Source organism: Pituophis catenifer, unplaced genomic scaffold, assembly GCF_029215685.1.
Source record: "Pituophis catenifer annectens isolate HBS135680 unplaced genomic scaffold, rPitCat1.0.hap2 SCAF_2, whole genome shotgun sequence".
In the NCBI taxonomy this organism is placed as follows: domain Eukaryota; kingdom Metazoa; phylum Chordata; class Lepidosauria; order Squamata; family Colubridae; genus Pituophis; species Pituophis catenifer.
The window spans coordinates 12,879,936-12,952,024 of record NW_027256882.1 but is presented as its reverse complement, the minus strand read 5'-3'; the positions used below and the strand labels follow the sequence as shown (position 1 = coordinate 12,952,024).

The 72,089-nt window shown below is 41.0% G+C and overlaps 2 protein-coding genes across 2 annotated transcripts; both read right to left on the bottom strand.

Annotated features, from left to right (window-relative positions):
• Window positions 1–22,556: 22,556 nt before the first annotated feature.
• On the bottom strand, window positions 22,557–30,076 carry LOC139309861 (vomeronasal type-2 receptor 26-like). The gene is made up of 6 exons (XM_070934059.1): window positions 29,916–30,076; window positions 28,546–28,837; window positions 27,090–27,902; window positions 25,813–26,040; window positions 25,329–25,455; window positions 22,557–23,452 (listed from the first exon to the last, which is right to left on the bottom strand). Exons 1-6 carry the CDS (start codon window positions 30,074–30,076, stop codon window positions 22,557–22,559), a joined length of 2,517 nt encoding a protein of 838 aa, XP_070790160.1.
• Window positions 30,077–35,829: 5,753 nt separating this feature from the next.
• On the bottom strand, window positions 35,830–47,796 carry LOC139309623 (vomeronasal type-2 receptor 26-like). Its single transcript, XM_070933756.1, has 6 exons — window positions 47,635–47,796; window positions 46,624–46,993; window positions 40,241–40,704; window positions 38,964–39,173; window positions 38,474–38,600; window positions 35,830–36,725 (listed from the first exon to the last, which is right to left on the bottom strand). Exons 1-6 carry the CDS (start codon window positions 47,794–47,796, stop codon window positions 35,830–35,832), a joined length of 2,229 nt encoding a protein of 742 aa, XP_070789857.1.
• Between the last annotated feature and the right edge of the window lie 24,293 nt (window positions 47,797–72,089).

Sequence of the window (72,089 nt, the reverse complement as noted above, 5' to 3'; positions counted from 1 at the left end):
ATTTAAAATAATTTAAAATTATTAAATAAATTTGGTTTAATTTAAAACCCCAGAAATTTAAAACATCCAATTTAAAATTATGTTGCTAACCCAGCCTGGCGGAACAACGGGGTCTTGAGTGCGCAGCGAAATACCCAGAGGTCAGAAATCTTACGAATTTCCGGGGGCAGTTCATTCCACAGGGCTGGGGCTCCCACAGAGAAGGCCCTCCCCCTGGGTGTCACCAGCTGACATGACTTGGCCGATGGCACCCTGAGGAGACCCTCTCTGTGGGAGCGGACTGGTCGGTGGGAGGCTATCGGTGGCAGAAGACGGTCTCGAAGTTTAGTTGGTTTACTTTAGTTTATTTGATTTGTATACCGCCCTACTCCCGAAGGACTCAGGGCGGTGAACAGCCAAGCAATAAAATATATAAATACACAAAATTTAAAAACCAGATAAAATCAAATTAAATCATTTTGGCCCAGACAGATTAAAACACCCCAATAATTTAAAAACAGATTAAAATTTACATATTAAAAGAGGGAGGAGATTAGGCCAAGCCCGCTTGATGGAATAAAAAGGTCTTCACAGCGCGGCGGAACGTGCGCAGATCCGGGATCCTCCGTATCTCTGGGGGGAGCTCATTCCAGACGGTAGGTGCCCCCACAGAGAAGGCTCTCCCCCTAGGGGCCGCCAGCCGACACTGTTTGGCTGACGGCACCCGGAGGAGTCCCTCTCTATGAGACCGTACTGGCCGGTGGGAGGCTATTGGTGGTGGTAGGCAGTCCCGTAGATAACCAGGTCCTAAGCCATGGAGCACTTTAAAGGTGGTAACCAAAACCTTGAAGCGCACCCGGAAGACCACCGGGAGGCAGTGCAGCTCGCGCAGGTGAGGTGTCACATGGGAGCGCCATGACGCTCCCATTACCACCCGCGCGGCCGCACTCTGCGCCAGTTGGAGCCTCCGGGTGCTCCTCAAGGGGAGCCCCATGTAGAGAGCATTACAGTAGTCCAGGCGGGAGGTGACGAGGGCATGAGTGACCGTGCATAACGAGTCCCGATCCAGAAAGGGACGCAACTGGCGAATCAGGTGAACCTGATAAAAAATCCTCCCGGTCACGGCTGTCAGGTGCTCTTCTAAAGACAGCCGTGAATTCAGGAGTTGTGAGCCCTCTCCATGGGGGCCAATGATTTGCCCCCAATAGTCAGTGATGGCGTCAACTGACTATATCGGGACGTCGGAAACCACAGCCACTCGGTCTTGGATGGGTTGAGCCTGAGCCTGTTCCTCCCCATTCAGATCCGTACGGCCTCCAGGCACCGGGACATCACTTCAAGGGCATCGTTGGGGTGATCCGGGGTGGAGATGTACAGCTGGGTGTCGTCAGCGTACTGATGGTACTCCACCCTGAAACCACGGATGATCTCGCCCAGCGGCTTCACATAAATGTTGAACAGGAGAGGCGAGAGGACCGACCCCTGTGGCACCCCACATATGAGGGGCCTCGGGGTCGACCTCTGTCCCCCTGTCAACACAGACTGCGACCGGTCAGAGAGAAAGGAGGAGAACCACCGCAACACAGTGCCTCCCACCCCTAACTCTTCTAACCGGTGCAGCATGATACCATGGTCGATGGTATCAAAAGCCGCTGAGAGATCTAAGAGGACCAGGACAGAGGAGCACCCCCTGTCCCGAGCCCTCCAGAGATCATCAACCAACGCGACCAATGCCATTTCCGTGCTGTACCCGGGCCTGAAGCCCGACTGGAACGGATCCAGATACGTCGTACCCGGGTCCTGTGCCATGGAGCGCTTTAAAGGTGGTGACCAACACCTTGAATTGCACCCGGAAGACCACTGGGAGCCAGTGCAGCTCGCGCAGGAGGGGTGTCACGTGGGCGCAACAGGTTGCACCCATAACCACCCGCGCGGCCACATTCTGGACCAGTTGGAGCCTCCGAGTGCTCTTCAAGGGGAGCCCCATGTAGAGAGCATTACAATAGTCCAACTGGGAGGTAACAAGGGCGTGAGTGACTGTGCGCAGGGCATCCCGGTCCAGAAAGGGCTGCAACTGGCGAATCAGGCGAACCTGATAAAAGGCCCCCCTGGCCACGGCCGTCATATGCTCTTCTAAAGACAGCCGTGCGTCCAGGAGGACACCCAGATTGTGAGCCCTCTCTGTGGGGAGCAAAGATTCACCCCCAATAGTCAGCGATGGCACCTGCTGACTATATCGGGACGCTGGAAGCAGAAGATATAGGAAATGATTGGTATCTGTGCAGTTTCTTTAGCCTATTCCAAAGGAAGGGGGCTAAGGCCAGGTCCCTCCTGACTTTCTAGAGACCGGTACCCTTTCCAGAGGATTCAAGTTGATTTTGCTGACTTCCCCTGGCACTCCTACTTGTGAAAAACCCATCTTTAAGGGAACTAAACATATATGTCTGCCTTTGAAATTGTATATGGGCAACCAATGCCTTTAGACTTTAAATTAAGATCCCGTCCCAGAAGACATTCATCCTGACTTAGAATGTGTGGAATTAAAATTCAGAGTACAAAGGAAATAGTCAAGGTTCACTGCAGTGTTTATTAGACAGTAGGTACTGAAGGATTTGCCTCCAAAATACTAGTAGGAGGGTTACTGATGGAGACAAAAGGATGCACCCATATTTATACATTTCAGAAAGGGGAAAGTAATGTATACATATATATTCATAAGAAATAATACAAGGTATCTCAGGTTACTTCCTGTCTTTCTTCTCTTATCTATGGGAAGGATGGTCTTAGAAGAAATATTTGCATCTTGGGGTTGCTATGGGAATGTTCTGATGAATCCTACCTGTGAGCTGCAAGACCACATAACTTACCGTATTTTTCGGAGTATAAGACACACCTTTTCCCCCCCCCAAAAAAGGGTGAAAATCTGGGTGCGTCTTATACTCCAAATGTAGCCCCGCCCAACCTCCCAAATGGAGATTTCAGAGGCTGAAAGAAGCCTCTGAAAGAAGCTTCAGAAAAAAAGCTTCTGAAAGGCTTTTATCTAAAATAATATGGCAAGCAACAAAAGAAGAATCAGTAAAGGCTCTAACCAAACTATGCTAACAAATCTGGAGAATGACACAATAACCAACAGATCGGAAGAGGTTAATCTATGTACCAATACCGAAGAAAGGAGACTGAACAGAGTACAGATAGTCCTTCAGAATAAAAACCTCTGAAAGAAGCTTCAGAAAAAGAGAGGTCCCGATTGTTGGCTTTAACAATGGGAGTTTCTAAGTATTTAATGAACAGGATTAACACAAAGCCTGTGATTAGGAAAACAAATAGGACAAATGAGACCAGAATGATGCCCAAATGTTCTTCATAAGACAGGAAGATTATAACTTTGGGGATACATTGGATTCTGTCTTCATTTGGATATTTTTCATCTGGACACTCAGTGCATTTTTCCATATCTGAAAGAAATCCAAAAGGTAGCATTTCTGTAATTCTCCTTTTAATTCTTTTCTTTAATTCCCCTGTCCTTTTGCCTTTCAAGATCTACCTTCTTGGGACAACAACCATTATCAGCTGCATTTTCCAAGAGGCATCCCCACAGGAAGAAGCTAAGAAGGTTATCATTTTCTTATAAAAAAAAACCCCTACATTTAAAATTGTCTATAAAATGGTAAGAAGTCCTGGGACCTAAATGACTTATTGCATAATATGTAGTACCTACACATGAAACTACATTATTCTAAGTAAATAATGAATCAGGCAAGCTTCCTGATCCTACAAAATAGCATTTCTTAATATACTGGATTCAAAGGATGCCTCTCTTTTTAAATCTAGTGGAATGCAAGAGAAAGCTAGTCTTGCAAATAATCTGGAATGGCTAATGGGAGCAGTGGTAATATGGATAGTATGTGTTGCACCCATAAGTATCCACAATCCCTTATTATGGACCAGCAATACCTTCTCACTGATCCTCATGCAAAGGTCTATGCATAACGTATTGCAATAATCCTTCCTGGAAATGGACCTAAAATGATTCCTCAAGTTTCAAAGAATTCAGATATTCCCAGAGAGGTAAATGTGGAAGGATACATCCAAACTAAAACAAGCAGAAAAGATATTTTCTCTTGCCCATCTGCCATACTCTCCAATTCTTTCCCAGGATCTCCCTCAAGGGGAGGGACTATTCTTTAAACAAGAAATTGTGCAGTTTGAAGATAAACAAGAAAACCAGTTGAGTTTCAGTTTATCAGTTTATCTTGGTAGTCTTGGTAGTACAGTGGTCTAAAGCACCCTGTTATTAAGACCAGCTGCCTGCAATTACTGCAGGGTTCGAATCTCGCCAGGCTCAAGGTTGACTCAGCCTTCCATCCTTTCTAAGGTAGGTGAAATGAGGACCCAGTTTGTGGGGGCAATAAGATGACTTTGCATAAATATACAAAAGGATGAAGGCTATTGCTTAGCGCATTGTAAGCCGCCCTGAGTCTCCGGAGAAGGGCGGCATATAAATCAAATTTTTTTTAAAAAGTCTTAACATGACAGTATTCTGAATAAATGCCCTTCCACAAGGCCTGTCCTTTTCTCTGGTGTCACCCACCTTCCTGAGTGGAGATGGTCCCCTCTGGACAAGGAACGCAGTCATAGCAGCAATCTGGCTCTCCTTCTCGCTTCCGCTTGACAAACCCAGGATGAGAACTTTCCACACATTTGGACTGAAACAGAGACTGGGCAGAAAAACAAGGAATGCCAAAGACAATTTGTTGAGACTCCCCATCCATGGAAATTGAAAATGGAAGTAGTCATGGACATTAACCAAGTAGTCTCTAGGCTTCCCTTAGGTAAATATGAAACCACTGACTCATTCCAAACAGATGTAGGAGATATAACTACAGGGAGATTCTTCTTGTCGTTTCTCCCTTTAGCTTTTCGCATCTAACATTGAAACAAGGGATTTTTCTACTTAGAAAAGTCTAGAGGGAAGGAGTTGCAAAAAGATTTAAGCACCTAAGAGACAACCAATTGGTTCCTCCTCGTGGTTTTATGAACATTAATTCCTCCATTCATATAGCCATAATTTTTAAGTATTATATTAAATTTTGGGAAATAGTATAAAACATTGCAAAACTGCTGTACTTTGAAAGGAGTCCAAAACCAACCACAGGGGGAAAAAATTAGGGCTATCACTTTTAAAGGAGAGGTTCTTTCGTTGTCTATTTCTTTATTCAATTTACAGTATATGGCCACCATGGTGGTGAGATATAACTAAAACTACCTGCCTAGCTTCTAGAACTGGAGTAAATTGAGATAAAGGTGAGGTCATGAGAACATGTCCCTCAAAAAGAGTAAGTCAGGCACCTGAGGGCAGGACAAGAAGCAATGGGTGGAAACTAATCAAGGAGAGAAGCAACTTAGAACTAAGGAGAAATTTCCTGACGGTGAGAACAATTAACCAGTGGAACAACTTGCCTCCAGAAGTTGTGAATGCTCCAGCACTGGACGTTTTTCAGAAGATGTTGGATAACCATTTGTCTGAAGTGGTGTAAGGTTTCCTGCCTAAGCAGGGGATTGGACTACAGTAAAAGACCTCCAATGCCCCTTCCAACTCTGTTATTCTATTCTATTCTTTTCATCTTCAACAAATTGGGACATGAGTATGAGTCTTGTGTCAAAATAGGATAGTTCTAAGGCCCAGCTAGGTATCTAGTTTTTTTTTCTGTTGAAGAGCTACTATTAGATAATACCAAATGGCATGGAAAGACACACCTGTATTATTATTACTTAAATTTGCATCCTCCTTTTGGCCCAGACAGACTTATAGTAGCTAACAATCAAGATAAAGAATTCCATTCAAAGGGTTTACAGATGAAATGCCCTCTTAAAAAGAAAAGGCCACCTCGAAATCCTTTCAAATCCTCTCTTACTACTTCTGATATGAAGAAAGGCTTTTCTCTGGATCAAAGTCTTGTTTGACTGCTTCAGTTTCCTGGATCTGGGCCAGTGATAAGATTCAAATTTTTTTACTATCAGTTCTGTGGGTGTAGCTTGGTGGATGTGGCAGGGGAAGTATACTGTAAAATCTCCATTCCCTCCCCACTCCAGGGGAAGGTTACTGCAAAATCCCCATTTCCTCCCGAGCAGCTGGGACTCGGGAGGCAGAGAATCGATGGGGATGGGGCCAGACAGAGGTGGTATTTACCGGTTCTCCGAACTACTCAAAATTTCTGCTACCAGTTCTTCAGAACTGGTCAGAACCTGCTGAATACCACCTCTGATCTGGGCATTATCTCACAACAAAACATGTGAGATAATGCCTCACATCTTTATAACCATAGATAACCATAGATAACCATAAAGATATCTCACATCTTTATGATTTCATGTGAACTGAGATCTTTGGAGTGTGTTCAGAGGAGCAGAAGGCTTATTGCTTCACCAGTGGGGTGAAAGAGAGACATAGATAACTCTGACCAGGGCTGGGCTGCTTAAAAACATGATAGAACATCAGTGACCTTCCAGGGGACACATTCCCCAATTTGAATAGAATAGAAAGAGACTAACTTTAAGAGAAAGTTAGAAAGAGAATAACTTTATTGTTATTAATAAAACAATATTAATAACAATATTAAATAGAAAGAGAATAACTTTATTGTCACTTTGAATGTACGCTAATCAGCATACATTAAAATGAAATTTCATTGCATACAGCTCTCAGAGGGTCACCATCTTCAATGGTGACCATCTCAGAGGGTCACCACTACATGAACATGAATAAATAAATAAATAAAAATACCAAATTATGTATATGCCCACATATATGACACAGAGAAACAACACAATCTAGTTCAAATGTACACATGTTCATGGGAGAAAAACAAATCTTGCAAGCTTACCAGATGGATGCCATATGGGAACAAAGCTGTTACAGAATCTGGTAGTCCTGCTAGAAAAACTTCGAAACCTCCTCCCAGAGGTTTCCCCAGACACCCATAAAGTGGGTGTGTGGGGTCTCTAACAATGTTTTGAGTTCTAAGCACATAACACTTATAAGCAGTATCCTGAATAATGGGAAGCGAGCTTCCTATAATCTTCTCGGCTGCCCTTACCACTCTCTGTAGGGACTTTCTATCTGAAGCACTGCTGCCACCAAACCAAACAGTGATGCAGTTTGTTAAAATGTTGTCAATAGTGCCTCTGTTAAAAGTGGTCAGGACAGGAGGAGAAAGATGTGCTCTCCTCATCCAACGCAGGAAATGCAAATGGACAAGGGGATGAATCTTATTTCCCACATGGACCAACAGGACCTCTAACCAGTCATGATTATGTTTCATCTGATTCAGTCCAAATCTTAATTCGATTCATGGACTGATCAAAAGAACTTGAGGCTATTAGCAATACAAACGCCAATGTCAACTTGCAAAGCTTTCAAGTTGCCATAAGCAGGAGGGAGGGAGAACTGATAGAGCTGATTGACTTCCCTAACTGAAGCTACATTCCATACATGCTTTCTTTCCGCAATCAGAAGAAGGGTGTTGGATTTCACAGCCAGCCAAAGTGGTTAATTGGAGAACGTGATTTATGACGTGGCCAGGGAGGAGGGGAGAGACAGGGTTATAGGGGAACATAAATCTACATGGGATTAGTTCTAACTGCATCCAAATATTGCCGAAATGGTGCTCCTAATAAATGACTATATTTCTTTTGAAGTTTGGCTCATGGCTCATGAATTAATTAGGGCATCTTTCAGAAACTTCACAGCCAACACTTGAGAGTTACTCACCAGTTTGATGGAGATACTAAATGAAAGAAAAGATGGGAAAGGACCGTGGTTGTCATCTTAAAAAATAGCCACTCAGCATCCAATGTTGGACACCAAACAGTTTACAACAGTGTTCCGTATTGTAGCATTGGAAGGATACTTTGTGAATAGTACTGAAGCCCTCCGAGCAGTCTAAGAAAACTACAAGGTTTCCACTCCCCATGTTCAATTCTAACTGAATGTCATCCACCTTGAAATGGGTCCTAATCTTTAGAAAAAAAGAGAAAATGCAGTAATGTTTTACCCACTTTGTTGTAAAAATTTAGCCGTGAAAGAGCATTTTGGAAAACAAGGAGTCTCTCTCTTTCAAAAAAACCGAGTGCCATGTGGAGATTGTGATTGTTCTTGGGGAGAACCACCAAGCCCATGATTCCCAGAGCTGCTGCCACATCTCCATTTTGGTTCAAGTAGAGATTTATCCGGGAAAGATTCCAATATTCATTCTTTTCCAGAAATGGATGAAACTAGAATGGAATCATTCAGGAATTTAAGAAGCAGAAAAATTGGTTTCTTATTTCATGTCATCTTTTCACATTCGAATCTTTCTTGTACAGTTGTCTACAAATATGCTTAATCAGGAGACTTGTTACCACTCTCTTCATAAGTGAAGAAAAAATGTTCAGCAAAATTTGTCAATTGTATATCGATCAAACATATATTTACAAAATGTCAGAACATTCACTGGGAAGACATGGTAACAAGGTCAGCCAATGAATAGGCATAGCAACTAAGTCAACCAGTTGGGAACTGAGACAGACTGGAGCCAGGGCGTGTCTTAGTCCGCAGCTTCTGAGTCTGTGCAGAGAAATTGAAACTTGGAAAGCTACGGTTGAACCGAACCTGCAACAGCCATTTCCCTGTTCCTCAGTTGCCACATAGACTTCATTATATGGGTTCAATAGTCGGAGCCTTGACAGCTACATTAAGAGAATCTTGCAAGTCTGCATGTAGAACTCTCTCACCAATTTCTTTTTTCAGCATTTCTTTTTTCAGCATAAAATATTTGGGAGGATCCTTTCTTTGCTTCTTTCTCTGTCTGTTATGCAGTTGCAGGCTCCCCTCCCCTTATCTGATCATTCCCTAGCAAAAGCCGAGGTGGCGCAGTGGTTAGAGTGCTGTACTGCAGCTACTTCAGCTGACTGCTAGTTCAGCAGATCAGCAGATCAAATCTCACTGGCTCAAGGTTGACTCAGCCTTTCATCCTTCCGAGATGGGTAAAATGAGGACCCAGATTGTTGGGGGCAATATGCTATTTAGTATACTGTCAATTGTTGTAAGCCACCCAGAGTCCTCGGAGAGTGGGCAGCATAGAAATATGATAAATAAATAAATAAATAAATAAATAAATAAATAAATAAATAAATAAATAAATAAAATTTCTTAGCTGGAGAAGGAAGGAAACAGTATTCTACCAATAACTAAAATATGCAGAAACTTACGATCTGTTCACTGTTAGTCCAGAGCCTGGACTAACTGAAATGAACTCAGTTACAAGAGAGGAGATTCTAATGAAATGAGAGTAAAACATCCTAACAGGAAGGATTTTAGACCAGTTTTAGAAATGAGCCAGTAAAGCAGAAAAGTTTAGTCTCCCCTTCGGTGATTGTCTTAATCTAGTAATCATTATTCAGAAAAGATTTAACAGAGAGGAGGGGTTGTGCTAGCTAGATGGTCTCAAGGTCCCCTTTAATGTTACAAAGATAAAATTCTGTGGTGCTGATCAAATATTCCTTACATACAGGAGTTTATTTAACAGTGCAAAAATTCCTTTTAAATTTGCGAAGTTTGATATTGAAATTTATCTGTCATTTGAAACATTATCAAAGGGTATAATGTTGACTTTAACTAGCAGAAGGAGGTTGACCAAGCCTGTTGACCTTTACTAGCAGAAGGAGGTTGAGAAGGTTACCTCTCTTCTCCTTTGGATTTCTTCTGAAAAGAAAACAAAACTATGTTTTATGGATCCTTTTTTGTGACCCCATACCTGCCATGGCTTCAGCCTTAGAGCCCCCATCTCTTCAGTCTTCTTCCTTGTCTTCCTGGATATGGAGGAATATGCAGCACTCAAGACATGGGCCAGAGTCAGAACAATATCATAGACATGCTGAGTATTTAGTATCGGTTTCCTGTTCTCTCCCTCTTGGGTCTCCAGAGGTGCTTTCTGGATGCATCTTCTCCGGCCTTTGACAGACAAGACATGATTTGAAAAAGAACAGCGAAAATATTGATCTTGAAACTGGGGATCTACGTAGATATAGGATGGGATGTCATCAGAAGTTGTCCTTTGTTTCAACTGATAAACAAAGGACCACAAACTATGGACATATTTGTAAAGTCTGTGCCTGAATATTATCATATGCCCCAATTGTGTGGTGATCCAGATTTTCCTTTCAATGGGTCCTGGAAAACGCATAAATATTAAATGGAAAGGAAGAATTCTATCAAAAATGGAAACAAATTCTTTGAAGTGAACGAAGACTTTGGCTTTTCTCCATTTAGAGATGGCATCCCTGAGAGATGCCGTATACCCAGTCCTTGAGAATTGTTGCGATATAACAACACAAATTCCATTCCTGAGAAGCATGGGAGAAAAAGTCCTCATGAAATTGTCTCCTTCCTCTGTGTCTGAAGCAAAGAGCCCAATCAAGGTCCATCTGAAATGGAGGAGCAGTTGGATAATTATTGGGTAGTAAATGTCTTTTGGAGGTAACATCCGGTGGAAAAAGGGGAATTGGCTTTTATCCATCAGAGCCTCTGAAGCAACTCTGTCACTGACCTGAGAATGGAAGGAAGAATCCTATGTTATACTTTTTGGTCAGATTATATATAAAGTATGAGCTTTTAAGAAATCCAACTTTTTTATGAAGAACACAGTGCAATAGTTTGTTATTGACTAGCCATTAGGGCCTATCAGAATATGTAATAGAGAAAACATTATATAAGACTGTATAGAAAGAAAAAACAAAAGAAAGAAATTACATAAGAAAGAATAAGAATAAGCTATACATATTTCTGTTTCACCCGTACAATTTACCTCCCACAATCTCACATATCAACCGAACTGTTTCATTCAAATTAGTTGCAGCATTACATGCATATTTTTTAAAAATTCTAACCACATAGGAAATATGTTGTTTTAATATCCTAATAGGTCATTGGTCTTATTTGCAGTCAGATACTGATCTGTCTTTCTTAAAAAAAATTGACATTCAAATGATAGATGTGTTATCAAATAATAGATGTGTCATCACTGGAGGTTTTCAGAAGAGACTGGACAGCTACTTGTCTGAAATGGTATAGAATCTGCTGCTTGTGTAGGGAGTTGGATAGATGAGGAGGAGGAAAAAAGAAGGAAGGAAGGAAGGAAGGAAGGAAGGAAGGAAGGAAGGAAGGAAGGAAGGAAGGAAGGAAGGAAGGGAAGGAAGGAAGGAAGTGAAGGAGGGAGTGAGGGAGGAGAAATGTAAAGAAGGAGGAGGAGGAGAAGAAGAAGAAGAGGAGGAGGAAGAGGAAGAGGAAGAGGAGGAGGAGGAGGGGAGGGGAAGGCAATAATCCTACTCATTTAGCATTAATACAAATAAGAGAAGACAACCTCTACATTATATGATCATCTCAGCAAGCTGGACTTGATGAACATTTGGGACCCTATCAACCTTACAAGGCTGCCCAGATCTCGAGAAAGAATATAAGAATATTAAAGCTATATTTGCTATAGTGAGAAAATCTTGCTCTCTTCCCTTCTTACTCTCTTCCCTTATCCTCATACTCCAGTCTGAAGTTTCTTTTCTTTTCTTTTCTTTTTCTTACACTTTATTGATTTTTTTTTACATACATAAAATATAATAACAATTCTGTTTGACATCGGTTTCACAGTGTTTGTACATAAATATATGAAAAATATCTGGTGTCATTTATACTATACATTTCTATTTAATTTCTACACCTTTTACTCCTTCCTTGATTCTATCATTTATCCATTCGTACCATCTTCCCCACACAGTATCATAATCTGAATTTTCATCATTATTTATCTCATGCGTTAATTTACTTATCTCTGCACACTCTAATATTTTGCTAATTATAAGGTCGTCTGGTGGTAGGTCTTTCTTTTTCCAGTATTGAGCGTACGCCAGTCTGGCAGCTGTAGTTATGTGTATTAGGAGGTGGACCTTTTCCTTTCCATACCCTTTCTTTACCATTCCCAGGAGAAATATTTCTGGATTCAAATCGATTTCTTCTTTAATAATGTCTTTCAACCATCTCCGAATTTTGCTCCAGTATCTTTTTGCTTCGGGGCATGTCCACCACATATGAAAGAAGGTGCCCTGACCATGGCCATATTTCCAACAATTTGGGTGCACATTGGGGAACATCTTTGCTAATCTCGCAGGTGCTAAATGCCACCTATGGAGCATTTTGTAGTGGTTTTCCTTGTACGTGGCTGCTCTAGTTAGTTTATAGTTTTTATTCCACGCCTCTTCCCATTCGTTAAAGTTTAAGCTGTGCCCAATATTTCTCTCCCATACTCTCAATTGGTTTCTGATTGTGTCCTCATCCCTGTCTTCATCTAATAAGTAATTATATAGCTTAGCCAAAGCTTTTTTCCCTGGTCCCATCAAAATTTTGTCTAATCCGTTGTATCCTAATTCTAAGCCATATTCATCCTTATCTTTCTGGTATCTTGATTTTATTTGCAGATAGGTCCACCAATCTAGGGTTATACCTTGGTCTCTCAGGGCATCATTTGATTTAAGGTTTCCCCCTCCGTCGACGATGTCTTTGTATCTGCACAGTTTCTCCATTCCCCACCTATTGGGGTAAATCAATGCCTCTACCGTGGAGAGCCATTTTGGGACTTTTGTATAGTATCTCTGCCTAATCCCTGCCCAGGTTTGTATTAGGGAGTCCCTAATTTTATGTCTGTGGAAGTAGGTTTTCTTTTTCTTATCTTTGTCCCAGTTTCTTTTAATTCCTTGCTATTTCCCTGAATTTCATTCATACTTTAGCACTTGAATCTCCAAGATCCCTTCCAACTCTATTATTCTATGTTCTATGTCTTCTACCTGTGGAAATCCATGTACGTCTATTATATGGCACTTGCTTAAATCTTCCCTGTTTAATCATTGGCTCCAGCTGCTCAAATCTTGCTCAAGTAAATTTGTTCTATTGGTGATATATTTTAAATTCCCAAACTTCAGCTCGGTATTAAGGCGATGGGGGTAACCTTGACACTATATATCTACAGAGATTCTCAGTCATCCAGGTCATGGTTGTTCCAAAGGTCCTTTTTCAAAAGGCAACTGGACTTTGCTTTTCCTTGAAGATGTTCTGTTCTGAACTGAAGGAGCTTCTTGGATGAGAAGCAGAACATTTTCAAGGAAAACAAAGTCCAGTTCAGGGGTGGGATTCAGCCTATTCGGAGTGGTTCGGGTGAACCGGTAGCTCTGACGATCAGCTGAGAGTGAACCAGTTCACTCCGACAATATTTATATTTATATTTTATTTAAATTTATATACCGCCCTTCTCCTGGTGGACTCAGGGCGGTGCACAGCCAAGTAAAAAACATCCAATACAAAAGTTAAAAATTTAAAAGAATTATACCCTTTGGCTGAAAATTAAGAACCTTATGACTAAAACCCATTAAACAATTAAAAATCTAATATCTCAAAAACAGGGTGGGGGGGTTTCACGCCAGCCCTGCTTGATGGAAGAGAAAAGTTTTTAGGGCGCGGCGAAAAGCCCGGAGATCTGAAATCCTCCGTATCTCCGGGGGCAAATCGTTCCAGAGGGCAGGTGCTGCCACAGAGAAGGCCCTCCCCCTGGGGGTCAGCAGCTGACACTGCCTAGCTGACGGCACCCTGAGGAGTCCCTCTCTGTGGGAACGTACTGGCCAGTGGGAGGCTATTGGCGGCAGAAGGCGGTCCCGCAAATACCCAGGTCTGACAATCAGGTGGGCCCGTCCACCCCTGCACTATAGTGACCTATATTCCCTTTGTTTGTAGCCCAGCTGATCGGCGCGGCAGAGCAGATTGCCGTGTCTCAGCTGTTTTACTCAGTTTCAGAGCTATTTTCAAATGCACCATGTGCGTGCTCAGTGAACCGGTTGTTACATTGGTTGAATCCCACCACTGGTCCAGTTGTCTTTTGAAAAAACACCTTTGGTATGATTGACATCCTATGAGTTAATAAATGGAGCTGAAGAACCTTCTTGAATGAGAAGAAAAATGTCTTCAAAGAAAAAAATCTAGAAGATCCAGTTGCTTCTTGACCTGGACCTGAATGACTGAAGATCTCCATAAACAAATGGAGCTAATAAAGTTTAATAACTTGTTTTTTTTAAAAGAAAGAAATTAAGCTATTTTAAAATTCTAATAGTACGTTCACTAGTTCCTTTGCTCTAAGTAAGGTACTTTGTTAGTGAGGGAGGAAAGATTCAGTCTAAGAGAAAACTATGCCCAGATAAAGAAAGGAGATAATTTGCTGTATCCGTTCATCATTAAACAGCCATCTATGCTTATGATGTAATTTTCCAAAGATTTTAACATTTGACTTTATTAATTAATAATAGTAATATTAATAACAATAACAACAACAACAATAATAATAGAATTACATTATAAATAATACAATACAATATAATATAAATAATATAATTATTTATAAAATAATATAAAATACCCTATGCCACCAGACTTGAAATTCTGGGTTTAGAAAATGTAGAACTATGCTACCTTCGGTATGACCTAAGCACGGCTCATAAAATCATCTGCTACAATGTCCTACCTGTCAATGACTACTTCAGCTTCAACCACAACAATACGCAAGCACACAATAGATACAAACTTAAAATGAACCGCTCCAAACTCGATTGCAAAAAATATGACTTAAGTAACAGAGTTGTTAACATCTGGAATGCACAAACAGACTCTGTGGTCTCATCCCAAAACCCCCCATAATTTAACCTAAAGCTGTCTACTGTTGACCTCACCCCATTCCTAAGAGGTCTGTAAGGGGTGTGCATAAGTGCACCAGCGTGCCTACCATCCCTGTCCTAATGTTCCCTTTAATTGTATTCATTTTATGTATTCAATTAATTCTTATATATATTATCTAATACGTACTCAACAAGATAAAATAAATAAAATAAAAAATTATTATGAGAGTAGGAGTCAAGTCTTAATAACCTACACAACCCAAGTTGCAAGTGTGTTAATATCATATTCTGAGTATATAACAAGGTGTTTTAATGGGTATTTAGTGTGGTAATACGCCTTCCAGGCATGATATCAGGAGTTGCAGGAGGGAGAGGCCTCTTCTCAGATGGCATGTCTGAAAGGTAGGAAGAGGGCAAAGATGGACCTCCACCCCAGCAGTTCACAGAATATATCTGTAGCTTTGTAGGTAATTGTTTTAATCTGTCAAGATTCTGTCTGTAGGTGAAGAACAATAAAGGGAAATGATTCATAAGGTACTCCTGCATTGATCGTGGTTCTTGGGATTTTACATCAACCTTGCACCATTGTCTTACCTTTTGGTAACTAGTGAGCTTTCCTTTCATGCCTCCATTGAGTCAAAATCACTCTTTCAGAAGTGTGTATACAAAGGATTTTGATCAGGGTTAGTATTCTGGGAAACTTGTTAAGGGCAATCAATTTCTTCCATAATATTTCTTTGTTTACTATGTCAAATGCTATGCTAAGGTATTATTGTCAATATTAGATCAGTTCTGCCTACAGCCTGCTTGTTCATCTGCAAGGAAGGTGCTTTTCATCTGCCCACTATCCACTCTACTCAAGAGGAAACTAGCATATATAATTATTCATAATATATGTTGCGGGAAAATAATCGGAGCTTCTTTCAGATTTTATTCTGCCCCATCCTTATGTTTGAGCCCCTTCCACAATAGAAGACAGAAAGAGGGGGACCATGGAAATCTAAATTGGTCAGGAAATTAGATAGGTCCTACAATGTAGGAGTATATGAAATAAGAATAAAATACACCAGTAATTGAAAGGATCCTTTTTGTTCCCATTTTTATATGAAGGAAACACCATTGACATCTTCCACCCAAATGGATATGTCAGGTATTATTTAATGTGGAAATGAGGCTGCCAATATAGAGAGCACCACATTTTATCAATAATTCAGATGATAGAAAATTCTCCCCAGGATCTTATTTCTCTTTAAGTCTTTTTTTCATAAATTTGACCATGAAGAGATTAAGGTAAAAATAGTAACATTTTGGCTAATATTCCTTTATTTAAAAAAAAAAAACTGGTTTGTTGATGATATGGATCCTACATGTTCATAAGACATGTATGTTTTATTAGCTGTAGTAAGATAAGTCATTGGAATTCTTTTCATGAATCTGGGATTTGTTCACCCACTGGCTAAGATCATATACAAAATATGAGCTTCCCATCACTGTCGCCTACTCCTTTTGTACATATGATCCTATGAATGAACACAGAGCCACTCCTCACTTTAAAACACCCAAAGCAATGAGGATGGCGTCATGAGAGGACATAGCTTCTCTGATCCTTGCCCTCTCCCTACTGTAGTTCCCAACCCATTGCCATGACACCAGTAGTGGGTTCCACTTGCCTACGCTACCGGTTCAGAACTGTGAGCATGCCTGTGCACTTGTTTTGCTCGCGCGTGGCACTTCTGCATATGCGCAGAACCTTCTGCACATGCGCAGAGTGTCTGTGATGACGTCTGGGTGGGTGGGCCGCAACTACCGGTTCGCCTGAACCAGGGCAAACTGGTAGAAATCTACCACTTCATGACACCTACAATGGCCATAATAAAAAGCAACTCTTGATTTCCATGGAGGAAGTATGATTGGATCTATTGCTCCACCACCTCCACTACACTCACTTTACCAGATAGAGAAAGACACACACATAACCTGTGGAACTTTGTAGGCGCCTAGTATTGTTGACATCTGCATGGAAATCTCCCTTTTAGCTCCATCAACAAGAGTCAAAATGTTGTCCTTCCTTCCACAGCTGTAGTTGGGAACATTGGCTTCTCCAGTAGAGAGTATGTTCAGCAAGGCATCTGAAGTCCCAAATGTGTTCAAATAGTTGTCATGGATGTTGTAGCCCAATGTGAGATTGTGCAGAATCTGAGGACTTTTGTTGATTTGTTGAATGGCAAAAATGTACCACAGGAGATTTGATTCTCTTTTTAAAGATAAACCACTGTAAAAAATGTTTGTTATCATCATCAACAACAACAAAACCAAATTCATGTTTTCAATTTTATACTCTTTGTCACCAGAAGCCCAGTGAGTCTTAAGTTTAGATTGCAGAAAATTAATTGAAAAGCAGAGGCAAATGATATTTACTCATCACTATTTTATTTTTTTTTTACCTTTAAGACGATGGGGGATGTTCCGGTTTGGCGTCGCAGCAATACAGTTGGGGAAATAGCAGGGCTCTCATGAGCCCCGCGAAAACCCCGACTGACAAACCGCTGCTGACAGGTCTGCGGACTGAACCTGTCCTATAGGGACAGGGGAAAGAGATGGACACCTTGGGTGGCCGAGAGGAACAGGCAAGTTCCTCGGAGGCCGGAGGAAACCCTCTGAGTTGGCGGCAGGGGGATGGCAGCCATGGCAGCTGCCATGAAGCCGGGACAAACTGGGAAAAGAAATGTGCAGAAGGAAAGAAAGAAGAATGACATGCTTTGAAGCCAGGTGAGTGTCACTGACCCAGGCGAGAAACAGCATTTTGAGCATAAATATCTACTAATAAGACCCCAAGCCTGAAACAGCGGCTGGAGATCTTTGGGGCTTGAAGATTTTCTAAAGAAATAACAAGGGTTAAAGGTGGGAAACACTCTGGAAGAGTATACTTGGAAATTGTTGATTAATAGATAAATATACTGGAAAGAAAATATTACCTGTTGGGAGTAGGGAGTTAAAATGCTGGAAATCAGCCAAAATGCTGGAAATCAGCCAAAAAATGGAGTTATGGAGGAGAATATGCTGAAATTCAGCCAAAATAAGACATGCTGGAAATCAGCCAAATAACAGGTGGAGCTATGGAGGATAAAATGCTGGAAATCAGCCAAAAATAGGTGGAGTTATGGAGGATAAAATGCTGAAAATCAGCCTAATAATTGTTGTGGAGTTAGGGAGGAGAATATGCTGAAATTCAGCCAATACAAGATACATTGGAAATTAACCAAAAAACAGGTGAAGTTAGGGAGAATAATATGCTGGAAACCAGCCAAACTGAATTACATTGGAAATTAGTTAAATAATAGTTGGAGATATATATATACATATATAGGGTGAAAATCTTTGTGTAAAAATTTAAGATTTGAAGACTGGATGGGTCTAGATACTAAAAAACACAGTAAGAATTTTGATCAATAAATGGAAATAGAAGTTAATGTTGTATATATTTGGAACTTAAGATAGGAGGTGATAAAATAGTAAGGTAAACATTTAGATTAAGAGGTTAGATTATTATTACGTTTTTTTAGGGGGGAAACTTTTGTATTTTGATTTTGTTGTTAAAAGAAGTAATGGAGAAGAATTTGGAAATAACTGAATTGATTTTTGATATAATAGAATGGTTTAATTAAGATGCTAGAATCTATGTTATAAATATTTGTTTTTATTTGGAACTAAAAGATGTAATGGTAAAAAAAATATGAAAATGTAAGCGAGATTACCTACCTATGACGGGATCAAGACTTCATTCTTGAAAGTTATATTTTATGTTTATGTTTGGAAAAAATAAAAAAATATTTTGCAAAAAAAGGAGGAGGAGGAGGAGGAGGAGGAGGAGGAGGAGGAGGAGGAGGAGGAGGAGGAGGAGGAGGAGGAGGAGGAGGAGGAGGAGGAGGAGCGGGGATGGAAATAGTCCTTTACCATGTATAAGAATCACAAATATACCATAATTCTTAGAATTAATTTTCCTCTGCCCATTACCAGATTCAAAATCATTCAATTATTAAAGTAGAACGACCAAAAATAAAAAGGATATTTTGTAATTGCCACAGAAAATCAACTCTAAAAAAGTAAGGTTTTATTTCTCTAAAGATCAGATATTCAATATCAATGAATGATTATTAAAATATGGAAATGAGCCAAGCAGAGGCAACTATATCCCTTTTAATCATTACTTTAGGGCGTGGTTATGGCCGTGGTGGTGTGAGGACGTTTTCTCCACTTCGCAGGGCATTTTACGGAAGATAAATGTGGATTAAAGTGTTTGAAATGCACTGATAAGGACCAAAATTTTATAAATTGTATCGGAAGAGCTACTGCCCAAGCAGACTGGACTTTGGAATCGGTAGGTCACCCTGAACGACTCAAATTTTGAAGCTTTTCATAGCGTGGGAAAGTGGAAGGAGCGAGGGGTGACCAGATAGGCAGTCGCGATTGCATATTTGGAGTAAATAGCTGTCTTTGTTCTCATTATTACTGCGATCTGTGTTTGTTTTTGCTGTGAGATAAAGGCACGGAACATCAAAGACTGGTGGAAGGGTTTTTTTTTTTTCTCTCTCTTGGAAGAATATGTGAACTTTAAGTTGATCTTTTGTTTGTGAAAGTGCCTGAGTTGAAGCGGCAAAATGTATTTCTGGGCAGTGCCTTCCAACAGATGTTAGCTTTTTTTTTTTTAGGGAAATTACATAAACTGAATTGAGAACTATGAACTTTTATTGCTGGCCCTTTTGAGTGCAATAATAAGCTGTCTCAGCTTCAATATTGGATTGCTGTCCCTTAATCTTCATTACAGACCCTCTTGGCAAAAGTGGATAATTAAAACTTATTAAAAAATGGCGACCCAACAATCTTTAGAAATGCAACAAGTTGCTGTGGCCTTAACCAAAATTAGTGAAAAGATATCAGGACTGTCAGATAGTATGGATAATATGACATTGGAAATTAAAAGAATGAAGCAAGAAATGAATGAAAATTTTGCAAAGCAAACAGCAGAAATGACAATAATTAAAGATGAAATTGAGCAGATTCATACACATGATGCAAAGATAGATCGGCAAATTGGAGAAATCCTTTTTAAAAATGAACAACAAGATAAAAAAATTTGTCTTTTGGAAGAAGAAGCGAGGAAATATAATCTGGTTATTCGTGGAATTCAAGAAGAAAAAGTGGACAATTTAAAACAACGAGTTTTAAAATGGCTCAATGACTTGGATACACAAATCACATTTACAGCAACAAATCTGGCAAGTGTTTTTAGAATTGGGTTTAAAAGACAAAACGGCTTAAATAGAAATGTACTTGTCAGATTTGCAAATCTTAGTGACAAATTGGAAGTGATGGTGAAAATGAGAGAGATGGGTGAAGCTTTGAAATTTGAGGAGAAAATTATTCAAGTCTTTCCGGATATATCAAGAGAAGAAAGGGCGTGGAGATTTTTTTTTGAAACCAATCACAAAGGTTCTGAGAGACAATGGAATTAAATATAACTGGAGACCGCCACAGCAACTAAATTTTTTTTATAAAGGAAGAATGCAAATAATTACTTTGGAAACAGATGCAGTGTTATACTTACACGAACTTGGATTGATTGTAAAGTATGAGGACGTAACAGAGATAAAAGATCAAATGCTCAAGATGGGTGGAACATATGCAAAAACATCAACACCAGAAGAAAAAGGGGCTGCTGGAGGACAAGATCCTAAAGGACTAAAGCGGAAGGAAATCTCACCTGCGATGGTTGAACAAAAGAAAAGTCGTGATGATATAATGGGAGATGGAGCGGATAAGAAATTCAAGGATCTTGAAAAAGAATTGCAGGAAGCTGAGTGCATCTCTGAGAGATGAATTTAAGTAGACTACCCGAAAGAAGTGACCCGACCATTGGCACGTCCCCTCTCCCCCACTCTCTTTATAGAGGCGGAAACCAATTGAGGATGTGGGGGACGAATATTGTTTGTTATTCAATGTTTGATGTTTTTTTTGTCCTTTTTTGTTTTTTTTTATTGTTTTTTTTCTTCTATGTTGAATGTTGTTTGGAATGTGGGAGATTGGTGCTGGGATCTGGGCACAGAAAGGAAGAGGAGGGAAAAGGATTTAAAAAGTTACAGTTTAAATGGGTTTAATAAAAATAATGACATGGAATGTGAAGGGTACAGGGAATCAGATCAAGAGAAGACGATTGGAACTTAAAATTAAAAGAGATTTACCAGATATATTATTTTTGCAAGAAACCCATCAGAAATCTGAAGACTCAAATAAAATGTACATAAAGGGTATGCAAATTTATGAAAAATCTTTTGGAACTTCAAAAGCTAGAGGAGTTGCTATATTGATATCAGATAGGGTATATTTTGAAAAATATGCCCCAGTCCCTCCCCCTGAGACTACTCAGTCGGAGTCCAGATCTTCCCGAATCTGAGTGATTTTGTCATACAGATACTGAACAAAATCCTTGGCTCTACCCTCCAAGGGGTCCTCCCGCGCTTCCTGGTGGAGCAGGGAGCGGTCACCCTAAACGGGCGGTTATCTGATGACGCAATAAGAGCAGCAAAATAACTACATTTCGCTGCTTTTATCACCACTAGGTACTTCCTAATATGGGATCTTACCAGTGTCCGGTCTGATTCAGAAAGACTGGCCCTCCAACTACTCTCTAGGCGTCTTTTCTGGCGCTTCAACTCCCTCAGCTCCTCAGTGAACCAAGGAGCCAAATGAGATCGGCGCCGGGTCAGAGGCCGCAAAGGCACGACCCGATCAAGAGCTCCAGCAGCCACCCTGTCCCAGGCGGCCACTAGGTCTCCAATCGAGGCGTGTGCCAGAGCCTCAGGAAATGGCCCAAGCTTCATCTGGAACCTATCAGGTTCCATCAGGCGCCTGGGGAGGAACCATCTTACCGGCTCTGCCTCCCTGCGGTGGGGTGCAGCGGTTCGAAGGTCAAGATGAAGGAGAGAGGGATCTGACCATGACAAGGGCTCAGTGACTATATCCCCTATCTCAAGATCACTCAGCCACTGTCCAGAGACAAAAACCAGATCCAGCGTGTTTCCCCCCATGTGGGTAGGGCCATGAATTAACTGGGTCAGGTCCATGGCTGTCATGGAAGCCATGAACTCCCGAGCCACCTCAGACGTCTCACCCAGGGACAGCAGGTTGAAATCCCCCATGACCATAAGCCTGGGGGTATCAACCGCCACCGCGGCGATGACATTGAGTAGCTCAGGCAGGGCTGTTGCCACGTGGCAGGGAGCCAGGTACGTGATCAGCAAACCCATCTGAACCCCATGACCCCACTTCACGAGGAGGGACTCACAGCCGGCCGTCTGAGGAACAGTGGCCTCCCTCAGTCTCATATTTGGATATGTCCAAGGGGCACCAGCCACTGGATCCCTGCTAGTAGGCATATATGTGAGTGGATTGCTATAGTAGTGTGTACTGAGATGATGGATGAAGTTTTAGTCAGTTGAATGAGGCTCAAGAATATATTAATGGAATTATATTCTTGTCTATGGGAGCAGATGGTGGCAGAGAGAAAAGCAGAGGTGGAGATTTTTGAACTGTTTTTAACAAATTCAGCAACATAAACCAAAAACAATATTTTTGGAAAAGGGGAGTTTTCTACATACTTAAACACAAAGAAAAAAGGTGAAATATATTTATTGTAAACTAGTGCATTGTCCATTGTGATGCAAACCAAAAGCAGGTGTGTTTGTGTGAATGCATGCTTTTTTTAGGAAATTTAAAGGAGAAAATAATATATTTGAGTTCTAACTAGCAGAAAGTCCTATGAAAATTTCCTTTCAGTTTTATTTTGACATCAAATGTTCTTTTGTATTCAGCTCTGGTCTTAAAAAAATAATGTAGCACTTGGGGATGAAGATGCAGCCTAGCAGGCCAGTGCTCGAAGCCAAGATAGAGAAGATCTGTACAGCCACCATGTAATTCCCCTTGGTGCTCAGGTAGGTGGGAATGAAGGATATCCAGACGCTGCAGAAGACCAGCATGCTGAAGGTGATCAGCTTGGCTTCATTGAAGGTCCCAGGGAGATTCCTGGCTAGGAAAGCCACCGTGAAGCAGATGATAGCCAGGAAACCCATGTAGCCAAGGGCAAGGTAGAACATGGCAACAGAGCCTTGATTACATTGGAGGATGATCTCTGCAGATTGAGAGTGCATGTCTGACTCAGGGAATGGGGGAGAAGTGCCCAACCAGATACTGCAGAGGACAACCTGGACACCAGAACAAGAAAGGATGATAGAATTGGCCAAGGTCTTCCCTAGCCATCTCTGTATATTATTCCCTGGTTTTGTGGCAAAGAATGCTAAAACCACAGTGACTGTTTTGGCCAAGACGGTTGAAATGGCAACTGAGAAGATGTTGCTGAAGGCTATTTGTTGGAGAAGGCAAGTCCCTCTCCTCGGCTGGCCAATGAATAGGAACGATGTCAAGAAGGAAAGCAGGAGGGAGACGAGGAGAATGTAGGAAAGGTCACGATTGTTGGCTTTGACTATGGGAGTTTCTCGGAACTTAATGAAGATTCCCAAGACAAAACCTGTTACTGAAGGGAGGAACAAGGCAAGTGAAGCTAGGATGATCCCCAAATTTTCTTGATAGGATAAGAAAGTTTCAGTCTTAGGTATACAATCATTTCTGTTGATGTTTGGATGCTGATCTGCTGGACATTTGGTGCATTTTTCAGCATCTGAAAAGAGAAAGATTAACATCTACTATAAAGCAGGTTCTTCCGTCAGAAGCATACTTAGAGTGAGATGAGTGATGGTATGTTTTGCATTCATTTGGATGTATTTTGCATTGTTTGCATCCCAGACATTATTAACCACCCTTCAGAGAAGAAAACCAATGCATTCCGCAGGCCTCCCTCCATAGAATAGAATAGAATAGAATAGAATAGAATAGAATAGAATAGAATAGAATAGAATAGAATAGAATAGAATAGAATAGAATAGAATAGAATTCTTTATTGACAAAGTGTGATTGGACACATAAGGAATTTGTCTTTGGTGCATATGCTCTCAATGCATATAAAAAGACAAGATACATTCATCAAAAATCATAAGGTACAAGACTTAATGATCGTCATAGGGTACAAATAAGGAAATAGGAAACAATATCAATATAAATCATAAGGATACAAGCAAGAAAATATTTAATTATTTTAAACAGTTTTTAGATTTTGTATGTCTTGTTTTTACTTTGGCTGTTCACCGCCCTGAGTCCTATATTGGAGAAGGGCGGTATAGAAATTTAAACAAACAAATAAATAAATAAATAAATAAACAAAGTTACAGTCATGCAGTCATAAGTGGGAGGAGATGGGTGATAGGAACGATGAGAAGACTAATAGTAATAGTAATGCAGCCTTAGTGAATAGTTTGATAGTGTTGAGGGAATCATTTGTTTAGCAGGGTGATGGTGGTTGGGAAAAAACTGTTCTTGTGCCTAGTTGTTCTGGTGTGCATTGCTCTATAGCGTCGTTTTGAGGGAAGGAGTTGAAACAATTTATGTCCTGGATGCGAGGGGTCTGTAAATATTTTCACAGCCCTCTTTTTGACTCGTGCAGTATACAGGTCTTCAATGGAAGGCAGGTTGATAGTAATTGTTTTTTCTGCAATTCTCTATGGATCAATATTCATTGGGACTTCCAAAATTGGACAATTTTAAGCCCAGGAATGAGGAAAATGTATGACTCGAAGTCTCAATAACCCCTTCCAGTTCTGATTCATCTGCACATCTGTATGAATAAACTGGAGGTTAGGAAAACTTTTTTATCGGCTCTCACTTTGAAAATTTCAATTTCCCCCCACTGCTTTGACCAAGGAAAGTGGACAGCAGTAACTCTGGCTGGTGTTTTCCACTGTTTCAGGATCCAACCTGAGTCCATCCTTCCTCATGAGCTGCACTAACAATCAAAAGCTTGTAAGACTAAACTTTGGTCCAGGGACTGACTCAGATTGCATCCTGCAACATTATTTGCCTTCGTTCCTCTGTCCCAACTGGAGATGCCTCCCAGTTCCAGCCTTCCAGGTGCAGGGCAAGATGGCCTTGACTCCTTGAGAAAGGAATGTTATTATGACTATATATCAGCCCACCTCCACACAATTCCCCCTCCCAGTTTCCCACAGTAGTAAATGTGGCAGGCCTGAAGATCCAACGAAAAAGATGGCTTCCAGGCCTGACAGGGCTATTCAGGGCTGGACATGTTCCTGTGACTGTTAAACAAGCAACTTCATCCTCAGTATTATTAGATTCAGGAAGAGAGGTGGGAGGATAGAGGAGAAGGAAGGATTTCTCCATTTTTTTCAGAGATACCAAGAAAACAATGATAGAGATTGACATGTAAAGAAGATGAAGACCAAGAAATGTCATCCCTCTTCTAATTCCAAGGCTTGTTTGATACCCTGACTTTGAACATCTGGCTCCTCGTTTAACTTCCAAGATAATTTCTTTTCATTTATTATGCAAAAAAGAGATCATTTTTAAAACAGCCATCATCTACTTAAAAAAAAAAACCTTTATAGACCTCACGAAACCTTGCCCCATTTTCTGGCGTCACCCACCTTCTATGGTGGAGATGGTTCCTTCTGCACAAGGACGACAATCATAGCAGCAGATGGGCTTCCCTTCTTGAGCCACCTTCATGAATCCAGTGCGACAGCTTTCCACACATGTAGAAGGAGGGAAGGGCTGAGGAGAGAAAAAGAGATAAAACTCTGGATAGTGAGATGGGTGGCATACATAAAATACAATAATTGTTCAGTGACATATTGCATGGACATTTCGTTTTGGCTTGGTAGAACACATCATTTGAATGAGTAGCTCAGGCTACCACCTTTTCCATAAACTGAGTGAATAGTTTGCATGAAAATGGAAGATTATTTTTCATGACCATCTGAATAGCCAATAAAGAAATTCTCACTCTTGAGGATCTGGTCAGCTTATGTGAAAACTCAAAGGCAATGAAAACAACCCCCCACCTATCCCAAAACTTTTTCTCCCCCGTTATTGCCATCTTCAGTGGAATAAAATAAATAATACTCCCACCTTCCTCAGCATTTCCACCTGTGAGATCCTCTCCTGGTCAATGGATAATATAAAATCCTGGGATTTCCGTTTTTCTAGACTCCCAGATTTCACTCTCCTGACAGATTTGTTGGGGAAAGCAATAGAGTTCACAATGTCCAGGTCAGCTGTAAGGTCTCCTTTCTCATCCAAATATACTCCTTCTATGGAATTATTGTAAAAGGTGGAGCTTTGAAGGAAGGGATGAAGCTGAAAAGAAAATGAGATAAATGAAAAAATTATGTCATTAATGGTCCTTTGGAAAGACCTCCTTGCTCTGTGTTGGGGAGGGGGATATTTCTCTCTCTCGGCTGAAAAAGCAGGTTTTAAAGTCAGATTCAATCTTGGGTAGCAAAATATCCATAAGCAGAGGAATAATAACAGCTGTTAGCTTAATGTCATTGTCTTTTAATTACGGGGCCAAATTTATATATATCTTTTTAATAGTATTTTAATGTTTGTAGTCTAGGTTTTTATTTGGCTGAACACTGCCCTGAGTCCTCACGGAGGAAGGCGGTATATAAATTTGATATAAAATAAAATAAAAAATGTTTAAATACATAGAGCAGAATCATGACTGTATATTTGTATATTTGAGTTTCATCTTCAGGTTCTGGCCTTCTAAAGAGCAGTCAAGGTTGATCTCCTCTAGGACTGACCGGTTTGATCGCCTTGCAGTCCAAGGGACTCTCAGGAGTCTTCTCCATCATTAGAGTTCAGAGGCCTCCATTCTATTACACTATTCTAAAAATAGTTAAGCTGTAAAGATTCACCATTCAGGTTTTCCTTTAACTTTTTAGTTTTTAGATTTCTCTCTTGTCTTTTATCATTAACGGCATAAATAAAATAGGTATCTTCATTATTCTTATTTTCCTGTGTTCTTCTTCAGAGTTGATATTGGTTCACCATATCTTTCTTCTGGCTGCTAGTCATACCTTTCTCAGATTTGAAAGAATTGTGTCTAACAGTCTAATGTTTGACCTAAAGTTGTCTTCTCATTTATACCACCTCATCAGTTTGAGGAAAAATGAATGGCTGAAGAATCAAGCTATTAATGTACCTTAAAATTAAAATAAGAACATATTGCCTAAAGAAAAAAAGAAAGAGGAAATGGAAAAGAAACTAAAGGGAATAGAATTATATAAGATTTGTATTTCATGATAATTTAGTTTTTCCTGCCAGAATAAATAACCAAGGCATCCATGTATAAAACTATTTCCCAAATTTGGAGGAAAAATGTCTAATGGGGAAAAAAATACCTGCCAAGCCTTCAGCCTTGTAGCTTCCACCTTCACACTCCTGTTCCTCGCTGATCTCTTGCGTGTGGCTACGTGAGCTGAATTTAAGGCCCTTCCCACAGCCCAGATCGTGTTGTAGATGAGATAGCTGTCCACGGTAAGTATCCGATCAATGTCCTCTTTCCTCAGAGACACCAGTTCTTCTGTCTGTCTACACCGTCTCCAGACTTTTAGTGAAAAGGCATTCTTTGTGGATGAACATCTAAAGGTTTTCTCCATAAAGTCAACTAGGATGATTTTAAAGATATTAAAAGCATCATCGTTTGCCCATTCCCTTTTCTTTATCACAAAAGAGAAAATGCCAACTATGTGTTTCAAGGGATCCCCCCTACCCTTCAAATCAGGACTCAAATCCCAGTGTGCTGTGGTGATCCAGACTTTACCTACAACATGTTTTGAAAGATATGTAAGTATCGAATCTATAATTCTTATTCCTGTCAAAAATGAACTGGTCTCTGAACCATAAACAAAGACATTCACTTTTACCCATGTGTAATATTGATCTGAATTAACATTCATATCCGCAACATTCAGGGTAAATCTTTGATATATAACTGCACAAATGCCATTCCTTAACATCAAAGGAGCCATTGTCTTCATGAACCTCTGTCCCTGGTCAGTTTCTGGAGCCACGAGACCAACCAAGGTCCACTTGAAATAGAGGAGAAGCTGGACCATCCCTGGATACTGGACTCCTTCGGCAGGGAGCATCGGGTAGAAGAAAGGAAACTGAGTTTTATCCCCCATAATCCTAGAAGCAAAGCTATAGTAGATCTGAAAGAAATGAAGGATGGTGTTTTATATGTTACAAGCAAAATTCAAGTTCTACCTTTTCCATAAAAAAGCTCTGCTTTTCATTTGAAGAGGACCCCTTATTCAAAGTTGCATAACTGTCAGATCCGTGTATTTGCCATTCTTTGTGGAAGAAGTGGGGGAGGAATTTTGGAATTATCACATTTAATTCTTTTCCTATGTGTCCTAAGTATCCAATTTCTTGCTTGGTCCTCTTTGTATAAACTTTAACCAAATTTATAACCGTTGCCTGGCACCAGGAATGCCTGGAGAATTCTCACATCTTGGGAAATGAAAGGGGAGGGGGGGAACGGGTGGATTGTAAGATCACCCTGAAAAGCTCTTTGTATCTGTTTCTCAGAGAGGCTGGTACAGTTATCTTCACACCAGTGGATTGGTTGGAATCCATATCGGAAGGTGGGGAGGGGGTCCCTAATTTCCTTTATCCTGAACTGAATGCCCTGAATGCCCTGAGAGAATGCTTTGAGTTTTGACTTGCTTTCATCCCTTACGATAAAAGGTTCCTTTTGAAATACAAAGTTCTCAAGAGTTCGTACTTTCTTTGAAGGGGGGAGAAGCTGGTCCTTACAATAACTCAAAAACGGTCTCTGCAAGAAAAACACACCTGAGGGATTTTGTAGGTGCCCAACATGGTGGAAATCTGGATGGAGCTGCCAGTCTCAGAATCTTCCAGAATAGCTACTGTGTTTCTTTGCCTTCCACATCTGTAGTTGGGCACATTGGCCTCCCCATCTGAGAGCAGGTCTAGCAAAGGATCTGTAGTCATTTCCACCTTGTAGAAATTGTCATAGATATTATAACCCAGGGTGATGTTGGGTAAGAGGTGGCCCTTCTGGTTAATGTCCTCGACAGCAAAAAGGTAGGGCATAAATTTCCAATGAAACTTCGGTGTTTTTCTGCAGGTAGAAATGGATCAATGAAAATAACATTTAGCTTTCATTCCATGGTAATACATCATTTAACACGCTCAATCACCATTTTGCTTCCAAACTGTTTATAATAATCCAATATATTTATTTTTTAAAAAAGAATAAAAACATTTTTTATTATAATTTTTATTTCTTTATTATAAACATAGTAATATTGAAAAGTCACAACTTCAGTTTCATGTGCTGGACTTCTAGCATTTTGATCCATATTTGAAAAACTGCTTCCAAATTTTGGTAAACATGGTTGATATACCCAAGTTGTTAAAGACCAGATTATTATAAACTTGATGTTCATATACTTTAAGCTGTTAAAGACCAGATTATTTTTAGTGTCTTGGGTAGAGTTCAGGTTGAGCCCCTGTACTATGGAGCTTTTTTGGTTATTTTTTGTTGTTCTGGGGGTTTTCTATCATTCTTTTCCTGTTTTCCATTACTTTGTTTAATTGTAAATCATCCACGGACACCTGGATTATGAACTGTATAAACAAGTAAATAAGTAGAGCAATCAATGAACCAACCAATTTATTTCTTCCTTTCTAAAAAAAAATAAAATAAAATATTTTTGGTACCTGGCATGAATTCATGAATCAAAATGAGATATATTTTCCCTTTCCATAAATTCCTATGTTCTTAATTCAAAGACATTAATCCCAGAAGCAAAGTTTACTGGAGAAAAACAATGGTGGAGTGATCTCTGATGCATATCAGAAAATATAGCATTCTACTGTACTTGGACCAGGTCTCCTACAAATACCAACTCACCTTTCGAGTGGGGTGGAAGAAGATTCTATGATTTCTTCTGTGTCTTCACTTTAGCTTTGCTCGTAGCAAAGAATGGATAGTGGATGGGGGGAAATATCATGATTTGGTTTTTATACTTTAAAGTTTGAAATGTGTTTCATGATCTGCAGTGTGCAACAGGGAGCCCAAGATGGGATCAGAAGGAAGCTAGCAAAGAGGCGAGATCAGGAGAGATCACTTTGTGTTTTTAAAGGGCAAGACATTTATTGAAGTGACTGTAATGATTGCAGGACAATTCACTTACCTGTAGAATTTTGTTGAAGGACTCCTATCAAAGTTTAATAATTGAAACCTAGCATTCATTGCAGAGACTATGCCACTAATCATATAATCTCCTGGCTTGTAATGATGCTGTGGGTCCACCTCACTCTGGTGCAGAGTCAGGAGGCATTTGGCTTTGTGCATCACACCAGATCCCGATGGCCACAGAATCAGCACGAAGAGAAGCAGCAGCAACATGTATTGTGTTCCTGACTGAGCCTTCTCTGTGTCACCTGCTTTTTAAGAGAGAAAAAGAAGAGGTGGAAGAAACCAAAATCTCTTTCCTGGCAGAAGTTTCAGATCTGATCACAGTCAGCCAAGAGACATCAACAGAATCAGCCCTGATGGCTCAATGTTTATAAGGCAGTACTGCAGGCCACTTCTGCTGACTGCTGGCTTCCAGCAATCCGGCAATTCAAATCTCCCTAGGCTGAAGGTTGACTCAGCCTTCCATCCTTCCTAGGTGGGTAAAATGAGGATCCAGATTGTTGGGGGCAATATGTTGACTCTGTAAAACCACTTAGAGTGGTCTGTAAAGCACTGTGACCCAGTAAATCAGTCTAACTGCTATTGCTATTGCTCTAATACTACCCTGAGATTTGCTTTCTGTCTCCAGAGACATTGACCTACTGAGAATTTCAGAGACAGACTTCATCCAACATTGCTTGTGAGTCTGATAATTGACATCAAAATGATTTCTGACACATTTGTGCTAATTTTGGGGGGAATTTTGCAGAAAGGTCTCTAGAGTCCTCACATAAAGACAACAAATAAATCACTATGATTTTGATAATTGAATGGAAAAGAACTTTCAGCTCTCTGAACCCTGGATGAGGGAAAGGGCTAAAGGGAGAACTCCCAGATGTGGCTCCAAACTTTGAAGATGGGCCATGAGGGAGACTAAAGAGGTTGGCTCAAATCTTTAGAATAAAATACTTTCAGAAAAACTGGGATAAAGAGAGATTTTTCTCCGAAATGTTATAGGGTTTCCTGCCTAAGCAGGGGGTTGGACTAGAAGACCTCCAAGGTCCCCTTTGTTATTCTATTTTAGTGTCTTATTATCAAATAAATCAGAATTGAGTTGGAAGGGACTTTGGAGATCTTTTAGTCCAACCTCCTGCTCAACCTCCTGGCTTTTCCTCTAGTTCCCCACCCCCCAGTGGTGGATTTCAAATTTTTTTACAACTGGTTCTGTGGGCGTGGCTTGGTGGGCGTGGCTTGGTGGGCGTGGCAGGGGAAGGTTAATGCAAAATACCCATTTTCCCCCGATCAGCTGGGACTCAGGAGGCAGACAATAGATGGGGGTGGGGGCAGTCAGTGTTATTTGCCGGTTCTCTGAACTACTCAAAATTTCCGCTACTGGTTCTCCAAAACTGGTCAGAACCTGCTGAAACCAAACTCTATTCCCATCTTCTACCTTTTGGATGAAAAAGTTGTCAGTTAGGGATCTTTTTGCTCTCCCACATGATGCACAGGTTTCCTCCCAGTTGATATCAGGGTAGTTCAACTCTCCCATTACTACTGTGGTATGTTTCCTACATACATTTGTGGATTGATTAGCAAAAGGTTCATCCATTTTTTCTGCTTTGTTGGGTGGCCTGTAGCATTTGCGGATAGCAATGTGATTCTTTTTTTCCTTTTATATTGACTCCTATGGATTCTAGCAGGTTTTCATCATTGGATTTGTTTATTTCTGTACAGATCTAGTGATCTTTTATATATAATGCAACTCCACCTTCTTTTTGTTTGGTCTATTTCTATTGAATAGTTTGTATCCTTCCATCAGTACATTCCAGTCCTGAGTTTCATCCCACCAATGGAGGTAGGCTTTTTACCTAGGAGAATTTATGTACCTGTGAATCCCACTTAGTGATGAGTTATTACTCCCTATTTTGCGACAGACAAATATGGAGATCAGCAAATGATTTCCTCTTGATTTTACTACTTTACTCGCCACTTATCGTTCCCATTAAATGTAACAAATTCTTGAAGAGAACTTTTGCTCAGTATGAGCTGCATCAACCTTTTGACTTCAGGTTCTTCAAGTGCCACGCAATTAAGACTTCTGTTTTGCGAAATACTGTGTGTTGAAATCATCACTTCATCTTTTGGGGAAACTTCTCCCCAAAAATTCATTTGACTTTATTACTTTGACATTAAATATTCTTTCCAATTGAGATTTGGGCTTTGGAAAATTAGGTGGCATTTAGGAATAATGATTTATCCTGGAATACTAGCACCAGAGGCCAAGATGGAGAAGATCTGAAAAGCCCATTTATAGCCCATTCCCAGGAAGGGGACTAAGGACAGGTCCCACCAGACTGTCAAAAGAGGGGTATCCTTTCCATGGGCTCAAGTTGACTTTTCTGTCTTCCCATGGAAATCCTGCCTATGAAAATCCCACAGTAAAAATTGAACTGCTTTGCTTCATACAAATATCACTATTCAACTTGCCAATGAGCTGAGTGGAGAAAAGCGTGAAATTAAAAGCCGAGAATGTGTGCACAGACCGTGAGATCCTGGAAACCATCAAGGTCATGACTGCAGGTGCTTGAGGAGGAGGTGGAATGTTTCCATAACAAACAGGTGTCTCATACTTAGATAATGTGTTCCCCCAGGGGTGGAGAGAAAGGGAAGCTATTGTTTTAATGAGGCAAACATTTCAATGGGAAAACCAGAACTGGTTTTGATCCTTCAATACCAAAATGGTGTATCCAATAAAGTTTTACTTTTGGGCATTCAAACTCCTGAGAGTGTTTACTTGTTTTGGGTGCACTGATCAGACAGTTGACACCAGGGGTGAAATGCTCCCGGTTAGGACCGCCTCGGGCAAGTTGGTAGCGATGATGGTCAGTGGTTCGGAGAACTGGTAGCAATGGCAGCTGGAGGCTCTGCCCACCCGCCCCATTCCCCGGACTTGGGGGAATGCACCATTCCCGGACTCCTACTGCTCACCTTTCTCCCATGGCTGGCTGTCAGGGAGGCAAGTGCCTGAAAGGTACCAGAGTTGCTAACTCTCCTTCTGGAATGAGCCGCTCTGGTTCACGCGCACATGGTTTATTTAATTCAGCGGCAGGTTGGGTGTGCGCTTGCACAGCCGGCGCGTGGACCAGAGCAGCTCATTCAAGAAGGAGAGTGAACGGGATTCCGGTTGGCACCGCCAGCGTCGCGGATGGTCTTTTTGGACCGCCAGCCCCGCGATTCCATTGGAGCCGTTCTGAAAGCATTAATCAGCTGTCAGATGGCTTGAAAACCTCTCCTTCAGGAGAAGAAGGAGAGGAGAGCCAGTGGGCGAGGGTAGAGCTCCCTGGAAGCCCCTGGAGTAATTTCAGGGGCTTGGAGGGTGAGAGCTCCCCGCTCAGCCCACTGAAGCTCTGGATCCGTGGCAACTCCGTTTAAATGGAGCCAGACGCCGGTGACCGACTCTGCTTTCAGAAAGAAGATTAATTGATTTCAAAAGCAAACAGAACGGAAGCAGGAGAACAAGCTTTTGCAAGTATGATGCTTAACTCCTGGGATACATTGTTTGTACTTGATTTTGCTGAGCTGGAGGTGGAAATGGCATCTTCGTTGTGGGTGTAAAAGTGAAAGTTAGAAATGAAAGTGCTTGTTAACAGATTTGTGCTCAGAGACTGAATTTAAGCTGCTGCGATTTGGGAGCTGGGTGTAGAAAAGACTATCTTGCTTGATAAATTACAAATAAATCTGAGAAAGCTGTTCAAGAGATTTTATGGCTGTGAAAAGAAAAATTCTTTTAAAATAATATGGCTTCCAAGCAAGGAGTTGGTGAAGGCTCTCTAATGGCGTCAGAAATGACACAGATAACTGATTCACAGAGCCAGGAGGACTTTTTCAGAGACCTTACAGAATTTATAAAGGAAGCCATGAATAACCAAATTGTAATTATTAATAACCTAACAGCAATCATAGAACAAAAATTTATAGAACCGGTGGAGGATATAAAAGCAATTGAGGATGTTTTTGAAGGAAAGCACAATGACAATGTAGGAGACATTTTGACCAAAACAGAGAAGCTGGAACTGGCTGGCCCTCAAGAATCTTCAAACTTTCCTCCTGCCCTTTTAGAATTAACTGACAGAACTTTTCAAAAATATAATTTGGAGCAGAAAGAAGAAGAAACTGACCAGCCCTACGAGGTTTCGGAGGATAAAGAAGATTTGGCAGAGGCTCTCACACAATTAATTGAAATGCAACAACTGGACTTTTCTTTGCAAACTGATCGAGTTAATTCTTCGTTCTATGAACTGACTGATTATATAAGCAAGAAGAGTCAATATGGGGGCTCTAAATCAGAGGAAATGGTTACAAGAAAGGGACAAGTTTTAAAGATACATCAACCTCCAGTTAAAATTCAAAACCTCCTCAAAATAAAAGTAGGAGGAAAGAAGAAAGACTGGAAAAAATAGAGAAAGAAAGGAAGAATGGAAGATTAACTTTCTCTGGTCTATCTATTGATGTACTAATGACTAATTATAATGATTAAGTAAATGAATGAAGAGTTCAATTAATGATTAATTAAGGTTTAATTATTGTTGTATTAAGATTTTTAAAAAATATTTGAATTTTGAGAACAAAAGTAGAAGGAAGAGTAAAATGATTAAGTAAATGAACTAAGAATATCTTACAGATGTATTACGAGATTTTTAGGCTTTGAATGCTCTATTAGTGTTTGTTAACGCTTTAAAAACTCTTAGGGCTAAAGGATTACATGTTATTTTGAGTTTAAAGGGAGGTTGATGAATAATCTGTAGAAGGGGAGTTAAGATGTCTAGGGAGTTTTAAGTTTTGCATTAACTTAGCATATTTTAGCGTATGTTTGATAAAATTTATACCCTGTTTTTCTTCTGGGAAGTCGGGGGAGGGGGGTGGGAAGGGTGGGTTGAAGGTTGGGTTTACAAATGTTTAAATAGATAAGTGAAAATGTTATTTGTTTGAATTTAAAAAAAAAATAATAAAAACTTTTTGTTCCAAAAAAAAAGAAGAAGAAGGAGAGTGAGCGACTCCGCTACCTTTTGGGCACTTGCCTTCCCTGACAGACAGCCATGGGAGAAAGGTGAGCAGTAGGAGTCTGGGTAATGGGGCGGGTGGGCGGAGCCATGGGAGAAAGAAATTTAAATTTTTTTCCTACCGAGTTCTGTGGGCGTGGCTTGGTGAAAGGGGGTCTTGTGACTGAGTGGGCACGGCTGTGAGTGACATCGAGTTGGCCACGCCCACTCAGTCACAGGACACCCTCCCCCACAAAGCCACACCCACAGAACCGGTAGGGAAAAATTTTAGATTTCACCGCTGGTTGACACCCACCTTTAAAGGAACTCAATACATACAGTATGTCTGCCTATGAAATTGTGTATAAGCAACCAATGACTTCCTTGAAGTTGTTCATCCTGACTTTGGATATATGGAATCAAAACTCAGAATACAAAGCAAAGAGTCAAGGCTCACTTCAGTGTTTAATAGACAGAATGTACTGATGGGAGTCTCCTCCAACAGAGTAGTAAGATGGTCACTGCTGCAGATAAAAGGATGAGCTTGTACTTATACATTTCAGAAAGGAGGGGAAAAGGATGTATACATAAATATTCAAAGGAAATAATATAATAGATATCAGTTTTCTCCCTGCCCTTTCCTTATTGATGAGAATAATGGTTTTAGAAGAAATATCTGCATATTGAGATTCAGGGGTTGCTCTGGGAATGTTCTGGTAAAACTTTTCATGGGCCCTGTGACCCGAAAGGCCACATACGTCATGTCTCAATTACCTATTAAACAGGTGTATGTGTGTAAACACTTTTTAAAATGAATTTTAAAACACATTAATTTCTTTGAGTTATTTATTGGCATTTGGGAAAATATCATATGAAAAGTTCATTTCTATATTACTTTGACATCAAATGTTCTTTTGTATTCAGCTCTGGTCTTAAAAAAATAATGTAGCACTTGGGAATAAAGATGCAACATAGCAAGCCAGTACTGGAAGCCAAGATGGAGAAGACCTGCACGGCCACCATATACTTCCCCTTGGTGCTCAGGTAGGTGGGAACGAAGGATATCCAGACACTGCAGAAAACCAGCATACTGAAGGTGATCAACTTGGCTTCATTGAAGGCCCCAGGGAGATTCCTGGCCAGGAAAGCCACCGTGAAGCAGATGATAGCCAGGAAGCCCATGTAGCCAAGGACAAGGTAAAACATCAGAACAGAGCCTTGATTACATTGGAGGATGATCTCTGCAGATTGAGAGTGCATGTCTGACTCAGGGAATGGGGGAGACATGCCCAACCAGATGCTGCAGAGGACAACTTGGACACCAGAACAAGAAAGGATGATAGAATTGGCCAAGGTCTTCCCTAGCCATCTCTGTATATTATTCCCTGGTTTTGTGGCAAAGAATGCTAAAACCACAGTGACTGTTTTGGCCAAGACAGTAGAAATGGCAAGTGAGAAGATGTTGCTGAAGGCTATTTGTTGGAGAAGGCAAGTCCCTCTCCTCGGCTGGCCAATGAATAGGAACGATGTCAAGAACGAAAGCAGGAGGGAGATGAGGAGAATGTAGGAAAGGTCCCGATTGTTGGCTTTGACTATGGGAGTATCTCGGAACTTAATGAAGATTCCCAAGACAAAACCTGTTACTGAAGAGAGGAACAAGGCCAGTGAAGCTAGGATGATCCCCAAATTTTCTTGATAGGATAAGAAAGTTTCAGTCTTAGGTATACAATCATTTCTGTTGATGTTTGGATGGTGATCTGCTGGACATTTGGTGCATTTTTCAGCATCTGAAAAGAGAAAGATTAACATCTACCATAATACAGGTTCTTCCCACAGAAGCATACTTAGAGTGAGATGAGTGATGATATGTTTTGCATTCATTTAGCTGTGTTTTGCATTGTTTGCATCCCAAACATTATTAACCACCCTTCAGAAAAGAAAACTAAAGCATTCCACAGGCCTCCCTCAATAGAATAGAATAGAATAGAATAGAATAGAATAGAATAGAATAGAATAGAATAGAATAGAATAGAATAGAATAGAATAGAATAGAATAGAATAGAATAGAATAGAATTCTTTATTGACAAAGTGTGATTGGACACATAAGGAATTTGTCTTTGGTGCATATGCTCTCAGTGCATATAAAAAGACAAGATACATTCATCAAAAATCATAAGGTACAACACTTAATGATAGTCATAGGGTACAAATAAGAAAATAGGAAACAATATCAATATAAATCATAAGGATACAAGCAACAAAGTTACAGTCCTGCAGTCATAAGTGGGAGGAGATGGGTGATAGGAACAATGAGAAGACTAATAGTAATAGTAATGCAGCCTTAGTGAATAGTTTGATAGTGTTGAGGGAATCATTTGTTTAGCAGAGAGATGGCGGTCGGGAAAAATCTGTTTTTGTGCCTAGTTGTTCTGGTGTACATTTCTCTATAGCGTCGTTTTGAGGGAAGGAGTTGAAACAATTTATGTCCAGGATGCGAGGGGTCTGTAAATATTTTCACAGCCCTCTTTTTGACTCGTGTAGTATACAGGTCTTCAATGGAAGGCACGTTGTTAGTAATTGATTTTTCTGCAATTCTCTATGGATCAATATTCATTGGGACTTCCAAAATTGGACAATTTTAAGCCCAGGAAGGAGGAAAATGTATGATTCAAAGTCTCAATAACCACTTCCAGATCTGATTCATCTGCACATCTGTATGAATAAACTGGAGGTTAGGAAAACTTTTTTATCGTCTCCCACTTTGCAAATGTCAATTTCCCCCCACTGCTTTGACCAAGGAAAGTGGACAGCAGAAACTCTGGCAGGTATATTCCACTGTTTAGGATCCAATCTGAGTCTATCCTTCCTCATGAGCTCCACTAACAATCAAAAGCTTGTAAGACTAAACTGTGGTCCAGGGACTGACTCAGATTGCATCCTGCAACATTATTTGCCTTCGTTCCTCTGTCCCAACTGGAGATGCCTCCCAGTTCCAGCCTTCCAGGTGCAGGGCAAGATGGCATTGACTCCTTGAGAAAGGAATGTTATTATGACTATATATCAGCCCGGCTCCACACAATTCCCCCTCCCAGTTTCCCACAGTAGTAAATGTGGCAGGCCTGAAGATCCAACGAAAAAGATGGCTTCCAGGCCTGACAGGGCTATTCAGGGCTGGACATGTTCCTGTGACTGTTAAACAAGCAACTTCATCCTCAGTATTATTAGATTCAGGAAGAGAGGTGGGAGGATAGAGGAGAAGGAAGGATTTCTCCATTTTTTCAGAGATATCAAGAAAACAATGATAGAGATTGACATGTAAAGAAGATGAAGACCAAGAAATGTCATCCCTCTTCTAATTCCAAGGCTTGTTTGATACCCTGACTTTGAACATCTGGCTCCTCGTTTAACTTCCAAGATAATTTCTTTTCATTTATTATGCAAAAAAGAGATCATTTTTAAAACACCCATGCCTACTTTAAAAAAAACCCTTTATAGAACTCACGAAGCCTTGCCCCATTTTCTGGTGTCACCCACCTTCTATGGTGGAGATGGTTCCTTCTGCACAAGGACGACAATCATAGCAGCAGATGGGCTTCCCTTCTTGAGCCACCTTCATGAATCCAGTGCGACAGCTTTCCACACATGTAGAAGGAGGGAAGGGCTAAGGAGAGAAAAAGAAATAAAACTCTGGATAGTGAGATGGGTGGCATACATAAAATACAATAATTGTTCAGTGATATATTGAATGGACATTTCGTTTTGATTCGTTTTGAATGAGTAGCTCAGGCTACCACCTTGTCCATAAACTGAGTGAATAGTTTGCATGAAAATAGAAGATTATAGTTCATGACCATCTGAATAGCCAATAAAGAAAGTCTCACTCTTGAGGATCTGATCAGCTGATGTGAAAACTCAAAGGCAATGAAAACAACCCCAAACCTATCCCTAAACTTTTTCTCCCCTGTTATTGCCACCTTCAGTGGAATAAAATAAATAATACTCCCACCTTGCTCAGCATTTCCACCTGTGAGATCCTCTCCTGGTCAATGGATAATATAAACTCCTGGGATTTCCGTTTTTCTAGACTCCCAGATTTCACTCTCCTGACAGTTTTGTTGGGGAAAGCAATAGAGTTCACAATGTCCAGGTCAGCTGTAAGGTCTCCTTTCTCATCCAAATATACTCCTTCTATGGAATTATTGTAAAAGGTGGCGCTTTGAAGGAAGGGATGAAGCTGAAAAGAAAATGAGATAAATGAAAAATTTATGTCATTAATGGTCCTTTGGAAAGACCTCCTTGCTGTGTGTTGGGGAGGGGGATATCTGAACATTTCTGTCTCTTGGCTGAAAAAGCAGGTTTTAAAGTCAGATTCAATCTTGGGTAGAAAAATATCCATAAGCAGAGGAATAATAACAGCTCTTAGCTTAATGTCATTGTCTTTTAATTACAGAGCCAAATTTATATATATCTTTTTAATAGTATTTTAATGTTTGTAGTCTATGTTTTTATTTGGCTGTACATTGCCCTGAGTCTTCAGGGAGAAGGGCGGTATATAAATTTGATATAAAATAAAATAAAAATAAAATAAAATAATGTTTAAATACGTAGAGCAGAATTATGACTGTATATTTGTATATTTGAGTTTCATCTTCAGGTTCTGGCATTCTTAAGAGCAGTCAAGGTTGATCTAGTCTAGGACTGACCGGTTTGATCACCTTGCCGTCCAAGGGACTTGCAGGAATCTTCTCCATCATTAGAGTTCAAAGGCCTCCATTCTATTACTCCATTCTAAAAATAGAGATTCACCATTCAGGTTTTCCTTTAACTTTTTAGTTTTTAGATTTCTCTCTTGTCTTTTATCATTAACAGCATAAATAAAATAGGTATCTTCATTATTCTTATTTTCCTGTGTTGTTCTTCAGAGTTGATATTGGTTCACTATATCTTTCTTCTGGCTGCTAGTCATACCTTTCTCAGATTTGAGAGAATTACCTGATTGTCTCTAACAGTCTAATGTTTGACCCAAAGTTGTCTTCTCATTTATACCAGCTCATCAGTTTGAGGAAAAATGAATGGCTGAAGAATCAAGCTATTAATGTACTTGCTTTAAAATTAAAATAAGAACATATTGTCAAAAGAAAAAAAGAGGAAATGGAAAAGAAACTAAAGGGAATAGAATTATTCAAGATGTGAATTTCATGATAATTTAGTTTTTTCCCCCAGAATAAATAACCAAGGCATCCACTTATAAAACTATTTCCCAAATTTGGAGGAAAAATGTCTAATGGGGAAAAAAAATACCTGCCAAGCCTTCAGCCTTGTAGCTTCCACCTTCACACTCCTATTCCTCGCTGATCTCTTGCGTGTGGCTACATGAGCTAAATTTAAGGCCCTTCCCACAGCCCAGATGGTGTTGTAGATGAGATAGCTGTCCAGGGTAAGGATCCGATCAATTTCCTCTTTCCTCAGAGACACCAGTTCTTCTGTCTGTCTACACCGTCTCCAGACTTTTACTGAAAAGGCATCCTTGGTGGATGAACATCTAAAGGTTTTCTCCATAAAGTCAGCAAGGATGTTACTAAAGATTTTAAAAGCATCATAGTTTGCCCATTTCCTTTTCTTTATCACAAAAGAGAAAACGCCACCTATGTGTTTCAAGAAATATGCCCTACCCTTCAAATGAAGACTCAAATCCCAGTGTGCTGTGGTGATCCAGACTTTACCTACAACAGGTTTCGAAAGACTTTGTAAGGTCCGGCTATACGCTTAAGCTCTCAGTGAACCAAAAAGAAAGACTTAAACGGAGGCTTGAATAAGAATCAACATTTAATCTTTGATCAAAGACAAAAGGCTGGGTAAAACCATTCCAAACACATACAAAGAGATATGTATCTGGGAGGGTTCACACCTTCAGAGAAGATGTAACCACGTTTTATACCTTTAAAGCATCAGTTAGATCCCCAATTCTGGCCCCTTAATTTATGTTTGTGTATTCTTTGTTGCCCTGCAAAGGAATCTAAACTTCCAATTAGTCTTATCTTTGTTTACTTAATTGGCCACTTAGTGCCTGGCTCCTGAAGACCAGATCTTACCAAGATCAGACATAAATTAGGATTGAGATGTAAATTACCCCTTTGTTGATGGCTGGAGTTCCAACAGATACGTACCATGTTTTTAGGTGGCACAGAAAGAGATTGATATGAGCAGGTCAAATGGCAGGGACATACATTTGACAAATACCAGATACATTTCAGAGGCCTAATGACAATATGTTTGTAACAGGAGATACAAATAGAAAGGAATAATATATGTGATACAAAAGCACAATATATATGTTACAGGAACCTAATGATTACAGAATAACAAGATTTTACTAAATCTAGTATATCAGTATTTTATATTCTATATTATTGTTTCCCTACATTTCACTCTTTTTATTTAAACGATGGAATGCTTTCCATCATTCTGTAAAAGAGGTACATATTTAGTAGGGATGGTTTTAAGGATCATGTGAGGTTCAGTTGGGGAAGAGTTTGGCTGCGGGTATAAAAGTCCCGAGGATCAAAAACATTGAGACAAGTTGTGGAACCAAAATAAAGAGCAGAGTCATTGTCACCTTTTCCAAAGAATGTGCGGGGAAACCAGCAGCAACAGAGCAGAAAAACAGCAAAGACAACAAAAACAGCAAACCAAATATATTCAATGGGTGTCCAGTCTATCCAGTTCATCAGTGAACAGGTCAGCAGGCGATGCTGGGGAGCGGTGAAGTTTCAGCTTGAGTCCTTCCAGCTGTTGGACTTGCCACTGCTCAGGGGGCTCGGGGACGTGCTTGACTCGTGATGCGTGGACCCACGCTTTGACGCCGTCCACTTTCACAGCTGTGGGGGTGCTCAGAAGAACCTGACGGGGTGTAGACCACTTGGGCTGAGTGCAGGTGGGAGAGAGTTCTTTGATCCTTACCCACTGGCCCGGTTCAGCCAATGGTGGCACATCAGCAGCTGGAGGTAAAGCGGATTGGACCTGTTTAGAGATAGAGGACAAAACCTGCGCCAGATTATGCAAATATGAGGTGATATTTCTTTCCCCTTCACTAGAATCTGGCAGGGCAGAAGCAACAAAGGGTCTCCCATACATCATTTCAAAGGGTGACAATCCTAATTTCCCTGAAGGCAGGGCTCTAATTCTTGCTAAGGCTAGTGGTAGTACCTTAGGCCAGGGGAGTTGGGTTTCTTGGCATAATTTAGACAAGTGTGTTTTCAGGGTTCTGTTCAAACGTTCCACTTTTGATGAAGCCTGTGGTCTGTAAACAGAGTGGAGGTGCCAAGGGATGCCTAAAAACTTACTGACATCCTGAGTAACCTGTGAGGTGAAATGCCTGCCATTGTCAGACTCAAGACCCTTAGGGACCCCAAATCTTGGGATAATGTGATCAACTAAGGCATTCACCACCTCTCTGGCTTTTTGGGTGGAGGTAGGGATGGCTTCTGGCCATCCAGTGAATAAATCCACAAATACAAGAAGATTAGATTTTGCTCCCCTTTTTGGGAGTTCAGTAAAGTCTACTTGCCAAGCCTCCCCTGGGTATCGGGCAGTTCGAAGACGACCGAGAGGAAGCGGACTGCCCCCTCGGGGGTTGTTCCTTTGGCAGATGTCACATTGAGAAACAACAGTCTTGCAAAGGCCACGCAAGTTTGGATTGCAATAGCGGGATGTGAGCCACTTCTGGAGTGGGCGAGGACCGCTGTGAGACATGCGATGAGCTCGTTGAACAAGTTTCCACACCATTTGTTGAGGGAGCTGGATTCTGTTTTGAACAACCCACCACCCATCGCACCACTTGCCATCAGGGTGTAGCTGGTCCCTAGTATCATATAGGGCAGGAAGGTGTTGCGTGGGGTCACAGGGAAGCAAAGCTGAGAGATTCTTGGGATTGACAGCAGGGCCTGATTCAGCAGCTTGGCGGGCCCAATAGTCAGCAGCCCGGTTCCCACGAGAGATTTCACTGTGGTCTGTCTGGTGTCCTCGACAATGAATGATAGCTAGCTGGGATGGCTGTCTGACAGCTGTGACAAGTTTTTCTAGCAAGGGCTTCATCTTTAGACTTTTCCCATCTGCACCAGTAAAGCCACGAGCCTTCCATAGAGCAGCATGAGTGTGTGCAGCCAAAAATGCATAACGACTGTCAGTATAGATATTAGTGCGCAGTCCAGCTGACAGATGGCATGCCTCGATCAGGGCTAAAAGCTCGGCTGCTTGAGCGGACCAGTGAGAGGGGAGTTGTCGTAGGAGGAGGGGGCCATCTCTGCAAACTACAGCCAGTCCTGTGTATCTTTTCCCATTTTTTACAAAAGAAGAGCCATCAGTCCAGAGTTGGGACTCAGGATTGTCAAAAGGTTCAGTCCTAAGATCTGCACGAATGCCTACCATAGATTCCAAGACAGCTAAACAGTCATGCTGTGGACCATCCTCGGGGGGGCAAGGCAAAAGGGTAGCTGGATTCAGCCTTTCACATCTATGAAGCTGAACAGAGTCTGATTCTAAAATCTGGCTTGCATACTTAGAAATCCGGCATGAGGTGGCCCATGCTGGGAGTTTCTGTTCGAGGAGAGCTTGAACTGAATGAGGCGTATAAACGTTAAGGGGAGCCCCCAAAGTTATTTTATGAGTCTCCTGGATGAGGATGGCTGTGGCTGCAACAGATCGGAGACAGGCTGGCCAGCCTCTGGCCACTGGATCCAGGATTTTTGAAAGGTAAGCCACAGGAACTCTTTCGGGGCCCAGTTTTTGCAATAAAACGCCCAGGGCACATTGATTTTTCAGGAGGGGTCTCCCCCTGCCTTTATTTTGGGGGCTCAAAGCCGCTGCTAAAAGAGCAGCTTGCTTTCTCATTTTCCTATCTTCTTTCTTTTCTTCCTCTTCCTCCCTTTGGGAATAGACAGTGAAAGCTGTTTGAATGAGGGCCTCTAAGTCCTTAGCAGTAGGGGTCTCTAGTTTTTGCAATTTCCTTCTTATATCGGGAGCACTTTGTCCCACAAAGGTCATTTTCAGCAAAACATCATTAGCTGGGCTATCAGGGTCGAGGTCAGTAAACCTCCGAAATCCATCTTTCAAACGGTTCAAAAAATCAGTGGGGGATTCCTTTGGATTTTGAAGGATCTGATGAACTCGGTGAAAGTTCACCGTTTTTGGAACACCGAGCCTCAGTCCTTGAAGGATAGCATCCCTGGCTCTCTGGAGGATGAGGGCACCCTGATCTGTGTTGGGATCAACCTCATAGCTGTGGCTAAAAAGAATCAGGGGTTCAGGCCATAAAGCTGGGGCATCGTTATTAGTTTGAATGCCATGTTCTCTAGCAGCTTTGTAGTGTGCTGTGGTGGCTTTAAGAACTTGTTGTTTTTCCTCAGTAGACAGGAGTGCCGATAAGAGAGTAAAAATATCAGGCACATTAGGTCTATGAGTGGCCATCACACGTTGAACGAGTTCAACATAACTTTGGGGGGATTCCCTGTAAGAGGGAAGTCCTGCTTTCCAATTGAAAAGATCATTGGTAGTAAAAGGTTTGTGAACAAACACCAATTCATCTTTCATAGGAACTTGTCGAAGGGGGGCTAGGACTGAGGGACCCGGTTGGTCAGCAGGTGCGTAAGTCTGTCCCGTCCTAGTGTGAGGAGGACTTAAAGCCGTCAGATCTGGATACAGAGCTTGGGCTGCCTGGGATGTTGAACTTTGTGGATTTGCCTGGGACGGCTGTGATGTTGTTGGGAGCACCTGAGCTTGTGGATTAATCTGAGGGGCAGTTGGACGCACCTGATCCTGCATAGCGGATTGTGCTGTTGCCTGAGGTGCCTGAGCCATTAAAGGCACAGCGTTTACATCAGGTGAAGGGGGAGCAACATAATATGGTGGGGGAAACTCCTCTTCTTCTTCAGTCACTTTGGATAGCTTTTTCTTTTTTGCAAAAGTGACAATGGGGCAAATTTTAGAAGAGGGTGTTGGAGTGAGCCCACATGCTTTCTGGATGTCTGGGCAACAAAGGAGATTGGAGAAGAAGCTAATGTAAAGCTCCTCTTCAGTTCGTCCTATGGAAGCCAGAAATTCAGCAAATTTGTTGACAAAATCTAAATCAAGGCTGCCTTCTGGAGGCCAGGTTCCTACGTTAGGACCAATTAAGTAGGTTGGCCAGATGGATGTGCAGAGGGCTTTCAGTTTATTCTTTTTTAAAACAATCTTTTTTTCTGCAATAGGCTTTACTGTGTCCCAATGGGCTAACACGCAGTCCAGAGGGGAACACGGCTTTGTTTTTCTTACAAAGTTACTCATTCCGAATGGACTACCAGCATGGTTGCCCATTTTCCAGGGGATTCCTTTCTGTCAGCTCAAAGCCTGACTAGACTTTCTCTGTCTCCTGAGGAGATTTCTCACACCTTTCCGTCGGTGCGAAGCCTAACCAAACCCTCTCTTTTTCCCTAAGAGATTTCCCAGACCTCCCCTGCGGGTCCGAAGTTTGGTCAGAGCCCTCTCCTGCACTACAGATTCTTATTCCAACAGTCACACTCCTTTCAAAGCGATCGTCTCTGGCTGATCTCCTCTCGGATAATCAGAAACGCAGATTGGATCTCCGCACGTCGCTTCGAGGGCAAACCTCTGAGGAATTTCCCTCATCTCATTCACACACTCACAAAGCAACACTCCCCTCCCCACCCAAAAGAAAAAGTCTCTACTCACCTAGCAGAGGACAGTCTTCCCCAATACCCAATTCAAGCCTCAATTAGGGCGTTCAGGTCCGGCTGGAAACAGAATCTGCCGACGGCCGACCAGGTCGAAGTCACCGGTTTAAACTTGCCGGGAGCGCTCTTGACGTCGTCTCTGGTCCTCGCCGGTTTCTTCCGTCCGCCGTTGGTGAAGGCCGCCAAACCACAAGGGGGTTGGCTGTATGGGGGGCCAAATGTGGCAACCTTGAAGGAAAACTTTGCCTTCAAGCCCCACGTTCGTTGGGCGCCAGAAATGTAAGGTCCGGCTATACGCTTAAGCTCTCAGTGAACCAAAAAGAAAGACTTAAACGGAGGCTTGAATAAGAATCAACATTTAATCTTTGATCAAAGACAAAAGGCTGGGTAAAACCATTCCAAACACATACAAAGAGATATGTATATGGGAGGGTTCACACCTTCAGAGAAGATGTAACCACGTTTTATACCTTTAAAGCATCAGTTAGATCCCCAATTCTGGCCCCTTAATTTATGTTTGTGTATTCTTTGTTGCCCTGCAAAGGAATCTAAACTTCCAATTAGTCTTATCTTTGTTTACTTAATTGGCCACTTAGTGCCTGGCTCCTGAAGACCAGATCTTACCAAGATCAGACATAAATTAGGATTGAGATGTAAATTACCCCTTTGTTGATGGCTGGAGTTCCAACAGATACGTACCATGTTTTTAGGTGGCACAGAAAGAGATTGATATGAGCAGGTCAAATGGCAGGGACATACATTTGACAAATACCAGATACATTTCAGAGGCCTAATGACAATATGTTTGTAACAGGAGATACAAATAGAAAGGAATAATATATGTGATACAAAAGCACAATATATATGTTACAGGAACCTAATGATTACAGAATAACAAGATTTTACTAAATCTAGTATATCAGTATTTTATATTCTATATTATTGTTTCCCTACAACTTCTAAGTATCACATCTATAATTTTCATTCCTTTCAAAAATGAACTGGTCTCTGAACCATAAACAAAGACATTGACTTTTACCCATTTGTAATATGGATCTGGATTAACATTCACATCCGCAACATTGAGGGGAAATCTTTGATATATAACTGCACAAATGCCATTCCTTAACATCAAAGGAGCCATTGTCTTCATGAACCTCTGTCCCTGGTCAGTTTCTGGAGCCACGAGACCAACCAAGGTCCACTTGAAATAGAGGAGAAGCTGGACCATCCCTGGGTACTGGACTCCTTCAGCAGGGAGCATCGGGTAAAAGAAAGGAAACTGAGTTTTATCCCCCATAACCCTAGAAGCAAAGCTATAGTAGATCTGAAAGAAATGGAGGATGGTGTTTTATATATTACAAGCAAAATTCAAGTTCTACCTTTTCCATAAAAAAGCTCTGCTTTTCATTTGCAGAGGACCTCTTATTCAAAGTTGCATAACTGTCAGATCCGTGTATTTGCCATTCTTTGTGGAAGAAGGGGTGCAGGATTTGGAGTTATCACATTTAGTTCTTTTCCTATGTGTCCTAAGAATTCAATTTCTTGCTTGGTCCTCGTTGTATAAACTTTAACCAAATTTATAACCATTGCCTGGCGCCAGGAATGCCTGGAGAATTCTCACATCTTGGGAAATGAAAGGGGAGGGGGGAAACGGGTGGATTGTAAGATGACCCTGAGAAGCTCTTCGTATCTGTTTCTCAGAGAGGCTGGTACAGTCATCTTCATACCAGCCGATTGATTGGAATCTATATTGGAAGGTGGGGAGGGGGTCCCTAATTTCCTTTATCCTGAATTGAATGCGCTGAGGGACCCCAGAGCATGCTTTGAGTTTTGACTTGCTTTCATCCCTTACCATAAAAGGTTCCTTCTGAAATACAAAGTTCTCAAGAGTTCGTACTTTCTTTGAAGGAGGGAGAAGCTGGTCCTTACGATAACTCAAAAACGGTCTCTGCAAGAAGAACACACCTGAGGGATTTTGTAGGTGCCCAACATGGTGGAAATCTGGATGGAGCTGCCAGTCTCAGAGTCTTCCAGAAGAGCTACTGTGTTTATTTGCCTTCCACATCTGTAGTTGGGCACATTGGCCTCCCCATCGGAAAGCAGGTCCAGCAAAGGATCTGTAGTCATTTCCACCTTGTAGAAATTGTCATAGATATTATAACCCAGGGTGATGTTGGGTAAGAGGTGGCCCTTCTGGTTGATGTCCTCGACAGCAAAAAGGTAGGGCATAAATTTCCAACGAAGCTTCAGTGTTTTTCTGTAGGTACAAATGGATCAATGAAAATAACATTTAGCTTTCATTCCATGGTAATACATCATTTAACACGCTCAATCACATTTTGCTTCCAAACTGTTTATAATAATCCAATATATTTATTTTTTAAAAAGAATAAAAACATTTTTTATTATAATTTTTATTTTTTTGTTATAAACATAGTAATATTGAAAAGTCACAACTTCAGTTTCATGTGCTGGACTTTGATCCATGTTTGATGAACTGCTCCCTATATTTTAGTAAACATGGTTGATATACCCAAATTGTTAAAGACCAGATAATTATAAACTTGATGTTCATATACTTTAAACTGTTAAAGACCAGATTATTTTTAGTGTCTTGGGCAGAGTTCAGGTTGAGCCCCTGTACTATGGAGCTTTGTTGGTTATTTTTTGTTGTTCTGGGATTTTTCTATCATTCTTTTCCTGTTTTCCATTACTTTGTTTAATTGTAAATCATCCACGGACAGCTGGATTATGAACTGTATGAACAAGTAAATAACTAGAGCAATCAATGAACCAACCAACTTATTTCTTCCTTTTTAAAAAAAATAAAATAAAATCTTTTTGGTCCCTGGCATGAATTCATGAATCAAAATGAGATATATTTTCCCTTTCCATAAATTCCTATGTTCTTAATTCAAAGACATTCATCCCAGAAGCAAAGTTTACTGGAGAAAAACAATGGTGGAGTTATCTCTGATGCATATCAGAAAATAGAGCATTCTATTGTACTTGGACCAGGTCTCCTACAAATACCAACTCAACTTTGGAGTGGGGTGGAAGAGAGATTCCATTATTTCTTCTGTGTCTGCACTTTAGCTTTGCTCGTAGCAAAGAATGGATAGTGGATGGGGGGAAATATCATGATTCGGTTTTTATACTTTAAAGTTTGAAATGTGTTTCATGATCTGCAGTGTGCAACAGGGAGCCCAAGATGGGATCAAAAGGAAGCTAGCAAAGAGGCGAGATCAGAAGAGATCACTTTGTGTTTTTAAAGGGCAAGACATTTATTGAAGTGACTGTAACGATTGCAGGACAATTCACTTACCTGTCGAATTTTGTTGAAGGACTCCTATCAAAGTTTAATAATGGAAACCTAGCATCCATTGCAGAGACTATGCCACTAATCATATAATCTCCTGGCTTGTAATGATGCTGTGGGTCCACCTCACTCTGGTGCAGAGTCAGGAGGCATTTGGCTTTGTGCATTACACCAGATCCCAATGGCCACAGAATCAGCACGAAGAGAAGCAGCAGCAACATGTATTGTGTTCCTGACTGAGCCTTCTCTGTGTCACCTGCTTTCTAAGAGAGAAAAAGAAGAGCTGGAAGAAACCAAAATCTCTTTCCTGGCAGAAGTTTCAGATCTGATCACAGTCAGCCAAGAGACATCAACAGAATCAGCCCTGATGGCTCAATGTTTAGAAGGCAGTACTGCAGGCCACTTCTGCTGACTGCTGGCTTCCAGCAATCCGGCAATTCAAATCTCCCTAGGCTGAAGGTTGACTCAGCCTTCCGTCCTTCCCAGGTGGGTAAAATGAGGATCCAGATTGTTGGGGGCAATATGCTGACTCTCTAAAACCACTTAGAGTGGTCTGTAAAGCACTGTGACCCAGTAAATCAGTCTAACTGCTATTGCTATTGCTATTGCTCTAATACTACCCTGAGATTTGCTTTCTGTCTCCAGAGACATTGACCTACTGAGAATTTCTGAGACAAACTTCATCCAACATTGCTTGTGAATCTAATAATTGACATGAAAATGATTTCTGACACATTTGTGCTAATTTTGGGGGGAATTTTGCAGAAAGGTCTCTAGAGTCCAAACATAAAGACAACAAATAAATCACTATGATTTTGATAATTGAATGGAAAAGAACTTTCAGCTCTCTGAACCCTGGATGAGTGAAAGGGCTAAAGGGAGAACTCCCAGATGTGGCTCCAAACTTTGAAGATGGGCCATGAGGGAGACTAAAGAGGTTGGCTCAAATCTTTAGAATAAAATATTTTCAGAAAAACTGGGAAAAAGAGAGATTTTTCTCTGAAATGCTATAGGGTCTCCTGCCTCAGCAGGGGGTTGGACTAGAAGACCTCCAAGGTCCCCTTTGTTATTCTATTTTAGTGTCTTATTATCAACTAAATCAGAATTGAGTTGGAAGGGACTTTGGAGATCTTTTAGTCCAACCTCCTGCTTAACCTCCTGACTTTTCCTCTAGTTATCTAGATCTGTTCCAGTTGGGTTTCAGGCCTGGGCACAGCACAGAAACGGCATTGATCGCATTGGTGGATGATCTCTGGAGGGCTCGGGACAGGGGTTCTTCCTCTGTCCTAGTCCTATTAGATCTCTCGATGGCTTTTGATACCATTGACCATGGTATCATGCTGCGCCAACTGGAGGGGTTGGGGATAGGGGGCACTGTTATGTATGTATCTATTTTGTGTGGGAAATTCAAGTGCAGCAATGCTTGTGATTGGTTAACGGGTATTTCAGAACTGTATATAAGGAGGGCTGTTGTCTGTGTTTCTGTGCTGAAGTCTCACCCTGAATTAAAGAGCTGTTGTCACTAGATTTGACATTAGCCGGCACGTTAGATGAAGCAAGAGCGCACGAAGCATCCACTAAGGCTTCTGAAGCGCTACAACGTCCACAGCTGAGCAAAGACGGCCCAAAGTCAGCACCTGTTGATCGAGAGGAGGCGCGAACCAGTACAGAGGAAGAGTCAGACGAGGACGTCTTCCACACTGACAAAAAGAAGGGTTAGCAAAGTCGTTGCCGAGAAAACTGCTCGAGCTGTGGTGGAGCTCACGAGAGACAGTCCTGCAAATACCGAGACGCCATTTGCAGGTGTTGTGAAAAGAAGGGCCATTTGGCCAGAGTCTGTAGAGCTCAATTTCCTCGAAATAACAAGTCATGTGACTATCACGACCAACCAGAACCGACACATTCAAATCAGCCAACCAGAGATGGCGGCGCGAGAAAACAGCACGAGAATCAAAAGCGAGAGACCTACAACATGAGAATCGGCCAAGCCAGCACATCTGTAGAGGAAAAGGTCTACACGAGAGTAGAAATTGAAGGGAGACCATGCGACATGGAAATCGACACCGGGTCTGCCCTGTCAATCATGTCCTGGGCAATGCTTAAATCGCTTATACCGAAGTTCCAGAGAAACCAGCTTTCATGGCAACGAGTTCGCCTCCTCGACTACCAAGGAAACCGAGTCCCTGTGGAAGGCGTGGACACGTTCCGGATCACCTACGGCGAGTTCCAGAAAGAGCTTCCCCTGACCATCGTCAACAAGTTGCTGCCAAGTCTCCTGGGCCTAGCGTGGTTCCGAGCCCTAGGCATGGGTTTCATGGGTGTCCACAGCATCGGCGGACCATCCCTAAAGGAAAGCCTCCTGCACAAGTTCCAGGACATTTTTGAAGAGACGCTAGGCAAGTATATGGGGACCCCTATCTCTTTTAATTTAGACCCTAATGTAGCCCAGACTAAGTTAAAGGCAAGACGGGTACCATTTGCCCTAAAACCAAAAATAGACACAGAACTTGACAAACTGATCAAACAAGGGGTGCTAGTTCCTGTAGATCACGCTAAGTGGAAAACCCAATAGTCACGCCAGTAAAGTCAGACGGATCAATCAGAATCTGAGCTGATTATAAATGCACGATCAATAAGGCGTTGCAATAGAGCGCCTATCCCGTTCCGATCATCCACCATCTGCCTCACTCCCTGGGCCCTGGCAAGATATTCGCTAAGTTAGACCTTGCGCAGGCATACCAGCAGCTGCTGGTAGATGACACTATGGTAGAATCACAAACTATAGTAACTCACAGAGGTGCCACTTGTACTTGACTGCGATGCATCCCCTTTTGGTGTGAGTGCTGTGTTGAGCCATAGACTACCAAATGGGTTAAAGGTGCCCATTGCCTATTACTCTCACACTCTATCCAGTGCAGAACGAAATTACAGCCAGCTGGACAGGGAGGCCTTAGCGGCTGTAGTGGGGGTCAAAAAATTTCATGAATATTTGTTTGGCCGGACTTTTGAACTTATTATGGACCACCAGCCATTGTTGGGACTTTTGGCTGGCAACAAACCAACCCCGGTCGCTCTCTCCCCCCGGATGACCAGATGGTCTATTTTCCTGGCTGCTTACTCGTACAGATTAATCCACCGACCGGGTCGGACTCTGGGCCATGCTGATGCCCTCAGCCAATGCCCCTTGTGTCAGCACTCCAACTTATGCTCTCTTCCAGTGCTGTCATGAAGACCAGAAGCGCTGAATTATTGCTGAGATGAACTTTTACCTAGTTTTCTGCATGCAAGAGATAGGGTTTTCTGGGGGATGAGGGTGGGGGTCACATTCCTGTGAGAAGTACGTGCCAGGACGGAGAGATGGATTGGCTAATGGCCAATGAGAAATCGGGTTGGAGAGCGGAAGAGGAGGGGGTTGGAAGGAGGGGCCAGTTGAGCTGCAATTAGCCTCAGAAATGTCGGCTATTTCTGTTCTTAATAAAGAATGATTCATTAGAGACTGCGCTTGAAAATGAAACTTATTTTAAGACAGAACCGAAACCTGACACCTTGCCCGATCTGTTGGAGAACCCAACTCCAGAAGCCCCTGTATTATTGATCGATGTTGTATCCCTGGGGCCACTCTCGTCTGGTGAGGTGGCAAGGGTATCTGCCAAAGACACTGTTTTACGTACTGTGATGGGCTGGGTCATGATGGGTTGGCCAACTAAGGTGGACAGTGGGGATTTTCAAGTGTTTTTTAACAAAAAGAATGAGTTGTCTATGTTGGGAGGTTGTTTATTTTGGGGGCACAGGGTGGTTATCCCTTCTTGATTAAGGCATTGGGTGTTGGAATTGCTGCATGAAGGGCACCCTGGTATAGTTAGAATGAAGAGTCTGGCTCGGAGTTATGTGTGGTGGCCACATCTCGACCAAGACGTCACTGAGTGGGTGGGGAAATGCAGGCCCTGCCAGGAGTCCCACCCAGATCCCCCTGTAGCTCCCGTTAGAGAGTGGGAAAAGCCTAAAGGACCATGGGGGAGGATTCATATTGATTTTGCAGGCCCTTTCCATGGCCAGAATTTTCTTATACTTGTAGACGCTTTTTCCAAATGGCTGGAAATAGCTTTAATGCCATCAACCACTTCCGAAGCCATAATTAAGGTCCTCAGGAAACTATTTGCTACCCATGTATTGCCAGACACCCTGGTTTCTGATAATGGGCCCCAATTCACGGCAATTCAATTTGAAGGCTACCTGGCCAAATTAGGAATAAGACACGCATTATCTGCACCATTCCATCCGGCTTCGAATGGCCTTGTAGAGAGATTCATATGAACGACCAAAGAAGCCCTGCCCTGACTCGATGCGGGGGACTGACAAGCTAGGATTGATCAATTCTAGACTATTCCACAGATAATTTTAAGGGGGAAGAGGGAGGATTAAGACAATTCCAAATCGGGACCCCGGTATTCGCAAGAAATTATGCTAGCGGTCCACTGTGGATTGGGGGAAATATTGTTGGAATCACCGGTCTGAAATCATACACAGTGGACGTAGGGCAAGGTAAAATTTGGAGAAGAGACATAGATCAATTGCGTAAACGTTTGAATTGTGAAGCCTGTGAAAACTCCAATATTGTTAAACCTAACTTCCAAAGTTTCCCCGAAACAGCTATCTCAAGCCCGAGTAAACTGGATTACTTATTGGGTAAGCCTGAGTAAGCAGGTCAACCAGAGTGAAGTCACGCCCTGGTCACCTGCATGATTTTGTATGTTAATATGTAAATAGATAGGATAAGTGCCTTCTGGGAATGGAGGGGTCTTATGTATGTATCTATTTTCTGCGGGAAATTCAAATGCAGCAATGCTTGTGATTGGTTAACGGGTATTTCAGAACTGTATATAAGGAGGGCTGTTGCCTGTGTTTATTGGCTGAAGTTTCACCCTGAATTAAAGAGCTGTTGTCCCTAGCTTGCTTGTGCCTCTCGTTATTTCCACGCTATAACAGGCACCATGTTGCAGTGGTTCTCCTCCTTCCTCTCCGACCGGTCACAGTTTGTGTTGACAGGGGAGCAGAGATCGACCTCGAGGTGCCTTGTGTGTGAGGTGCCGCAAGGGTCGGTTCTCTCGCCCCTTCTTTCAACATTTATGTGAAGCTGCTGGGTGAGATCATCCGTGGTATTGGGGTGAAGTGTCATCTGTACGCTGATGATACTCAGCTGTACATCTCCACCCCGGACCACCCCAACAATGCCCTTGGGAGAAGGGCGGTATACAAAATAAAATAATAATAATAATAATAATAATAATAATAATAATAATAATAATAATAATAATAATAATAATAATAATAATAATTCCCCCCCCCAGTGGTGGGTTTCAAATTTTTTTACTACTGGTTCTAGTAGTAAAAAAAAAGATGCAGTTGGGAGAGTATTTCATACACTCTTTTAAGGCAATATACCAGAAACAGCACAAATAATAGTTAATGGTAATCTCACAGAAACTTTTAAAATTGAGAAAGGAACAAGACAGGGATGTCCCTTGTCTCCACTATTGTTTATTTTAACTTTGGAAGTATTGCTGAATAAAATACGGGACTCGGATAACATACAGGTTATTAAGATCAGGCAACATGATTATAGATTATGAGCATTTGCAGATGATTTGGTTGTAACTTTAACCCAACCAGTAAATTCAGTTACAAGTTTGATGGATATAATTAGGCAACATGGTCAAGTGTTAGGGTTTAAAATAAATACAGGGAAAACAAAGATGATAGCTAAGAATATGAATACAAATCAAAAAGAAGAATTGGAAAGAGTAACAGGATGCGAGATAGTGAAAAAGGTTAAGTACTTAGGAATCTTTATTACAACATCAAATGGGAAATTATACAAGTATAATTATGAATTGTTATGGCATAAAATACAGATAGAGATGGATAAATGGAAAAAATTACAACTGTCTTTGTTGGGAAGAATAGCAGTAGTTAAAATGAATGTTCTGCCCAAGTTTCTATTTCTCTTTCAAATGATACCAATATTTAAAAAGGATGCAAATTTGGAGGAATGGCAGAAAGGCATTAATAACTTTGTTTGGGTAGGGAAGAGACTAAGAGTTAAATTAAAAATAATGCAGGATATACGTGAAAGAGGAGGTTTTAAATTGCCCAATCTAAAATTGTACTATGAAGCAGCTGCTTTGTCAGCAATTAGTGACTGGATTAATTTAACAGATGAAAGAATATTGAATATTGAAGGTTATGATTTGCTATATGGTTGGCATGCCTACTTAGTTTATGAGAAGAAGGTGGATAGGGCTTTTGAAAGTCACATATTAAGGAATGCCCCCCTGCGTGTTTGGAAAAAATACCAATATAAATTGAATGGCAAGATACCCATATGGGTAGTACCCAGACATGCGATAGAAAATATAAGTATAGAGCAAAGACAGGATGTAATTACTTATAAAGAACTTCTGATTACAGAAAGAAATGTACTACAGTTAAAGCCTCTGAATGTATTAAGAGAGGAAAGGGCAATTCAAACCTGGTTTCAGTATGTACAGCTGCAGAATAGATGGAAAAAAGATGAGAAAATTGGTATTACACAAAGTGAAGAAAATTTGATAAAACAAATTAGGGATCAGAGTAGAATGCACATAAAAAGGTTGTATAATATATTGATAGAAATAGACTCAGAGACAGAGTTAGTTAAAGATTGTATGATAAAATGGGCACAAAATTTTGAGGAACCAATAATGATGGAAACATGGGAAAGGATCTGGGTAAGAAATGTAAAATTTACACAAGCTCAAAATTTGAGAGAAAATTTTTATAAAATGTTTTATAGATGGCATTTGGATCCCAAAAAGTTAGCTTGTATGTACCCAAACCTACAACCCAAATGTTGGAGATGTGATTGTGTTGATGCTACCTATTTTCATGTTTGGTGGACTTGTAAAAAAGTTAAAGCATTTTGGATAAAAATATGGTGGATTATTCAAAATATTCTAAAAAAAAGGATAAAGTTTACTCCACAGTTGGTTTTGTTAGGTATAATTAAAGATTGTACGGCTATAGAGATTAATTGGATTCTGAACCTAATAACTGCAGCAAGACTCTTGGTGGCGCAGTACTGGAAGAAGGAAGATTTACCTACTATTCAAGAATGGACATTAAAAGTAGTAAATTTAGCAGAAATGGCGAAAATTTCAGCATTTCTAAAGGACCATTCAAATGAGAAATATATGTTAGAATGGAGAAGATGGATTGATTATATTCAAGGCAAATATCGGACTAAAAAATTTCAAATAGCTTATGAATGATCAAAGAGATTTTATAAAGTACTTAAATTTAGTTTACTAAAAGGGGAGTTAAAAGTTCAAGAGGGGGATAGGAGGCTATATATATAATTAGCTTATGTTAGCTTATGAGTGTCAAATGTTATACCCTGTATTTTGCTCTGGGAAGTGGGGGGGAGGGAGGGGAAGGGGAGGGTTGGAAGGGGAGGAGGGAGGGGGAAAGGGAAATGTCTGTAAAACTTTTTAAAACTTTTCAATAAAAAAAAGGAAATAAAAAAATTTACTACTGGTTCTGTGGGCATGGCTTGGTGGGCATGGCAGGGGAAGGTTAATGCAAAATACCCATTTTCTCCCGATCATCTGGGACTCAGGAGGCAGACAATAGATAGGGGTGTAGGCAGTCAGAGGTGGTATTTCCCGGATCTCTGAACTCAAAATTTCTGCTACCGGTTCTCCAGAACTGGTCAGAACCTGCTGAAACCCAACTCTGTTCCCCACGCCCTCTACCTTGTGGATGACAAAGTTGTCAGTTAGGGATCTTTTTGCTCTCCCACATGATGCACAGGTTTCCTCCCAGTTGATATCAGGGTAGTTAAACTCTCCCATTACTACTGTGGTACTCTATGTTTCCTACATACAATGGTTGATTGATTAGCAAAAGGTTCATCCATTTCTTCTTCTTGGTTGGGTGGCCTGTAGTATTCGCCTATAGCACTGTCATTCTTCTTTTTTGTTTTTATATTGACCCATATGAATTCTAGCAGGTTTTCATCATTGGGTTTGTGTATTTCTGTAGAGAAATAGTTATATTTTATATATACTGCAACTCCACCTTATCTTTGTTTGGTCTATTTCTTTTGAATAGTTTGTATCCTTCCATCAGTACATTCCAGTCCTGAGTTTCATCCCACCAATGGAGGTAGGCTTTTTACCTAGGAGAATTTATGTACCTTTGAATCCCACTTAGTGATGAGTTATTACTCCCTATTTTGAGACAGACAAATATCAAGATCAGCAAATGATTTCCTCTGGATTTTACTACTTTACTCGCCACTTATCCTTCCCATTAAATTTAACAAATTCTTGAAGAGAACTTTTGCTCAGTATGAGCTGCATCAACCTTTTGACTTCAGGTTCTTCAAATGCCACTCAATTAAGACTTCTTTTTTGCGAAATACTGTGTGTTGAAATCATCACTTCATCTTTTGGGGAACCTTCTCCCCAAAAATTCATTTGACTTTATTACTTGACATTAAATATTCTTTCCAATTGAGATTTGGGCTTTGGAAAATTAGGTGGCATTTAGGGTTGATGATTTATCCCAGAAGACTAGCACCAGAGGCCAAGATGGAGAAGATCTGGAAAGCCCATTTTTAGCCCATTCCCAGGAAGGGGACTCAGGGCAGTTCCCACCAGACTGTCAAGAGAGGGGTACCCTTTCCATGGGTTCAAGTTGACTTTGCTGCCTTCCCATGGAAATCCTGCCTATGAAAATCCCACAGTAAAGATTGAACTGCTTTGCTTCATACAAATATCGCTATTCAACTTGCCAATGAGCTGGGGGGAGAAAAGGGTGAAATGGAGAGCCGAGAATGTGTGCACAGACCGTGAGACCCTGGAAACCATCAAGGTCATGACTGCAGGTGCTTGAGGAGGAGGTGGACTGTTCCCATACCAAACAGGTATCTCATAATTACATAATGTATTCCCCCATGGGTGGAGAGAAAGGGAATCTATTGTTTTAATGAGGCAAACATTTGCATGGGAAAACCAGAGCTGGTTTTGATACTTTAGTAACAAAATGGGGTATCCAATCAAGTTTTAGTTTTGCGAATTCAAGCTTCTGAGAGTGTTTCCCTTGTTTTGGCTGTGCTAGTCAGACAGTTGACACCCACCTTTAAAGGCACTCAATACATACATTATGTCTGCCTATCAAATTGTATATAAACAACAAATGACTTTTAGGCTTTGAACTAACGTCCTTCCTTGAAGTTGTTCATCCTGACTTTGGATATATGGAATCAAAACTCAGAATACAAAGCAAAGAGTCAAGGCTCACTTCAGTGTTAAGTAGACAGAATGTACTGAAGGGAGTCTCCTCCAAAAGAGTAGTAAGATGGTCTCTGCCGCAGATAAAAGGATGAGCTCGTACTTATACATTTCAGAAAGGAGGGGAAAAGGATGTATACATAAATATTCATAGGAAATTATGTAATAGTTATCAGTTTTCTCCCTGCCCTTTCCTTATTGATGAGAACAATGGTTTTAGAAGACATATCTGCATATTGAGATTCAGGGGTTGCTCTGTGAATGTTCTGGTAAAATCTATCATGGGCCCTGTGATCTGAAAGGCCACATACGTCATGTCTCAATTACCTATTAAACAGGTGTATGTGTGTGAACACTTTTTAAAATGAATTTTAAAACACATTAATTTCTTTGATTTATTTACTGGCATTTGGGAAAAGGTCATATGAAAAGTTCATTTCTATTTTATTTTGACATCAAATGTTCTTTTGTATTCAGCTGTGGTCTTAAAAAAATAATGTAGCACTTGGGAATAAAGATGCAACATAGCAAGCCAGTACTGGAAGCCAAGATGGAGAAGACCTGCACGACCACCATATACTTCCCCTTGGTGCTCAGGTAGGTGGGAACGAAGGATATCCAGACGCTGCAGAAGACCAGCATGCTGAAGGTGATCAGCTTGGCTTCATTGAAGGCCCCAGGGAGATTCCTGGCCAGAAAAGCCACCGTGAAGCAGATGATAGCCAGGAAACCCATGTAGCCAAGGGCAAGGTAGAACATGGCAACAGAGCCTTGATTACATTGGAGGACGATCTCTGCAGATTGAGAGTGCATGTCTGACTCAGGGAATGGGGGAGAAGTGCCCAACCAGATGCTGCAGAGGACAACTTGGACACCAGAACAAGAAAGGATGATAGAATTGGCCAAGGTTTTGCCTAGCCATCTCTGTATATTATTCCCTGGTTTTGTAGCAAAGAATGCTAAAACCACAGTGACTGTTTTGGCCAAGATGGTAGAAATGGCAACTGAAAAGATGTTGCTGAAGGCTATTTGTTGGAGAAGGCAAGTCCCTCTCCTCGTCTGGCCAATGAATAGGAACGATGTCAAGAAGGAAAGCAGGAGGGAGACGAGGAGAATGTAGGAAAGGTCACGATTGTTGGCTTTGACTATGGGAGTATCTCGGAACTTAATGAAGATTCCTAAGACAAAACCTGTTACTGAAGGGAGGAACAAGGCAAGTGAAGCTAGGATGATCCCCAAATTTTCTTGATAGGATAAGAAAGTTTCAGTCTTAGGTATACAATCATTTCTGTTGATATTTGGATGCTGATCTGCTGGACATCTGGTGCATTTTTCAGCATCTGAAAAGAGAAAGATTAACATCTACTATAAAGCAGGTTCTTCCATCAGAAGCATACTTAGAGTGAAACTAGTGATGGTATGTTTTGCATTCGTTTGGATGTATTTTGCATTGTTTGCATCCCAGACGTTATTAACCAGCCTTCAGAGAAGAAAACCAAAGCATTCCACAGGCCTCCCTCGCTAGCAATTCTCTATGGATAAATATTCATTGGGACTTCTTAGCAGTTCAGAGAATTGGTAGTGGAAATTTTGAGTAGTTCAGAGAATCGGCAAATACCACCTCTGGCTGGCCCCAGAGTGGCGTGGGAATGGAGATTTTGCAATATCCTTCTCCCAGGAGAGGGGAGGGAATGGGGATTTTGCAGTATCCTTCCCCTGGAGTAGTGTGGGAATGGAGATTTTGCAATATTCTTCCCCTGCCACACCCACCAAGCTACACCCACGAAGCCACACCATGCCCAGAAAGCCATGCCCACAGAACCAGTAGTAAAAAAAAAATGGATTTTACCACTGGTGCTATCTAACAAAATGAAATTCAATGGTGAAAAAAGTAAGGTCCTACATTTAGGCAAGAAAAATGAAATAGACAGGTGCAGTATATATGGTAGAAAAAGCAGGAAAATGTGTTTTAGACAGCATCACCACCAGATGGATTTGTAACTGGCTGACCAATCGCACGCAACGTGTAGTCCTCAATGGAATTGCATCTACATGGAGGAAACTATGCAGTGGAGTACCCCAAGTCTCTTTTTTAGTCCCAGTACTCTTCAACATCTTCATCAATGACTTGGACGAGGGGATAGATGGGGAACTCATCAAATTTGCAGATGACACTAAGCCGGCAGGAATGGCCAACACTCCAGAAGGTAGGCTCAAGATACAGAAGGATCTTGACAGACTTGAACATTGGTCACTATCTAACAAAATGAAATTCAACAGTGAAAAAATGTAAGGTTCTACATTTAGGCAAGAAAAACAAAATGAACAGGTACAGTATATGTGGACCTTGCTCTATAGTAGTAACTGTGAGAGGGATCTTGGAGTCCTAGTGGACAACCATTTAGATATGAGCCAGCCGTGTGCAGCAGCTTCCAAAAAAGCCAACACAGTTCTGGGTTGCATAAGCAGAGGGATAGAATCAAGATCATGTGAAGTGTTAATACCGCTTTATAATACCTTGGTAAGGCCACTCTTGGAATATTGCATTCAGTTTTGGTCGCCACAATGTAAAAAAGGTGTTGGGACTCTAGAAAGAGTGCAGAGAAGAGCAACAAAGATGATTAGGGGACTGGAGGCTAAAACATATAAAAAACGGTTGCAGGAACTGGGTATGTCTACTTCAGGGATCTGCAACCTGCGGCTTTGGAGCCGCATGTGGCTCTTTCATCCCTCTGCTGCGGCTCCCTGTGAGTCAAAATATGCGTTACAACCACCAATGTGTGACACCTGCCGGCATGTGATTTATTGAGCTTTTTGGCCCATCTTTTTTTGGGGAGTTCAAAATGTTTTTGTTGCATGAAGAAATAAAAATTTGTTTTCTCTGTAGCAATTCATTAATGTCATAAATGCAACACATTATAGTTTTTTTTATACATAGCATAAAGGTAAAAAACGATATATGCCATCTTATCTTCATTTTAGATGTCAAAATGGTTTTGTGGCTCTCGGTGTTTTCTTTTCTGTGGGAAACAGGTCCAAATGGCTCTTTGAGTGTTTAAAGTTACCGACCCCTGGTCTAGTTCAAAGAAAAGAAGGACTAGGGGAGACATGAGAGCAGTGTTCCAGTATCTCAGGGGCTGCCACAAAGAAGAGGGAGTCAAGCTATTCTCCAAAGCACCTGAGGGCAGGACAAGAGGCAATGGGTGGAAACTATTCAAGGAGAGAAGCCACTAAGAACTAAGGAGAAATTTCTTGACAGTTAGAACAATTAATCAATGGAACAACTTGCCTGCAGAAGTTGTGAATGCTCCAACACTGGAAATTTTTAAGAAGATGTTGGATAACCATTTGTCTGAAGTGGTGTAGGGTTTCCTGCCTGGGCAGGGGGTTGGACTAGAAGACGTCCAAGGTCCCTTCCAACTCTGTTATTCTATTCTATTCTATTCTATTCTATTCTATTCTATTCTATTCTATTCTATTCTATTCTATTCTATTCTATTCTATTCTATTCTATTCTATTCTATTAGAAGGAAGGGTGGGAGGGAGGGAGGGAGGGAGGGAGGGAGGGAGGAAGGAAGGAAGGAAGGAAGGAAGGAAGGAAGGAAGGAAGGAAGGAAGGAAGGAAGGAAGGAAGAATTCAGGGCTGGACATGTTTCTGTGACTGTTAAACAAGCAAGTTCATCCTTCAGTATTATTTCTCCATTTTTTCAGAGATATCAAGAAAACAGTGATAGAGATTGACATGTAAAGAAGATGAAGACCAAGAAATGTCATCCCTCTTCTAATTCCAAGGCTTGTTTGATACCCTGACTTTGAACATCTGGCTCCTCGTTTAACTTCCAAGATAATTTCTTTTCATTTATTATGCAAAAAAGAGATCATTTTTAAAACAGCCATGTCTACTTAAAAAAAAACCCTTTATAGACCTCACAAAACCTTGCCCCATTTTCTGATGTCACCCACCTTCTATGGTGGAGATGGTTCCTTCTGCACAAGGACGACAATCATAGCAGCAGATGGGCTTCCCTTCTTGAGCCACCTTCATGAATCCAGTGCGACAGTTTTCCACACATGTAGAAGGAGGGAAGGGCTGAGGAGAGAAAAGGAGATAAAACTCTGGATAGTGAGATGGGTGGCATACATAAAATACAATAATTGTTCAGTGATATATTGCATGGACATTTCGTTTTGGATTGGTAAAACACATTATTTGAATGAGTAGCTCAGTCTACCACCTTTTCCATAAACTGAGTGAATAGTTTGCATGAAAATGGAAGATTATAGTTCATGACCATCTGAATAGCCAATAAAGAAATTCTCACTCTTGAGGATCTGGTCAGCTGATGTGAAAACTCAAAGGCAATGAAAACAACCCCCCACCTATCCCAAAACTTTTTCTCCCCTGTTATTGCCATCTTCAGTGGAATAAAATAAATAATACTCCCACCTTGCTCAGCATTTCCACCTGTGAGATCCTCTCCTGGTCAATGGATAATATAAAATCCTGGGATTTCCATTTTTCTAGACTCCCAGATTTCACTCTCCTGACAGATTTGTTGGGGAACGCAATAGAGTTCACAATGTCCAGGTCAGCTGTAAGGTCTCCTTTCTCATCCAAATATACTCCTTGTATGGAATTATTGTAAAAGGTGGAGCTTTGAAGGAAGGGATGAAGCTGAAAAGAAAATGAGATAAATGAAAAAATTATGTCATTAATGGTCCTTTGGAAAGACCTCCTTGCTCTGTGTTGGGGAGGGGGATATCTGAACATTTCTGTCTCTTGGCTGAAAAAGCAGGTTTCAAAGTAAGATTCAATCTTGGGTAGAAAAATATCCATAAGCAGAGGAAGAATAACAGCTGTTTGCTTAATGTCATTGTCTTTTAATTACGGGGCCAAATTTATATATATCTTTTTAATAGTATTTTAATGTTTGTAGTCTATGTTTTTATTTGGCGGTACACTGCCCTGAGTCCTCACGGAGGAGGGCGGTATATAAATTTGATATAAAATAAAATAAAAAAATGTTTAAATACGTAGAGCAGAATAATGACTGTATATTTGTATATTTGAGTTTCATCTTCAGGTTCTGGCCTTCTAAAGAGCAGTCAAGGTTGATCTCCTCTAGGACTGACCGGTTTGATCGCCTTGCAGTCCAAGGGACTTGCAGGAGTCTTCTCCATCATTAGAGTTCAGAGGCCTCCATTCTATTACTCTATTCTAAAAATAGTTAAGCTGTAAAGATTCACCATTCAGGTTTTCCTTTAACTTTTTAGTTTTTAGATTTCTCTCTTGTCTTTTATCATTAATGGCGTAAATAAAATAGGTATCTTCATTATTCTTATTTTCCTGTGTTGTTCTTCAGAGTTGATATTGCTTCACCATATCTTTCTTCTGGCTGCTAGTCATACCTTTCTCAGATTTGAGAGAATTACCTGATTGTCTCTAACAGTCTAACAGTTTGAGGAAAAATGAATGGCTGAAGAATCAAGCTATTAATGTACCTTAAAATTAAAATAAGAACATATTGCCTAAAGAAAAAAAGAAAGAAGAAATGGAAAAGAAACTAAAGGGAATAGAATTATATAAGATTTGAATTTCATGATAATTTAGTTTTTTTCCCCAGAATAAATAACCAAGGCATCCACTTATAAAACTATTTCCCAAATTTGGAGAAAAAATGTCTAATGGGAAAAAAAATACCTGCCAAGCCTTCAGCCTTGTAGCTTCCACCTTCACACTCCTATTCCTCGCTGATCTCTTGCGTGTGGCTACATGAGCTAAATTTAAGGCCCTTCCCACAGCCCAGATGGTGTTGTAGATGAGATAGCTGTCCAGGGTAAGGATCCGATCAATTTCCTCTTTCCTCAGAGACACCAGTTCTTCTGTCTGTCTACACCGTCTCCAGACTTTTAATGAAAAGGCATCCTTGGTGGATGAACATCTAAAGGTTTTCTCCATAAAGTCAGCTAGGATGTTAATAAAGATTTCAAAAGCATCATAGTTTGCCCATTTCCTTTTCTTTATCACAAAAGAGAAAATGCCACCTATGTGTTTCAAGAAATATGCCCTACCCTTCAAAACAAGACTCAAATCCCAGTGTGCTGTGGTGATCCAGACTTTACTTACAACATGTTTCGAAAAATGTGTAAGTATCGAACCTATAATTCTCATTCCTGTCAAAAATGAACTGGTCTCTGAACCATAAACAAAGACATTGACTTTTACCCATTTGTAATATTGATCTGGATTAACATTCATTTTTGCAACATTCAGGGTAAATCTTTGATATATAACTGCACAAATGCCATTCCTTAACATCAAAGGAGCCATTGTCTTCATGAACCTCTGTCCCTGGTCAGTTTCTGGAGCCATGAGACCAACCAAGGTCCACTTGAAATAGAGGAGAAGCTGGACCATCCCTGGATACTGGACGCCTTCAGCAGGGAGCATCGGGTAGAAGAAAGGAAACTGAGTTTTATCCCCCATAACCCTAGAAGCAAAGCTATAATAGATCTGAAAGAAATGGAGAATGGTGTTTTATATGTTACAAGCAAAATTCAAGTTCTACCTTTTCCATAAAAAAGCTCTGCTTTTCATTTGCAGAGGACCTCTTATTCAAAGTTGCATAACTGTCAGATCCGTGTATTTGACATTCTTTGTGGAAGAAGGGGGGGAGGGGATTTGAAGTTATCACATTTAGTTCTTTTCCTATGTGTCCTAAGTATCCAATTTCTTGCTTGGTCCTCTTTGTATAAACTTTAACCAAATTTATAACCGTTGCCTGGCACCAGGAATGCCTGGAGAATTCTCACATCTTGGGAAATGAAAGGCGAGTGGGGAACGGGTGGATTGTAAGATGACCCTGAGAAGCTCTTCGTATCTGTTTCTCAGAGAGGCTGGTACAGTCATCTTCACACCAGCGGATTGGTTGGAATCTATATTGTAAAGTGGGGAGGGGGTCCCTAATTTCCTTTATCCTGAACTTCATGCCCTGAGGGACCCCAGAGCATGCTTTGAGTTTTGACTTGCTTTCATCCCTTACAATAAAAGGTTCCTTTTGCAATACAAAGTTCTCAAGAGTTCGTACTTTCTTTGAAGGGGGGAGAAGCTGGTCCTTACGATAACTCAAAAACCGTCTCTGCAAGAAAGACACACCTGAGGGATTTTGTAGGTGCCCAACATGGTGGAAATCTGGATGGAGCTGCCAGTCTCAGAGTCTTCCAGAACAGCTACTGTGTTTCTCTGCCTTCCACATCTGTAGTTGGGCACATTGGCCTCCCCATCTGAAAGCAGGTCCAGCAAAGGATCTGTAGTCATTTCCACCTTGTAGAAATTGTCATAGATATTATAACCCAGGGTGATGTTGGGTAAGAGTTGGCCCTTCTGGTTGATGTTCTCGACAGCAAAAAGGTAGGGCATAAATTTCCAACAAAGCTTCAGTGTTTTTCTGCAGGTACAAATGGATCAATGAAAATAACATTTGGCTTTCCTTCCATGGTAATACAACATTTAACACACTCAATCACAATTTTGCTTCCAAACTGTTTAAAATAATCCAATATATCTATTTTTTAAAAAAGAATAAAAACATTTTTTATTATAATTTTAATTTTTTTATTATAAACATAGTAATATTGAAAAGTCACAACTTCAGTTTCATGTGCTGGACTTCTGGGAATTTTGATCCATATTTGATGAACTGCTTCCTATATTTTAGTAAACATGGTTGATATACCCAAGTTGTTAAAGACCAGATGATTATAAACTTGATGTTCATATACTTTAAGCTGTTAAAGACCAGATTATTTTTAGTGTCTTGGGTAGAGTTAAGTTTGAGCCCCTGTACTATGGAGCTTTGTTGGTTATTTTTTGTTGTTCTGGAGGTTTTCTATCATTCTTTTCCTGTTTTCCATTACTTTGTTTAATTGTAAATCATCCATGGACAGCTGGATTATGAACTGTATAAACAAGTAAATAACTGGAGCAATCAATGAACCAACCAACTTATTTCTTCCTTTAAAAAAAAATAAAATAAAATCTTTTTGGTCTCTGGCATGAATTCATGAATCAAAATGAGATACATTTTCCCTTTCCATAAATTCCTATGTTCTTAATTCAAAGACATTCATCCCAGAAGCAAAGTTTACTGGAGAAAAACAATGGTGGAGTTATCTCTGATGCATATCAGAAAATAGAGCATTCTATTGTACTTGGACCAGGTCTCCTACAAATACCAACTCAACTTTGAAGTGGAGTGGAAGAGAGATTCCATTATTTCTTCTGTGTCTGCACTTTAGCTTTGCTCGTGGCAAAGAATGGATAGTGGATGGGGGGAAATATCATGATTCGGTTTTTATACTTTAAAGTTTGAAATGTGTTTCATGATCTGCAGTGTGCAACAGGGAGCCCAAGATGGGATCAGAAGGAAGCTAGCAAAGAGACAAGATCAGGAGAGATCACTTTGTTTTTTTAAAGGGCAAGACCTGTAGACATTTATTGAAGTGACTGTAATGATTGCAGGACAATTCACTTACCTGTAGAATTTTGTTGAAGGACTCCTATCAAAGTTTAATAATGGAAACCTAGCATCCATTGCAGAGACTATGCCACTAATCATATAATCTCCTGGCTTGTAATGATGCTGTGGGTCCACCTCACTCTGGTGCAGAGTCAGGAGGCATTTGGCTTTGTGCATTACACCAGATCCCCATGGCCACAGAATCAGCACGAAGAGAAGCAGCAGCAACATGTATTGTGTTCCTGACTGAGCCTTCTCTGTGTCACCTGCTTTTTAAGAGAGAAAAAGAAGAGCTGGAAGAAACCAAAATCTCTTTCCTGGCAGAAGTTTCAGATCTGATCACAGTCAGCCAAGAGACATCAACAGAATCAGCCCTGATGGCTCAATGTTTATAAGGCAGTACTGCAGGCCACTTCTGCTGACTGCTGGCTTCCAGCAATCTGGCAATTCAAATCTCCCTAGGCTGAAGGTTGACTCAGCCTTCCGTCCTTCCCAGGTGGGTAAAATGAGGATCCAGATTGTTGGGGGCAATATGCTGACTCTGTAAAACCACTTAGAGCGGTCTGTAAAGCACTGTGACCCAGTAAATCAGTCTAACTGCTATTGCTATTGCTCTAATACTACCCTGAGATTTGCTTTCTGTCTCCAGAGACATTGACCTACTTAGAATTTCAGAGACAGACTTCATCCAACATTGCTTGTGAGTCTGATAATTGACATCAAAATGATTTCTGACACATTTGTGCTAATTTTGGGGGGAATTTTGCAGAAAGGTCTCTAGCGTCCTCACATAATGACAACGAATAAATCACTATGATTTTGATAATTGAATGGAAAAGAACTTTCAGCTCTCTGAACCCTGGATGAGTGAAAGGGCTAAAGGGAGAACTCCCAGATGTGGCTCCAAACTTTGAAGATGGGCCATGAGGGTGACTAAAGAGGTTGGCTCAAATTTTTAGAATAAAATACTTTCAGAAAAACTGGGATAAAGAGATATTTTTCTCTGAAATGCTAAAGGGTCTCCTGCCTAAGCAGGGGGTTGGATTAGAAGACCTCCAAGGTCCCCTTTGTTATTCTATTTTAGTGTCTTATTATCAAATAAATCAGAATTGAGTTGGAAGGGACTTTGGAGATCTTTTAGTCCAACCTCCTGCTCAACCTCCTGGCTTTTCGTCTAGTTCCCCCCCAGTGGTGGATTTCAAATGTTTTTACTACTGGTTCTGTGGGCGTGGCTTGGTGGGCGTGGCAGGGGAAAGTTAATGCAAAATACCCATTTTATCCCGATAAGCTGGGACTCAGGAGGCAGACAATAGATGGGGGTGGGGGCAGTCAGTGGTATTTGCCGGTTCTCTGAACTACTCAAAATTTCCTCTACCGGTTCTCCAGAACTGGTCAGAACCTCTTGATTTTGCTACTTTACTCGCCACTTATCCTTCCCATTAAATTTAACAAATTCTTGAAGAGAAGTTTTGCTCAGTATGAGCTGCATCAACGTTTTGACTTCAGATTCTTCAAGTGCCACTCAATTAAGACTTCTCTTTTGCTTATACTTTCTTGTGGAGCTGAACTAAGAAGCTTGTTTTCTGTATTTCATTTGTAAATATTACCCACAATTTATGTGTCAGCTCGGAAACCGCTGACACATTGATTCCAAATTCAGGGTGCCTGCAGTTATTCCAGGAGCCCTACAGACTCACATCCAGAAACTTAGTTTGCACTCTGAAAACCAATTCATTGCTGAAGAAGAAACACGGTTCGTTTGATTTTTTAAAATTTCTGAATATCAACATGCTAAATACTGTGTGTTGAAATCATCACTTCATCTTTTGGGGAACCTTCTCCACAAAAATTCATTTGACTTTATTACTTTGACATTAAATATTCTTTCCAATTGTGATTTGGGCTTTGGAAAATTAGGTGGCATTTAGGGATGATGATTTATCCCGGAAGACTAGCACCAGAGGCCAAGATGGAGAAGATCTGGAAAGCCCATTTTTAGCCCATTCCCAGGAAGGGGACTCAGGGCAGGTCCCTCCAGACTGTCTAGAGAGGGGTACCCTTTCCATGGGTTCAAGTTGACTTTGCTGCCTTCCCATGGAAATCCTGCCTTTGAAAATCCCACAGTAAAGATTGAACTGCTTTGCTTCATACAAATATCGCTATTCAACTTGCCAATGAGCTGGGGGGAGAAAAGGGTGAAATGAAGAGCCGAGAATGTGTGCACGGACCGTGAGACCCTGGAAGCCATCAAGGTCATGACTGCAGGTGCTTGAGGAGAAGGTGGACTGTTCCCATAACAAACAGGTGTCTCATACTTAGATAATGTGTTCCCCCAGGGGTGGAGAGAAAGGGAAGCTATTGTTTTAATGAGGCAAACATTTGAATGGGAAAACCGGAACCGGTTTTGATCCTTCAGTACCAAAATGGTGTATCCAATAAAGTTTTACTTTTGGGCATTCAAGCTCCTGAGAGTGTTTACTTGTTTTGGGTGCGCTGGTCAGACAGTTGACACCAGGGGTGAAATGCTCCCGGTTAGGACCGGTTCGGGCAAGTAGGTAGCGATGATGGCCGGTGGTTCGGAGAACCGGTAGCAATGACAGCTGGAGGCTCTGCCCACCCGCCCCATTCCCCAGACTCGGGGAAATGCACTATTCCTGGACTTCTACTGCTCACATTTCTCCCGCGGCTGGCTGTCAGGGAAGGCAAGTGCCCGAAAGGTACCAGAGTCGCTTACTCTCCTTCTTGAATGAGCCACTCTGGTCCACGCAGTGGCTGCGCTAGCGCACATTGTTTATTTAGTTCAGTGGCAGGTGGGTGTGCGCTTGCACAGCTGGCGCGTGGACGAGAGCGGCTCATTCATGAAGGAGAGTGAGCGACTCGGCTACCTTTCGGGCACTTCCCTTCCCTGACAGCCAGCTGTGGGAGAAAGGTGAGCAATAGGATTCCGGGGAATGGGGCAGGTGGACGGAGCCGCAGGAGAAAGAAATTTAAAAAGTTTTCCAACCGGGTTCTGTGGGCGTGGCTTGGTGGAAGGGGGTCTTGTGACTGAGTGGGCGTGGCTGTGAGTGACATCGAGTTGGCCATGCCCACTCAGTCACAGGACACCCTCCCCCACAAAGCCACACCCACAGAACCGGTAGGGAAAAATTTTAGATTTCAATGCTGGTTGACACCCACCTTTCAAGGAACTCAATACATACATTATGTCTGCCTATGAAACTGTATATAAGCAACCAATGACTTTTAGGCTTTGAACTAACGTCCTTCCTTGAAGGTGTTCATCCTGACTTTGGATGTAAATCAAAACTCAGAATACAAAGCGAAGAGTCAAGGCTCACTTCAGTGTTTAATAGACAGAATGTACTGAAGGGAGTCTCCTCCAAAAGAGTAGTAAGATGGTCTCTGCTCCAGATAAAAGGATGAGCTTGTTGTCTGCGTTCCAAATTAGGCTTTCTTCCAGCGCTGACATAACAAGATGAACTTTTACCTAGTTTTGTATGTTACAGATAGTGTTTCCTGGGAGACGAGGATGGGGGCTACATTCCTGTGAAAAGAACGTGCCGGGATGTAGAGATTTTATATGTTAATATGTAAATAGATAGGATAAGTGCCTTCTGGGAATGGAGGGGTCTTATGTATGTATCTATTTTCTGCGGGAAATTCAAATGCAGCAATGCTTGTGATTGGTTAACGGGTATTTCAGAACTGTATATAAGGAGGGCTGTTGCCTGTGTTTATTGGCTGAAGTTTCACCCTGAATTAAAGAGCTGTTGTCCCTAGCTTGCTTGTGCCTCTCGTTATTTCCACGCTATAACAGGCACCATGTTGCAGTGGTTCTCCTCCTTCCTCTCCGACCGGTCACAGTTTGTGTTGACAGGGGAGCAGAGATCGACCTCGAGGTGCCTTGTGTGTGAGGTGCCGCAAGGGTCGGTTCTCTCGCCCCTTCTTTCAACATTTATGTGAAGCTGCTGGGTGAGATCATCCGTGGTATTGGGGTGAAGTGTCATCTGTACGCTGATGATACTCAGCTGTACATCTCCACCCCGGACCACCCCAACAATGCCCTTGGGAGAAGGGCGGTATACAAAATAAAATAATAATAATAATAATAATAATAATAATAATAATAATAATAATAATAATAATTCCCCCCCCCCAGTGGTGGGTTTCAAATTTTTTTACTACTGGTTCTAGTAGTAAAAAAAAAGATGCAGTTGGGAGAGTATTTCATACACTCTTTTAAGGCAATATACCAGAAACAGCACAAATAATAGTTAATGGTAATCTCACAGAAACTTTTAAAATTGAGAAAGGAACAAGACAGGGATGTCCCTTGTCTCCACTATTGTTTATTTTAACTTTGGAAGTATTGCTGAATAAAATACGGGACTCGGATAACATACAGGTTATTAAGATCAGGCAACATGATTATAGATTATGAGCATTTGCAGATGATTTGGTTGTAACTTTAACCCAACCAGTAAATTCAGTTACAAGTTTGATGGATATAATTAGGCAACATGGTCAAGTGTTAGGGTTTAAAATAAATACAGGGAAAACAAAGATGATAGCTAAGAATATGAATACAAATCAAAAAGAAGAATTGGAAAGAGTAACAGGATGCGAGATAGTGAAAAAGGTTAAGTACTTAGGAATCTTTATTACAACATCAAATGGGAAATTATACAAGTATAATTATGAATTGTTATGGCATAAAATACAGATAGAGATGGATAAATGGAAAAAATTACAACTGTCTTTGTTGGGAAGAATAGCAGTAGTTAAAATGAATGTTCTGCCCAAGTTTCTATTTCTCTTTCAAATGATACCAATATTTAAAAAGGATGCAAATTTGGAGGAATGGCAGAAAGGCATTAATAACTTTGTTTGGGTAGGGAAGAGACTAAGAGTTAAATTAAAAATAATGCAGGATATACGTGAAAGAGGAGGTTTTAAATTGCCCAATCTAAAATTGTACTATGAAGCAGCTGCTTTGTCAGCAATTAGTGACTGGATTAATTTAACAGATGAAAGAATATTGAATATTGAAGGTTATGATTTGCTATATGGTTGGCATGCCTACTTAGTTTATGAGAAGAAGGTGGATAGGGCTTTTGAAAGTCACATATTAAGGAATGCCCCCCTGCGTGTTTGGAAAAAATACCAATATAAATTGAATGGCAAGATACCCATATGGGTAGTACCCAGACATGCGATAGAAAATATAAGTATAGAGCAAAGACAGGATGT

What these genes read in the sequence shown, in the direction of transcription:
- LOC139309623 (XM_070933756.1), bottom strand. Translation starts at nt 47,796, where the DNA reads ATGACTACAGATCCTTTGCTGGACCTGCTTTCCGATGGGGAGGCCAAT. An exon ending in ACCAGGAGAGGATCTCACAG is followed by an intron (nt 38,601 to 38,963) that starts GTGGAAATGCTG and finishes TTCTCTCCTTAG; the next exon opens with CCCTTCCCTCCTTCTACATG. An exon ending in AACCATCTCCACCATAGAAG is followed by an intron (nt 36,726 to 38,473) that starts GTGGGTGACACC and finishes TTCTCTTTTCAG; the next exon opens with ATGCTGAAAAATGCACCAAA.
- LOC139309861 (XM_070934059.1), bottom strand. Translation starts at nt 30,076, where the DNA reads ATGCACAAAGCCAAATGCCTCCTGACTCTGCACCAGAGTGAGGTGGAC. An exon ending in GCACCTACAAAATCCCTCAG is followed by an intron (nt 27,903 to 28,545) that starts GTGTGTTTTTCT and finishes CATTTCTTTCAG; the next exon opens with ATCTACTATAGCTTTGCTTC. An exon ending in CAAGGCTGAAGGCTTGGCAG is followed by an intron (nt 26,041 to 27,089) that starts GTATTTTTTTCC and finishes TTTTCTTTTCAG; the next exon opens with CTTCATCCCTTCCTTCAAAG.